A 72,089-nucleotide genomic window follows, 5' to 3' on the forward strand; every position below is an offset into this window, starting at 1 on the left:
ATTTCTTGCCGAGTATACTTTAAAGTTTGTTACCCAGGGGTCAAAACTGTGTAAATCCTATTTGAAACCTCTCTCTTTAATCATTCTGGGGTGAGTGAGTTACTGAGCGTAATCGCGTGGTACTGTTTGTAACATTTTTTTTCCCGTAAAGGTTGCTGTACCTACCATCCAAATAAAGTTGTTAGAGGTAACCAAGGACAAATATTCTTCCTAACAATTTTGACGGGAGATTGACTGGGATTCAGCCAATACTAGTCTTCTTATATCAGATGCAGCGGAGCCGGTGTGAAACCTCTTACACCTACTATTTTAATCCCAAACCTACCTGTATTTTATTGTCCGCCTCTCCTTTAAAAGGAAGCAAGGGTGACATGTATTCCTGATACTAGTTATGATCATTTAAAAAGTGGAATGTTTTGAGGATCCTCACTCCCTCCTCTTAGACCACCCCACCCCTAAAACCTCCACTTTTTCTCCAGTATACTTTTCTGTGCCTTCCTCCACCCCTGTCCGAGGAGCGCTCACTCGCTCTGTCGCTCAGCGAACTCGATCAGCTGTATCTGGGAAATGAAGGGGGAAAAAAAAAAAAAAAAAAAAAGACCTGCGTCCTGGAAGAGCGAGTGTGAGCTGAGCGGCGCTCGCGCGGTCGCCGGCTTTGCACAGCGCCCGCAGATGGCTCGCTCCGGCCCGGGCGCGGCGATCCGGTCGCCCCCAAGCAGTGGCTGCGCGCGGGTGAGGGGGGGTGGGGGCGGGGATGGAGGCGGGGGAGGGGAGCGCGGGGCCCCTCTCCCCTCCTCTCCTCCCAGCCCCTCACCCCCACCCCTTTTATATTTTTTTTCCTCCCAAGTTCTCTTGCCTCGCTATCCCCCCTTGAATCCGAAGGCGCCTCGCGATTGGGTGCTGGGGCCGGGTACGTCAGTCAGACTGTGACGTGCAGTCTTCCTGTTTCCTTCAGCTGTGTCTTAAAGTAAATCTTGTTGTGGAGCGGAGCCCTCAGCTGAGGGAGCGCTCTGAAATAATACACCATTGCAGCCGGGGAAAGCAGAGCGGCGCAAAAGAGCTCTCGCCGGGTCCGCCTGCTCCCTCTCCGCTTCGCTCCTCTTCTCTCCTCTCCTCTCTCCCCTCTTCTACTCTCTTCTCTTCTCTTCTCTCTTCTCCTATTCTCCTCTCTCCTCCTCTCGCGTCTTCTCTTCCTCTCTCTCCTCTCTTCTTGTCTTCCCTCCTCTCCTCTCCCTGCCCACCCTCTCCTCTCTCTCCCCTCATTCTCCCCGTCGGCCCGCTCGCGCGCTCCCGCACGGACTCACCGTCCCTTGTCCAATTATCATATTCATCACCCGCAAGATCTCACCGTGCGTGTGCGCGCGCGTGTTTTCCTCTCTCCGCCTGCAAAAAAGGCTCGGTCCCACTGCTCTCTGCACCGAGTAAGTATCTTCTCCCCCTCGCGAGTCCCCTCCCCTTTTCCAGAATCACTTGTACCGGCTTGTTCTTGAATGAGAAGAAAAGAGACTCCCATTACTCATACTCGTGTAAACATCTTTCCACCCTCCCCAGGAGAAAATGGTGTTCTTTAAATGAATCATAATAAAATAGTGTCTAAACAGTTTCTAAGCAGAAGCCTCAGTGGAACTCAGCGCTCCGCCTCTCCCAGTTCCTACGAGTAAGTGATCCGCTTGGCTTTTCTTTCTTTCTCTTTCCTGCTGGTGGCTGGGGGGTGGTGTTGGCGAGAGGGGGGAGGCTGATAGTGCTGGACTTGTCGCTGATCTTGTCACCTTTTGTGTACTGTTTCTGGAGGGGGAGGAGGCTTTTCCTTCCTTTCCTTCTTTCTCTTGCCCTCTCTTCCCAGGAGAGAGGACCGCGAGGGGGACCGGGTCGCTTTTTGTTCGTCTGGATCCCCGCTCTCCTCCCAGCCTCATCCTTCCCATCTCCCCCGGTGAAAACTCCTGGGCTAGTCCCCACGTCCTTGCTCTTTGTCTTGTTTATTATAGCTGCCTTTCTTCCAGGAGCTTCCAATTTGCTTGTCATTTGCATACCTTTCACTTCTCCTTTTTAACCCCAGCAGAGGGCCAGGGAGTAGGGAGGAAGGGAGAGGGAGGTGTGTGTGGGGGGGCGCTCTGTTACTTTCCTCTCAAAACGCTGTCGAAGCCGAAATGTTGAAATCAGGGTTGGAGCAATGGAGAGATGGTCCTGGGAAACGAGCACGGCGCCCCTCCCCTGTGCTCCCAGGACCCAGGGCTAGGTCAAGTTGAGTAGGGTAAGGTGGCACCGGGAGCCTCAGGGGTCCTGTGGTGGGAGGACTGGGGCTCAAGCGCGGCGGGAGGATGGAAGGATCGAGGTCCGGGTGGGGGTAGAGGATGTTCTCGGGCAGCGGATGTGCTCGCAGTCACCGCTGGCAGTCGACGTGGTTGGGCTGCTTCGATCTGATCTTGGTTCGTCTGGGTGGTACCTGCAATTTTGCCCCACTCCGGAGGGCTGGAGAGGGAGGAGTGAAGAGGTGAGAGTGATTGTTACTGGGAAGAATAGTGAGGGGGCGAGAAGAGCTGCTATCTTGCCTGAACCGGCAAGGAGGGGGACGACGGGGGCAAGCTGGGGGGAGACATTACCCAAAGCCCAGGTTAGCAAATTGTTGGTTCTTCTGCTGTGCCAGCCACTTACTCCTCCTGCTAAAACTGAACGTAGGTGGAGGGTATGGATTGGAGGGGCGAGGTGAGGGGGGCGGGGGGCGGGAGGGAGGCAAAGGGGGAGTAGCTTTGGAGAGAGACTCACAGGTCTCCCGCCACTTCTCAGCTTTTTTTCGGAAGTTGAGAGTCCTCCAGGCTGGCCGACAGAAGACCTGGGAGGAGGGGTTGAGCGACAGTCTTAAATAGCCCAAGGAGGCAGGCTGGAGTGTGAAACTTCTGTTCTTGGCAATCCAGAACCCACTCCGCCTGGGGGAAGGCTGGGAACTCACCTGCTTGTTTTTATTTTTCCCAGAAGGTCTGTGTTGTCTCCTTGAGCTTATAATAACAGTGCAAGCACAGGGTGGCCTGCTCTCAAAGTCAAGGCTACAAGTCTCTTCTCTTGTTCTCCCCCCCACCCCTTCTCTCCCATCTATAACCTCCTTTACAAAAAAAAAAAAAAAATTATAATAATGTCCTTTCCTGGATTAGGTAGACAAAGGTCTGTTAGCTGAGAGCTGCGCCATGGGCAGGGCCTGACAGGTGTGTTATGTCAAGAAAGACAGGTGCAAATTTCCTCTGTGTCTGTGTGTGTCTGTACAGTTCCAGACCTCAGGGTGTGCTCCAGGGTTGCGGAGGTTTATGGGTTTATGGTTGCCTTGGTTAATAGGATTGTCCGGGCTCATGGGAACTGCGCTGTTGTTATGTTTTGAGCCCTGCCATGTGAGTCCTTTGGTTGGGGGTGGAGGACAAGTTGGTATGTGTTTGTTTATTTTTCTTAAGGATGTTGGCAGGCTGCTGCTGAGGCTGTGTCTCGGGCTCCTGTCTGCCAGGCAGCTGAAAGTACCCCCACTTCAGGCAGCAGGTGGAGGGAGATTGACTTTCCCTTCGCTTCCCTCTGGTTTACGCCTATTTCCCAGGTCTTTGGGGGCATTCGGGGGAGGGGGAGTAGTGAGAGCGTCTTGTGTGTGTGTGTGTGTGTGTGTGTGTGTGTGTGTGTGCGCGCTTTGGACATCCATGGATGGTGTGTGTACCTGCCAAGAATACCAAAGTCAGTTTGAAAGTGTTACTGTTTTTAAAGCTTATGTTCTTTAGCGCGCTTTCTCCCTGCCCAGAAGGAATAGGTATGTGCATAAACTCTTGCAGGTCGTATGTTAAATACTCTCATAAAGTAGAATGAGCCTGTCATTGTACCAGACATGTGCCAGATGTCCTAGTTATTACTTTGATGGAGAAGGAAAATCTCAAGTATGTGAGAGGTAACTGTGCTTTTCTATTTGATGCAAGATGTAGGCAGTCAGTCCTCTGAAGTTTCTTGCAAGAACTTCTGAGCATTATCAAAATGAAATGGGCTGTGGGTGGTGAAGAAGAAAAAGGGGAGTAATTTGGTTAACCTGTCCATGTGCTACAACATGGACCTGTTTCTGCAATAGTAAAATAGATGAAAGTAAGGACTGTGGCTTCATGTGTGAGGGAAGCGATTGAGAATTCAGGGTAAGCACAGTATATGGATTCTCAAAATCGGACCTTTTAATTTTTTTTCTTTAAACAGGCTGCTTCTTGAGTTGCATAGAAATAGATCAGATGGTGAATGGTTTTTGTTGGTTGGTTTGGTGGCTTGGGTGATCATCCTTGTTTCATGAAAATGAGATAGTATGTGTCATTTTATTCTTTTGACTTAAACATCCAAGTTCCTCCTAATACTTTCTTTGGATGCTTTTGAAGTTCTTTCATCACTAAAATGTCATCTGTGGATATGTCATTTGCTTTATTTTTAATAAGGGTTATCTGTGCTTGGCACTTATTGATATTTTTATATGTCCATTGTGCAGAATTCTATTTAGGTTAATCACCAAGACCTTGTGGGGAAAAAGTCATGCATACCTAACATGCATCTTTGTTCTCACTTTATTCATTCCCTTGCATCTTTCCTCTATAAGTAGCACTTACAATCTTAAAACATAACCTAGCTGCCAGGTGTACTCTTTATTTGTTCAAAATGAAATAGGCCTTTTTTCATGAATTTCTTAGAGGCATTGTTTTGCATTTGCAACTGTAAATATAAGGAATATTTAGGTTCAAGATTAACAAAAGATTATAAAATGTTACTGATTTTATAATATGAAGATGGATTGTGCATGATATATTATTACTGGGTTCTAATTAAGTATCTGTATAAACTGGAAAGGACATATACATAAGGAATTTCTAAAACCTTATTGCCTGGTGTATTCGAAAGCTTCAAAGGACATTTAGAGTATTTCAGTTCTCTTCAGAAAAAAAATAAATGTAAGTGTTTCCTCTTGAAGTTATTTCTCACTCTCTTTTATTTACAAATTTGGTGACTTATTACTTTTTAATATTTTAGGCATGTCTCAGAAAATACTCTGTGTTCATCTTGCAGGTGAAAAATGTATGAAATTTTTGATAGAATGGAGGAATTTAAGATAAAATGGTTCTGATTTGAGATCTCTATTATCATAGGAAAGTTTAAACCTGATATAAGATTTTGACAATACAATGTTAGTTAATTTAAGTATTAACTAATGTCAAGTGGATTCCTCACAATAAACATCAAAGACTTTCTTAGCCTGATAGTGAGCAGAAACATCTCCAAAGGAAAAGTTGCTAATTAGCAGAAATGAACTCTTAAATACAGTGAAGGGGACAGCTTGGTAAAGGGCAGGGGTGGGGGAGTACCTAAATCAAATCATCTGATTGCCCCCCTTGAATTACTGATTTCCAGATGGATTTACAAGGTTCTTTGTTAGTGTTCTTCCACTTGCAGTTTCATAAGCGGCTTGACCCAAGTAGATCAGAGGCCCACTCAAAGGTTGTTTTCTAAAAGAAGTAAAGTGTAGGCTTGAACAATTTCTTCAAATCATTTTATCAACAGATAGTCTAAATCATCCAAGCAGGAAACCATGCCAACCTTACCCTTCCCCTTCTCATGAAAGATTTGACTGAACTATCTGAGTAATAATCAGAGTGATCACTTCTTTGTCTAGAATCTGGACTCCAGATTGAGGCATAAAAGTTGCATCCCCTTCCCCAAATAACTTCTTTATTAAAGCAGAACACTTCAGCACTTTCTACTTCACACTGCAGTGTTCCTTTGAAATGCTTCCCTGAAAATTCTTTTCTACTAACGTTGTCATCAGCTTCCTTAGGATTCTCCATGTTAAATTATCTGACATTCTCCAGATAATTCAGATTTTAATGAAGAATCTTTTGGAGTAGTTAAAATCTGACTTGATCATAGTTGAACGTTCTTACCTTTTTCTGGGAGGAATCTGCTAATGTTAAGATACCCTTCATATAGGAATTATTAAAGTGTTTATGTAGTTAGATGCCAAGTGGTACGACACAATATTTAATAATAAAAATATTCTATGTAGATTTTCATATTAATTACAGAGGAGTTTACAGGAATAGAATATGTGTATCCAATCGATAATACATTTGGGTTCAAATGCTACGTCAGTATTTTTCTGCATACTTGCTGATACTGATGTTCACCAGTGCTGATCAAAAGGTTCATATCGCTGGGTTAAACTCAAAATTAATATAAAAATTAAAACATAATAAGAATCAGTAATAATTGTAGTTGAAACATATGGCTTAGTACATATATTGAGAAATAAAGGAATTTTTAAAAATCTTAATGGACAGGATGATATCAGTGATAAATTAATTGCATAGCAGTCTCTAAATTCTGAATTGGGAAATCATGGAAGCACCTTTGAAAGTGTTTTCAAGTGATTTAATTTACATTATAGTCATTTAACAATGCATTTTCTTATGTGGTAAAATATTCATATATATATATATATATATATATATCTTGTTTGTGAAACATGATGCTAATAAAGTACTACAGTCCACCAGTTATAATTATTTAATCTTGCCTATAGCCTTCATGGGTTATAATCCCAATGTGTATGACTACTATACCTTTATTTCTGAGTTTAGGTCAAAGCTATACATAGAGATCTATTTATTCACGCCTACTAATATAATGCCTTGTCTTGCTGGATTATATAATTGTTCCTAGTTTTCTCATTTGTTTTGTCCTGATTGTTATGTCTCAGCTGTACATTTTACAATAAGACCCCAAAATATTTAAATGTTCTTAGCCCCAAACAGAAACAAATCATTATTTAATCCAAGAATGCTGACCAGTTGAGAGAAAATTGCAAAAATCAGTTTCGTTCGGTGAAGTTGAAGGAAGTTACAGGATATTTTCTTCTTAAAAGACCCAACAAGCACGTTTAATTAACATGTATTCTCCACTGAAGATGAGAATGTGATTTCTTTCCACCTTAGGAAGAGCACAGCCTTCCCCTTGGCTCAGGCATGAGGTAGGGATGCAGCTGTTGATACCTAGGCTAGATGAGAGGAAGTGCAGTTGACGCAGAGGTAAATGGCAGCTGGGAAGGGAAGGATGGCTGGGGATGACCTTGTGCTCATCTCTTACACCAGCGTGTTGTTTCTGAGCCTCTGTTGCGGAGATGCTCTTCCTGTAGCAAGGATGGGTAGGGGGAAAACCCAGATTGGATGTTAAGAGGAACAGGGGAAGAAAATACTGCAGAAAGTTTGTTCAACATTTTGATTGGTGATCTATGTGCTTTTCAGGTGATATTAAAGAGAAAATGATTTGCACCCAAAAAGACAAGAGGTAAAATTTTTAAAGAATGGCAATAAACTCTATTTTTGAAAAGCTGATCTACACACACAAAGTCCTCCTCGCAAAGACATCCCACTTCAATATGCAAGTCTTTCTGAGCTTTAAAATAATTCATCTTTTCTCTTGTTTGTCTCTGTCTCCCCTTTTTTCTTTCTCTCACCTGACAGCTGCACCTGATTTATCAGATCTAACATGTTAGTGAAATATTTGCCATTGCATTTTTGTATTCCTGAAACCAATTTCATTTATTAATGTGTGAGGGGTCACAATCATCTTGAATTCAGTTTTGAACCCTATACATTGAAGTTATCAAGATCTGTTTCCATTCCAAGTTCAGGAAATTTTATCCTGAGGCACACAAAAAAGTATTTTACCCTCAAGCATCCAAAAAAACATACAAAAAAGCATCATGTTGCTTTCTTGACACTCTGATACAGCCTTTATTTAAATGTATTATCTTCATATAAAAACTGAGAACAAGGGCTACATGATGAAATCTTTGTCGCTTAAAAAAATACACATTGCCATCTAAGCATTGAGCATTTTCTTGATTTTTACAGGTTATTTCATGCTGAAATTATGCCTATTTGCATGGATAGTCATTCTTTAAAACTAGCCACAGATGCAGTCCTAGGGAGCACGTAGATGTTTTTACAGGTGAACCGAAAGAGATGGGAGCTGTTCCAAGCACTCTGCACGCTGCCTTTGGCAATAGACCCTGTTATTGTGAAGATGTGCTCTGTTAAGCAAACGTGAAGTTTAATATTAGATAAACCCTGTGTGAAAAAAATTTTTCATTTTCTTCATAAAACGTTCATTGTAAGCAAAAAGATGCGACATCTTAACATTTATACAAAATTTGGGGTTAGCATCACTGGTTAACGTCACAAAAAATGTCATGCTAGTGCCTTTTTATATTGTGTTCCCAAGAAACAATGGAAGTTCATATACAGAGACGGTATTTCCCTTTCTCACATATTTAATTGATGTTATTTTCTTTCTTCTTTATATATCTTCCTTCAGTCTTTTTCTTCCGCCTGTGTTTTTCTCATCCTTTAATTTGGCACAAGAAATAAGATTCACAAATGGTGTATGTTAAAGAGCTTCTTTAGGCGTTTGAAGTATTATTTTGGCAGATTATAGAAAAAAAAACTAGCACTGAAGATGTATTTATCCTTGCCTAACTCAATTTATTGTTCCACAGATTGATTTCTAAAATGTGACAATGTCCTTCTTCTGCACTGAGTCCAACTTTATAATAATTGAAGTCATCAAAAATGACATCTTGAAAATTTATAAATATTCTCATACTTACATTAAAATCCAGCAACAGATACCGTCTTCAAATGTGATTTTAGTAATAAAAAGCACATATCTGTGCTAAATAAGCAGACTTGTAGAATGAGTATTTGTGCACTTATTTCCATGCTAAATTGGCCATTTATGTTGGAAAGATGCTGGTGGGAGTGTTCTCCTCCCCATTTCACATATGACAAAAATGTTTTAAAATTCAGTAATAAAGGGTGTGTGTGAAATATTTGCATTTTTAGAGTCATTTTTTCCCCTTAATCGCATTAAAGCCACAATAATTTTATCGCAGAAATGGAATTTTTCATCCAAATTTCACGCATCCTCAAAATGTAACCTTATTTCTTAAGTATAGACCACTTTTATCTTCTTTTGTAATATGAATCTCAGTGCCCAAAATTTAATCAATTGGTTGTCAGAGGCTGTGTTCTTATAATCTACTGTTTCTTCTGAAGATAAACAGTATCATTTTAGGCATTTGTGAAAGAGAATCATATTACTGGTGCTTAAGCAGTTTTTGCTTTTTTTTTTTTTTTAATCTTAATCCATCTTAAACCAGTGGAGCAGAAATATTTAAAAATGTTTCATTTCAAGCAGAGTGCATAATAAATTGCAATAATTGTAATGTGCCATAAATCCCAGAGACTATGCATTTTGCATTTGATTCAGGATTGAGGTCAGGAAATTTGGAGAAATTTAAAGAAAATGATTCATCAGTCCTTTTGTTCTGTTGGCCAGGGTCCCAGGATTCTTGAGCTGTGCCCAGCTGACGAGCTTTTCAAGATGGCACAATAACTGTCCAGTGATGCCTGACCATGACAGCACAGCCCTCTTAAGCCGGCAAACCAAGAGGAGAAGAGTTGACATTGGAGTGAAAAGGACGGTAGGGACAGCATCTGCATTTTTTGCTAAGGCAAGAGCGACGTTTTTTAGTGCCATGAATCCCCAAGGTTCCGAGCAGGATGTTGAGTATTCAGTGGTGCAGCATGCAGATGGGGAAAAGTCAAATGTACTCCGCAAGCTGCTGAAGAGGGCGAACTCATATGAAGATGCCATGATGCCTTTTCCAGGAGCAACCATAATTTCCCAGCTGTTGAAAAATAACATGAACAAAAATGGTGGCACGGAGCCCAGTTTCCAAGCCAGCGGTCTCTCTAGTACAGGCTCCGAAGTACATCAGGAGGATATATGCAGCAACTCTTCAAGAGACAGCCCCCCAGAGTGTCTTTCCCCTTTTGGCAGGCCTACTATGAGCCAGTTTGATATGGATCGCTTATGTGACGAGCACCTGAGAGCAAAGCGCGCCCGGGTTGAGAATATAATCCGGGGTATGAGCCATTCCCCCAGTGTGGCATTACGGGGCAATGAAAATGAAAGAGATATGGCCCCGCAGTCTGTGAGTCCCCGAGAAAGTTACCGAGAAAACAAACGCAAGCAGAAGCTGCCCCAGCAGCAGCAACAGAGTTTCCAGCAGCTGGTTTCAGCCCGCAAAGAACAGAAGCGAGAGGAGCGCCGACAGCTGAAACAGCAGCTGGAGGACATGCAGAAACAGCTGCGCCAGCTGCAGGAAAAGTTCTACCAGATCTATGACAGCACTGATTCTGAAAATGATGAAGACGGTAACCTGTCTGAAGACAGCATGCGCTCGGAGATCCTGGATGCCAGGGCCCAGGACTCCGTGGGGAGGTCAGACAATGAGATGTGCGAGCTGGACCCGGGGCAGTTCATCGACCGAGCCCGGGCCCTGATCCGGGAGCAGGAAATGGCCGAAAACAAGCCGAAGCGAGAAGGCAACAACAAAGAAAGAGACCACGGGCCAAACTCCTTACAACCCGAAGGCAAACATTTGGCCGAGACCTTGAAACAAGAACTGAACACTGCCATGTCGCAAGTTGTGGACACTGTGGTCAAAGTCTTCTCCGCCAAACCCTCTCGCCAGGTTCCTCAGGTCTTTCCGCCGCTCCAGATCCCCCAGGCCAGATTTGCAGTCAACGGGGAGAACCACAATTTCCACACCGCCAACCAGCGCCTGCAGTGCTTTGGCGATGTCATCATTCCGAACCCCCTGGACACCTTTGGCAATGTGCAGATGCCCAGTTCCACAGACCAGACAGAAGCACTGCCCCTGGTGGTCCGCAAAAACTCATCTGACCAGTCTGCCTCCGGCCCCCCTGCCGGCGGTCACCACCAGCCCCTGCACCAGTCGCCTCTGTCGGCCACCGCAGGCTTTACCACGTCCACCTTCCGCCACCCCTTTCCCCTCCCCTTGATGGCCTACCCGTTTCAGAGTCCATTAGGTGCTCCCTCCGGCTCCTTCTCGGGAAAAGACAGAGCCTCTCCTGAATCCTTAGACTTAACTAGGGAGACCACGAGTCTGAGGACCAAGATGTCATCCCACCACCTGAGCCACCATCCTTGTTCACCAGCACATCCACCCAGCACCGCAGAAGGGCTCTCCTTGTCTCTCATCAAATCCGAGTGTGGCGATCTTCAAGACATGTCCGAAATCTCACCTTATTCGGGAAGTGCAATATCCTTTCATTTGCCCCCCAAGGAAAACAAGCCCAAACCAAAAAGGTTTCCCAGAAGGTCAGGTTTACACATTATTTAGAATGATGTAGATGACTATCTTCTTAAGAATGCAGTCTTTCCTCTTCTTCCGAGTAATAGGCTTTTATCAGCAGGCGTGAGGCACTTCTGGTTGCACAAAAGCTTCACAGGAAACCAACATTTTTGTAACTTTCACAAGTTGTTAATTGCCCTAAAGTGGTAGTATTTAATTTGTGCTTTTGCAGCAGGGTTTTTTCTGCTGTTTCTTCCGGTATTATCTTCTAATCCTTTTTTTTTTTCCCCAAGAGTAGATTTAGAGGTGGAAAAAAAAAAATCTCATTGTAATATTGAATTCTATCAGGTTTTATTTTAATGTAAGTTTCATAGCAGAATAAAGAGAGAAAAATCAGTTTTCAGATCCCTAAGACTCCGTAAGAAGAATTCTCCCTTTAGTTAATCTATAAGGCTCCTGGTCTGTTTAAAGAAGGCCTGATTAAATCTTATGAGGAACAGTCTACTGATGGGAGGCTGCAGTGGGAGAAAGATGGTTGTGGATAGGGAGTTAGAGACTCTCCTTATTCTTTAAGTGAGGTGTGTTCTTTTGTTTGTTTGTTTGTTTTAAAGGAAATATACAGGTACTGATTTATTCAGACGGTATCCATCTCTCTCCCGTTCACCCAAGGTCTGTTCTTTGGGTCTGGTGCAGCTGCCTCTATGCATGATTAACCTCTGTTCAGCCATACACAGAAATCTTTTGTCCTAACATACACAAAGCAAATTATTTTGGAAAGCGAGAGAGCACAATTAAATATAAAACTCAGCCGTATTCGACTTTAAAAATGCCTCTTTTATGTCTCTTTTATATTTTGAACCTGACTTTTATGTAGAGATGCCAGTTATATTTTTTTATTAGACCTGTCCTGAACTCTAGCTATTTTTAACTCACGATTTTTTTCTCTGTAAATTGGTCCTTTCAGTAAATTTTTTAAAATCTTGTGGTGGTTGATGTTTTGGGGGAGTAGAATAGTAGCATTGGGGGGCAACTAGAGACATTTCTTTTCTATAAATTGCCAGATGGATATGAAATTTAGCAATTAAGTTGGCTGTTGCTAAATTAAGGGTTTTGAGCAATCGTCTTGATGCTAGAGATTGACATTTTCATATCTAACCCTACTCCAGAGGCTGCCGTGTAAGTGCAAAGTCCCAGCTATGGTGGAAATGTGTTTTCCTTGATATGAAGTTCATCTCCTTCCAGCCAGCTCAGGATAACAGTGAAGATTTCTGATAAGGTGAATGGGAGCCACAAGTATGAGACACACTTGGGTAGTTAAGCACATTGTCTCTTTCCATAGAGAGGAAGAGGAGAATGACGTCTTGAGAGAAACATTTGAGGACTTAAGATGTAAATAGAAATCGAGTGTTGGTTTGGTTGCTGATTTAACTTCTGACTTTCAGAGCTCTAAAGTTTAATCCACCAGTCATGAATCAAAGCTGCGCCAGGCACCATGCCTTACACATCATAAGCAGGCAATAAACATTGGTCCAATTGGACTATAGCTGTTGGTGATGAGAAAGGCAAAGTACATAGACACAGACCTTGAACGTTTTTTTTTTTTACCCTCTGCAGGAGAGCACCTTCTGGGGTTCATACCAGGCTCATGTCCAGGGCTAGACCCCATTGCTCCTCAGAGATCCCTTACTTCATTTTGAAGCCAGTGGTAGTGATGGTGGGTTGTTTCTCTCTCTCACACTTGTGCGCGTGTGTGCGCACACACACAGGAAAGGGACGTGCCCATTTGGATGAATATTTGAAGCCAGGTTTCAAAGTCTTATAAGGCCATACTAAACTCTTTAACTCAAGATTCCAGTTTCTGGTTTTGTTTTGTTTTTTTTTTTTTTAGACTTGTCACCGTATCCAGATAATTATGCCTGTGCTTTTTTTTTTTTAATAAGTTGGGTCTTCTAAGAAAAAAATCTTTAGATCGCTCTAAGTGTTGACTATGCTCACTGTCTCACCCTCTCTAAATCCCCTGAGGAATTTTGAGGATTTGAATAGAAAGAACTTCCTTTTCTTTCTATACATATCAAAGACTTTAAAGAGAATTTAGTTGCTTCTTCTTCAGAGGAATAACTTCACCTCTGTCTTACCATAGAAGATTCTGCTCAACAGCAACGGTTTGGAAACACCTGTATTCATATGAAATGTTAGTTGCTTACACCTGGAGTTGTTTATTTTGTGTAGCTAAATAATTTTGGCCTCTTGCTGCAATGAATGATTACATTTCCCATATGCCGGCCTTCCAGCCTCTGTTTCTTTCTCTTTTCCCTTCTATGATCTCGCCCTTTTAGCCGTTTATCTCTTTGCTGTATTATTTCTCAGGAAGAAGATAGGCAAGCATCCTTTTCTAGAGTTCACACAGTTCTGAAGCCAGTGAGGATCTGAGTGTTTGCTGAGAGGTTGGGTCTGCTTTTCTCCTGTCTCCATCCTTGTATGGCGATGAGTTCTCCCCTTGACTTACCTGATGGTGTCTAGGCAAAATTCTCAAGCTTTTAGTTTAAAGAAACCTCTGGGAACCAGAGATTCTGGTTATCTTACTGAAGTAAGATAACAGCAAGTCATCTTACTTCAGTTTAGGTAGACAAGGCCATATGTGAACCTGTTCTGCAGTTACTCTTAGAAAAGATCAATAGAAATTAGGAGAAATGGGATGAAATGGTACCTTCATGACTGTCATTATTGTTTTTATTTTTAGTCCATGGCTTTCCAAACTGTAATGAATAATTGAATTCTTAAGGAACAATTCTTTCCCACCGCAAAAGACATCATCTGTTTCCCTGAACAAAGTAGCCAAGATAAGAACTATTAAGAACACCAGCTTATCGGATAAATCCATTCTGAGTTCAGCACATTAGGCATATATGTTGTACGTAATAGAGCACACTACCTTGTTACCCCTTCTAATAGAAAGGAACTAGTGAATGTGTGTGCATGGTAAACTGAATGTCAGTGAACCTGCACCAGAAGGTCACATCTTGGATATAAAAACTGTGTTCAGTATCTTTGCAAATGAATCTATTTAATCAAATATTGAATTTTATTCAAATTCCAAAAGAAACAGCCAGCCAGTTGTTTTTCCTCCTGATGTTCCTTGTCATTCATCCTCTTTGCATCCCAAGAAAAATAGCCTTGTTCGGGCCTCAAACATTTGCATGCACCCAATTAGAGCACAAGAGCGGTGTTCTAAGCACTTAAGACATGCAAGGGAAGAAACTGAACCTCTTCTCCGTGACAGTCAGCTTTCCCTATTCGACTTTTAGGGAGAAGGTTAAAAAACACGTGAAGTTCAAAAAGGAAAATGATTTAATAATTTGAAACTAAAATCCATCTAGAAAACCTGAGTTAAAAATGAATTTCTAAAATGGGAATTAATCCATAGAAGTTGATGTTTTACATCTTTGGAAGTGGTGCGGGGCCATAGGAATTCTGTTAGGTGTATTAGCTGTAGCGAAACATGTATATTAAAGATTGGAAGACTCTGGATTCCCCTTCCCCCTCCCCCCAATTATGGACTAAGTAAATTAAAAAAATATATATCCATAAACTACACATCCCACCGATTATGTTAAACTCCTTTGTGGAGCAACAACTTGCTCTATCCCTTTAATTAAATGTGAGGGTTTAGATCTTTTCTCCCCATTTAAGGATTCTAAGGGAGGAAAACTAGAAACATAGCAAATCAGAGCCTAAGGAGCAAGCTAAAATTCTCCGGGTTTCAAAGCGCTTTAGAAATTGTAAGCAAGTGGTCCCGATCCATTTGGTTGGAACTGCAGCATGTAAAACCTCTAGTCACAATTCAGGGTTCAGTTGGGAAAAAAAGAGTTTTCTTCCTGCAGCCTTCACAACCTATTATTCTCCCATTTGCCTTTTTGCTGCCTCTGCTGCTTCTCCCGCGGCTGCTGTTTAGGTGAAGTTATATTGTGCTTGGTAAACAGACAACACTTAAATTCTCAGGTTGTTTGCACACCATTTTAGGTTCAGCTGCAGTACCCTACTTCTCTTATCTTTTATATTCCCGAGCAGATGTCTTTCATTAATTTATGGATTTATCATCGTTTTTTTTTTCTTTTTCTTTTCTTTTCCTTTCTTTTTCTTTTCTTTCTTTTTTTTTTTTTTACACCTGGCAGCTGTCTCAAGTTTCAGCACTTATTGTCTATTTTGCATTATACATAGAATTGAATGTCATCTGTCTTCACAAAGCTATGGCTAAGAGAATTGAGGCAAAGCCACATGAGCTGCCGGGACAGATCTTGTTTGCGTTCCATCCCCCCTCACCCCACCCCCCCCTTTACCTCCTTAATATTTATTTGTGCTCATTTTCTTTCCTGGCCTTGAATGGAGCTTAGCTCGTGTTCAGTACAGCTGTATGTTTACTGAATCTATTCCATCATGAGTCATTGTGCGTGTGTAAGTATCCTGGAAACAGCTAGTGCTTTCTTGGAAGAACAGTTGCTTTTCAGCACAAGCACTTAAAAGGGAAATTAACCAATTGGTCAGTTCAGATTTATTTTGAAGAGAAAAAAAAAGGATTATCTAACTGTTGGCTTTTAAATCTTTCATTAGCTATTTTTAATAGTTTATTAGAAACATATATTTTATGGGAATTTTATCTTAATTACACGATAAGCAAGAAATAAAGATGTATTCTGTGTTTCATTTCCACTGATTGATTCCAAGTATTTCCAACAGGAAGCATTTTAAAGCAAAAAAACGTACTTGAGAAATTCAAATTAGGATGATTTTTTTCATGAAATAAAAAGCCTTTAAATCCCAACCAAAATACGATGGATACTTTGCTCTGTCTTTTTAGATAAAAAAAGACGAAAACATCTTAGCATAATTTAAAGACACTGAAAGCTTCAGGAAGTTTTGGTGACTCAATAACTATCTGAGAACCACAGCAAAACAATTCATTTTGTATGAGACCAAATTTGAAAAGGTTTGGAACTTTTCCCTGCTAATAATTAATTGTACTAGGTTGTTTGGACGTAGCCTTCTGAAAGAACAGATTAGAACCCAGATCTGAGGATGTTTGTCAAAGTTTGGACTTGCCTAAAACTCTTATCACGAGGCAATAGGAGACAGCTTGCAACTATTATTTCACTTATCCATTTGGACAGATGGTCCTGAAGTGTGCCGGGCTCCTTTAGTCCCCTCTCTCAGTCTAATGGAGGTTACTGGAGGGCCTTTCAGCCCTCTCCTTGGCACAAGAAGTATGTCAGTCATAAATTATCGTCTTTGTAATCATTAAGGATCTCAAACAAAAACACAAGTTCAGTTAAACTGCTTTGGCTTACAGATAAAACATCAAAATTTCTTTCTTCAGTGTTTATTTACAGTGAAAACAAAAGGCTCAATATTTAACCTTTCAATTTACAAACTAAGGTGATCTTTTTCAAATTGCGTGATATTAACGGGAATGCTAATTGATCAAATTCTCAGCAGAATATTTGGTCAAACCCCCTGTTATAAGTAGTCAAGAACTTATCCGTATTAACTCGATTATGCTTCTCTAGGAACTTTCTGGTTTCCCTGTGTTCCTAAGCTTGGTCATGCCGTACTTGATGATGGTAATTTAGAAACTTTCACCTTTCCTAAATATCTGTGTTTATTTGACCTTGCTTCATACGGTGTGAAATTTTTGTTGGGTTTGTCAGCCAAGTGTGTGTGTTTGCTTACGTGTGCGTGTGTGTGTGTGCGCACACCCACACGTACATATTTTCTTTTCTTTTTTTTCCCCTTATTTTTTCCCAGACTCTCTTTTAAGAGAAAATCCTTAGAGAAGCTTCTAGGAAGGACCCTTAATTGACCTTGTGGGGGACCACATTGATTTTCTCCACGTGCATCTTCATTTCTGATAAATTATAAAGCCATTAATTTGCTGAGGAAATGGCAGGGCCAGGCTGCGGCACAGATGTGACCAGAGCCATCCCAGCTCCGAGTCTGCTGAGGAGTGCCAAGAATCTGGGGGAGAATCAGGAAGCCTGGATGGTTATGCTTAGCCTCACATTCTCTTGGGAACTGTTTTAGTTGCTGCTGTTTACAGATCTAAAAGGTAATGATGTTTCCAGATAAATAGACCTTCTTATTTTGGGTAAGTGGCCATTTATTGATCTGCTAACCCACATTTATTGATTTGTTAGCTCCAACCACTGTGCCACTCTCAAAGGAGTTAACTATAAATCCAGGAGAGGCAAATCGTATTTGGTTTTGGATCGTTGCTCTGACAAAAGCGACCCCCCCCCCGTTCTCTCGGTGCCCAAACTACCCCTCCCCAGTTTTAGCTGTTATTGAAAAGGAAACAATTAAAAGGATATAATAATAAGACAGGAAGAAAGTGAGTCAAGATGCTCCGTTATATTAGCGCTGAAAGGTGAAATGTGAAGCTTGCCTGACAGTGTTCAGAATAATGCATTTTATATTTTCGTGTACATTAGTATAATAATTGGATGTCATCTGCAGAGAGCGGAGAGAACAAACAGAACTGTAATTGTGAAGAAGGAAAAAACTCTCATGATAAAGAGTTGTGCAGTACCTGTTGGGTGCATTTGTCTCCTTAGCAACAAGTGAACGTATAGATAGCCTAAGGACTTCAAATAGGGGGAATGTTTTGCCATCCTCACCACGAAGTCTCCAGGATTCCGCAACTAAATTGTGCATCTTCGCCATTATATTTGGCAAATTCTGACCGGCAGTGGTCGTTGTGAGCAGGCAGCAGCAAGTTAGTGGTGGATTCCATGGCCAGCGCCATTTATCTTCCAGAATGCCTATGGCTGCTGGGTGGTGGCCCTCCGGATTCCTGGGGGGGGGGGGGCGGGGGAAGGGAGGGATGGTAGGTGCTTGTGTTTCAAGAAATTGTTTCCTTAACCAATTGCATCCTACATGCAGGAAGGATTGTCACCCAATCACTTGAAAAAAGCAAAGCTCATGTTCTTTTACACCCGTTATCCCAGCTCCAACATGCTGAAAACCTACTTCTCTGATGTAAAGGTAAGGACATATTTCATTATTAATGTTTTCAATTTCTGTGCATGAGGTAGTGATTTGAACTCTTGGAAGTTAATGGAGATGAGTGTGGAGTTGGTTGGTGAATACACCTACGTTGTAATTGATTTAATGCATTTGTCCTTTGGTCTAAGGCTTTGCCAAGCAAAGAGGAGGCTCCTTGTGTGTTAAGAGAAAGGACTGGGCGCACAGGTTTTCATTCTAGTCCGGGAAACTTAACCTCCGTCTTTATGTGTCTTAACTCCTGGGAAGAAATTTCAGTTGGTCCTGGAGGGATGTGCTTTAGAGAATTTTATTTTCCTCCCCTCAGCCACAGTAAACTGTTTCTGTTTTTGTTTCTGTTAGTTTCCCCATATTTGTGCTTAGGAAAGCAAACACTAGCACCTCTTTTTCCCCCTGTCGAAAGGAGCGTACATTGAAATTCTCTCTGCAGTAGCTGCTTAAAAACAAAAGTGATGATTGTCTCTTATTTACAACTTAATTTGTTGTTGATGTAGAGTACACTGAGCATAAGGAGAATGAATAAAGTGACAGATTCAGGACACATTATTCAAATGAGGATATGAAAGCTGTCGGCCTACAGCTGCAGCCTCCCTCATTCTACAGAATATGGGGACCTCCTGGTTCTGTGTGTGTGTGTGTGTGTGTGTATGTGTGTGTATGCGTCTGTGTCTATGTGTGGGTTTTAAGTAATTGTTTGCAACAACTTGATGTTGTGTTAATCATCTGTAACTTTTTAAAACATAGATTGGGTTTTGATGATGATAATGACACACATGGTATCATTATCCAACGAACTCGATAAACATTACATTAGCCGAGATTAGTTTATTAAGGCTGGGTGCTCTTCCCCCCACCCTCTCCTGCCCACCCCCGTGTGTACAAGTTCTTATTTCTGCCACGGAGAACCCACGAGCTGCCAAAATGTGCTCCTTCCTCTGCGACTCCCCTCTCTCTGCAGTGGGTTTTGTGCCCAATGTCTGAGTTGTTTCATTGGCCCCTTTCGCAGGCCGACCCATTTCAGTCTTGCCTTCACTGGTGTTTTACTTGGCCTTGTAAGAAAAGTTCTGTTTTCCCTCCTGTTTGCTTTTAAATCGTGTAGCAACTTCAGCCTTTTATCTCTCTCCTTCCCTGGCTGAGCTCCTTAAGGAAGGCATGTTTCTTCCTCCTTCAGTGCCAGCAAACTGGGCAGGATGGGAAGGCAGAGAGAGGCAGTTACTTAAACAGCTGGATAAGAATCACTAAGCCCAAGAAAGGTCGAGTGCCACAGTAGACCAGGACAGGGTTGGGACCTTGTGGGGGACCATCTGAAACTGACAAACTGAAGGGCATTTGTCGATTGGTTGAGGACCAACCAGCTTCGAGAGCCTAGTTCTTCTTCCAGGGCATCCTCCCAACACTTTAGTTCTAGGAGGGGGACATTGAGGAGAGGGAGAAAATTGTTATTTTGTGTGTGTGTGTGTGTGTGTGTGTGTGTGTGTGTGTGTTTAGATGTCCATGTTACCTCCTTCACTCCTCTTGGCGCTGTGATCTGCAGTGTTGTGATATAATGATAACAACACCTTATATTATCTATCATACAATATCCTTTCATTCAGAAGGCCAAAGAGCTTTACAAACTGCATACATAGGGATCACTCATCTACCACTGACATGCAGACACCTAGAGGGTGGAAAGTAGCAGCCATTCTGAGCCAGCAACACTATCCAACAGTAGATGTAAATATTAGAAGCATTCATGTTTTTGCACACGTGTGGCGGGGGCAAGGGCAAGGGTGGGGGAGATTGTGGATTTGTAGCTTTAGAAATACCGGGCACTGTAAACCACCAAGAAATTGTTCCCATTCCTTTAGAACACATCTAGTAATTCAGCTTTGCAAATAATCACTCACTTTATGTAAATAACAATTAAATACCTGGGTGACCATTTCATTTAAAAAAGCATTAATATTCAGATTATAGATTCCATCCATATTCTGTCCATACCGGGAAAGAAGGCTGTTAGTTAGAATGTACGTGAGTCTGGTTAACTCCCAATTATCCACTCTAATGGAGGGGAAACAGTAGGGCATATAAGGCAAAGCAGAAAGTCACTGAAGGTCATTCCTCTTTTATTTTTGGAATGAATTATACATTTTTAACTTTCCTAATTGTGTTTTTTCTTTGGCTAGTAATAAATGAATTTATATTCCCTGAGCTTACACTAATGATAGTGGAAAGTCATGCATAGAAAGGGAAGGATAGTCCAGACAAGGTGTTCCAGAAACTTTCTAGGAAGCAATGGCAGAGCGTTCTTGGATTTCTTTAATATTAAGGAAAATCCAGAATTTGAATATTGACAGTGCATATACTCATGCATATGTATGTTATGTTATATGTATATATGTAGTGTGTTTGTATGTGTATATATATATATATATACACACACACATATCTCTATCTAGATATAGATATATAAATGTGGATGCTTATTTGCAAGGCTGAAATAACTATATAGATATACGATCCAAAATTTTATTTCAGTCCAGATTCAAGAAACCACAGAATTGAGAAATCCCTAGAAATTGGAGAAGAGACCTTAGGGTTTTATCAGAAATGAAACCCTGCGTCATATATCTTGAAAAGGACATATTCTTGTGACTCTGGACCAAGTAATACTTGTCGCAATGATACAAGCGTATACTTGTTTGTGGCCACCTACATGAAGAGAAAATTCCTAATTCTAGCAAAATGTCGCTTTCTGAATCACAGAGTCACTTCATTTCAAATAGTGATCAGAAGTTCGTTTTGCAAGTAAAAAAACCAAGAGACTCACACGAGTGGAAAATATTTTGTTTCATGAATAAGGTGTAGCCTAGGTGTCCATCCAAGACACAGTTGGGAGGTAGCGCTAGACTGAGTTAATCTCCAACCAGCTCCTGGTAGGTGAGCCCCACCAGAGCGATCCTCCCTCCCTTGTATTTTTCCTTAGGAAGGGAGACAGTGCTTCACTCTCCACTCTGGGAAGGAAGTGAAGGTTTTTAAATTACCTTGGAAAAAAAAAAGAGGTAGGAGGAAATCCTATACAATTCAGAGACGTTGGCTTGGTGAGAAAAATTCTTCTATGGTGATGATATACATGAAGGACGAAACCAGGGCCGTCTTAGTTGAACTCCCAGAGTAAGAATCTAAACAAAGTTCCGTGTTCTCACAGAGAGTCCAGCTTAATTCCCTCATCCCAACATTCAGCCGGACAAAAAGCTCAGCTCATGGGCCTTCAGCTCCTTTGAGAAGGGCAAGGGGGCATGTGGGAGACGGAGGCCGAGGATCCATGGGCCTCCACCGTCTTCCCGGGCACTCCTGGGTGCTGATTTTAATGTACAAACTAATAACTCTTAGACCACTAAGTACAACAGATTCAGTGCCATTTCAGCTTTGAAGAACAGACGCTCACGGCTTTTCAAGCCGGCGGTGTTAAATGATGTATCTCATTCCCTCCACCCCTTGAGTCAACTGCTGTCCGGCCAGATTAAGGTGTCAGATTGATTTGTTTTATACATCTTTTGACCATGCTCATTGAATATTTAGGAAGTTTCTCCAGCCCATATTGAGGCTGAGATGTCCCGTGGGAAGCATTAATCAAAGTCACAGAGACTCGTACACTGTGGAAACACAGCCTCTTTATTGTAGCGATCAGTTTTTGCAGTAACACATTAACACGACAGAGCTTGCCTTGATAGAACAATTGATCCTTTTCTGGGAAGCCACTACAGAATGGGGGACATTAACTCTTTCAAGTTGCACACTTTTTCTCCCCCAAGGTGACTCTCTGGAAAAGAGGGGGCCGGCCTCTGCTGGTGTGGCCAGCAGCCCAAACCGGGCGAATTTCAGTAAATTTCAGTTACCTCCCTGTGGAGCAAACCCTGCTCTTCAAGCTGTTGTGCTGGTCATTTTCCTTGTCTCATGTTTGGGGAGTCTGTTGTTTTTGCCCATTCTTCCTCTCTGGTATTTCCATTCTCTAACAATAAGCTTTAAATCTCCCTTTATGTCCCATTCCTAAATAATGGCGAGTGCACTTACTTTTTTGTCCTTCCCCATTAGGTCATTCATGACCATTCTAGAAAAAAAATACCCTTCTATTTTTTTCCTCTACAGTACTCTTGTCCATATGAGACAATGTCTTGTAACAATACAGAAGCCTAATCTCCATGTCAAAGCAATTTTCATTCCCCAGTGCACAGCCTGCTATCATTTTGTAATGTTTTGTTTCTTATTCTAAAAGAATTAAAAAGGAACAGTAAGCCGTCACGGGGGCCTGTAGTCCTTATCTCAGTGTCTGGAAATTTGGACAGTGTATTTTACTGCTGAGATAAAATGGAAAGAACTCCAAGTTCAGCAAATCGTAATGGGTTTAAGTTCTATTGAAATCGGCAACCAGAAGATCAGATAACGGGGGTCCTTCAGTTGTCTTTTTAATCGGGTTCCCCGCAAGGCTGAATAGAGACAGAGCAGACACACAGAGTGAAAATATAATTCTTGGATAGGTTAAGTACATGTTTGAACTCTAGCAAGCAGAAGCGATTTGCTGATGACTTAATCATTTTCTGGTCAATTATCTGTAAGGGCCCTTGCAACTCCATGGCAATTATGATGCAAGTTGGCCTTTTGGGAGAAACACCAGTCTCCCTGCTTCTGTTTCCTTGTTACTTCCATTCTCTGCCATAAATTTTCATTCATTTATTATCTTTGCTGGTATAGAAACAACTTTCTGTGTAGTAATTACAGCCCCGATACACACTTTAGCTGTCATCTTGCTGGAGTCTGGATGTTCTCATGGCCAGTGTTTGATAAGTGGTCTTTGTTGATTTTTGATGAATGTCCATCTTTTTCTGGGGGCCCAGGGAAGGGAATGCCTGTGATGACAAAAGGCAGGGGGTTGTCTGTCAGCCTGCCTGATATAAAGCTATGGATTTATTGGTTTTGACTTGGCAAGTTGAGATGCATCTGTCCTTTACGTGCACAGAGGACTGTCAATAAGAATGGTATCACTTGCAGTGAATCCAGGAAGACATCTTCATTTAAAAGGTCATTGGGAAACCTTGGTAAACAAAGTTGTAAAGCCTGATCATGTTGTTGTAACTTGGCATTTAAAAAACTGTAATAAAGATTCTGTCTATGCTGTCTGTGGACTGTGTCTTAAGCACACCTCCCAAACTGCATAGACTCCAGCGGGAAGGGGGCATGGGTCCTCTCGAGTGCTGGCTGTAGGAAGTGTATGAACAGGTACGGAGGTTTGACCAGACAGCAGCAGCCGTGGGTACCGGGTGCAGACATTAAGTGGAATCATAGCCGACGGCCACGGGGATCACCCATTACCCAAAACTAAGCGAGTGCCAGATTCCTCCCCTTTTGTGTGAAAGCCATTTGCCAGCATTGAATGAGATTGTCATGTGGTGACACAAATTCTCTTTAAAAAAAAAAATCACGCTCGTGGTGAAGTCACGTGACTCACCATCTCTGGTACTTGAATATGACGACTTCCCAGGATTCTGTGGCTTGAACGAATGTCCACAAGAAGTATACAAATGCAGTTTGTTCTACCGAAAGATGAAGGACAACGTTTCAAATAAGACATTCAGCTTAAGGAAAATCAGATTTAGAACATGAGGTTTCCATTTGAGATGTGGAGGGTCGTGACGCAGTTTCCATCGTTAGTTGGTTTTATAATATCCCGTAAGTATATCATTGCTCTTGCCACCATTTTGGTGGAATTAAAAGCATACCTTTCCAAGTAAGGAAGGGAGGGGAACTTTAAAAATTCTTCAAATGCTTAAAGAATGAATGAAGAAAAATGGCAATGTTCTTATCCTTTTCAACATTTAAATTTAACAGTTCAACAGATGCATTACCTCTCAGCTCATCAAGTGGTTTAGCAATTTCCGTGAGTTTTACTACATTCAGATGGAGAAGTACGCACGTCAAGCCATCAACGATGGGGTCACCAGTACCGAAGAGCTGTCTATAACCAGAGACTGTGAGCTGTACAGGGCTCTGAACATGCACTACAATAAAGCAAATGACTTTGAGGTAGGAACTCATCTTTGTTTTTCGGTCATCTCCCTTTTTTAAAAAAAAATTATTTTCTTTAGAAATGCCCCAAATCTGTCTTTTTTTTTTTTTTTTTTTTTTTTTTTTGCTTTGGTATCTCACACAAGCATCCCCCAGTAGGGTAAGAGGTCGAGTGGCAATGAAGAGCCCCCCGTGGGTCCCGTCAGAGTCCTGGGAGCTGACCCACTTCCGTTTCCTTTCCCATCCCCCGCCTCTGCTGCTTGCTTGGAAGACCCATGTGGCCACACAAGAGGGAACTGGCGAATCCAAAGAAACGGCAGCAAGGAACACACACAGAGTGATTCCCTTTCCAGAGAAGAGGTCCCTCCCCCAATAGGCCTTTTTCACATTTAGATTCTGGCGTGCGGATTGAGTTGACATATGCTGTGTTCAGTGGTAGCTTCGAAAGTTGTTTTCTTAAAAAGTCTAGAAAGATTGATGGGGAAGTGATTCCACGGTTTCAAACTTTCATGAGCATTCATTTCCTTTGTGGAAGAAACGGTGTGAGAATTTCCCAAGTACCTATGATAAGAGACCCATGGACGTCTCTGTTCGCTTGTTTGCTTCTGGTTTTGTTCTTCTGGGAGGACACCCTTGTGTATTCATTTCGCACACGTGCAGCTTCACGAGCTTGCTGCCCTTCCTTCATACGGTCTTATACATACTTGCATGTGTCTGCAACCTGCATATTCCAGGCACATATGAAGCAGTGCAGATGGTTCCCAGAAAGCCGTATCTATGCGACAATAAGAGATGTGTGGCTATGAGTAAGGCATTTCTTTACTGGCTGATGTGGTGCCTCAGCGTTTTTCATTGAACGGGATGACTTTCCATGAGACAACACCAGCGAATCTCCCAGTACCCACAAAAGCATTTCGCTGAGCCCTGCTGACTGGGGCAATGATGGCTGGAAGTGGGAATGTGGGAAGGGTTCTGCAGGCTGAACCTCTGATGATGAGAATGGACAGGCTGTGGCTTGACAAAGGTGGTCCTTCTCTTGTAGTACCTTGAGGAGGAGAATTTTTCCCCCACATCTGCTCGTGCGCGGACCTTATGTTAATATTCTTGCTTTCCTTACGCAGATAGGTACCCCCAAATGCCCGCAAAGTTCTCAGTGTCAAAGGAGAAAGGGGCGGGCTTCCCTGGTGGCGCAGTGGTTGAGAGTCCGCCTGCCGATGCAGGGGACACGGGTTCGTGCCCTGGTCCGGGAGGATCCCACATGCCGCGGAGCGGCTGGGCCCGTGAGCCATGGCCGCTGAGCCTGCGCATCCGGAGCCTGTGCTCCGCAACAGGAGAGGCCACAACAGTGAGAGGCCCACGTACCGCAAAAAAAAAAAAAAAGGAGAAAGGGGCACCTCGGTCTGGCCTTGTCAATACCGACCTGAACCCCACTGTCCCCCGCTGCTTGCCCATTCCTCTGGGGACCCTTCTCCCAGTGGTCTTAGCAGATCAGTTTTTGTGGCTTATGAAGAACTGAATGGGGAAGTTTAGCAGCGGGAAAGTCATGGTTTTTCCTTGAAAGTTGGAGTGTTTATACTGCAAGCCACCAATTTCTCTTTGCTATCCAATACCAATGTATTTTTCTTGCCAAATGGGTTATAAGCAAAGTTTTTCTTTGGCCAAACACATTAAAAGTGAGGCTCCTTCTTGTACTTACTGCTTCAGTATTTTAAAGTCTCTGTTGGAACAGAGCACTGGTTTACTGTTTCGACAGAACACTCTAGCAGATTTCTTCTAAAGCTGAAGATTGTGACAATGGCTAAACTTTTTTTTTTTTTTTTTTTTTTTGGCCACACTTTGTGGCATGTAGGATCTTAGTTCCCTGACCAGGGATCGAACCCGTTTCTCCTGCATGATGACGATGGCTAAACATTTTAAAGAAATCTTATTAAAAGCTTCACTTCTCCCCACCCCCTTTCTGATAAGTCTTTTGCTGTCAACTTTGAGCTAAGAGAATTCAGCGGTGTGCTAGTGAACTAATTGCAGTTTATTATGATAAATATTCGTTTGGCGGCGTGCGTCAAGCTTCATAAAAGAATTGCCCGAGATCCACGGGATGGTTTGTGCATTTTTGCTGAGTGACATACTCAAGACAACAAATCCTGACAGTGCCCATTAGGATTTTTTAGGGTCGTGTAAACCTTACCTGGTTGGTTTTAATCCCCTACTCAGCGCAAGGGCCAAAATGACACAAACGGGATGGCTGGAATCAAGAGATACCCAACAAGCTGCTCCGTTTAGCATCATCTAAATCCTCCTTTAATATGATTACCATCTGATATTCCTCTCTTTGTGAATCATATCCACTTCCAGCCAGGCCACCTCTCCTTTATCTGCAGTGTCTATTTTAAGACTGCTTCAGTGCAAAGAGTATGGGGCCCAGGGAGCAATTTTGTCACTTCTCATGTGACTTCAGACAAGTTATTGGACTATTCTGGGCCTTATTCCTCCTTCGGTAAAAACTAGGCTCTTTCCGGAAATGTGCTAAGAACAAAGCAGGAGCTGGATTCTGCCCTGCCCCCTCCACTTACCCACACATATGCACATACACACCCCTACCACCACATATGATCCTAATATCATGAAGTAGTTTTTAATTTAGCCTCTCAGTTTGGGGCACTTACTAATAAAATCTTCAGATAAGATGATTCTTCTTTTCTGTGCCTTTGTGCATGGAGGTCAGTGCTTAAGTGAGATGCTTAAAAAGCCGCTGGTCCAATTGCGGTGAGCAGGGGCTACTCTTCGTTGCAGTGCGCGGGCTTCTCATAGCGGTGGTTTCTGTTGTTGCGGAGCAGGGGCTGTAGGCGCGGGGACTTCAGTAGTTGTGGCTCGCGGGCTCAGTAGTTGTGGCTAAAAAAAGCCTGCGCGTAGCAACGAAGACCCAACGCAGCCAAAAATAAATAAATAAATTTGTAAAAAAAAAAAAAAAAAAGCCACTGGTCTTATCATTGTTGCTCTTCCAGTGTGGACCGTGGCTGTGAGCCAGAAGTAGACCCAGCACCTCTATCTGATACCTTAGCTGCTATTGCATGCACTGCTTGACTTTTGAATCTAAGTTTCTCCCCTGAAGAGCAAGTCAAGTGCATCTGCAGTCTAAAATGAGCAAGTGAAGAAGATGGCAAAGTAGAGAACTGTACACCTGGTTTATTCTTAAATTTTTAACCAGATATGGGGCCTAGTAGAGAGACGGAAGTTATGCCTACATGATGCCCAAAGATCCAATCAATTTAAAGGAATATATTAAACCAACCATTAGCTGGCCAAATAATAAAACGTCTTCTTGATTGCATTTTAAAATTCCTCAATCAGTTAATCAGTGGTTTGTAGCAATGATAAAATAGCTCACATTTATTGACTGTTTAGTATGTTCTGGGCACTCTTCTAAGTGGTCTACCCATATTAATTAATTTAATGTGAGTCCTAATGATATGGATATTAATACCAGAAATACTTCAGCTTGCCTAAAGCTTTATACTGTTTCTAAAGCAGTTCTAAGTGGGTGGGAACAGGGGAGCCAGGGAGAGAGAGCGGGGGTGAGGCTAACGCTTTTCTGTCCTTTGCTACCTTCTCCTTCCTTCTTTCCCTCCTCCTCCTCCCCTTGCCTTTTCTCAGCTTTCTGCTCCATCTCTGCCTCTGTCATAAGCTTGCTGGCGGCACCTCTGTCACTGCTAAGCGCCACCCCCCTCCAGCCCCTGCTGCTGATGGCTCTCAAGGCTGGAGTGGCTGCTGACCCCTGGCCTGCGGGAAAATAAAGCAGATGGGGAAGGTTTATCACTAGTGCAGAGGGAGTGGCTCGCATCTCCCTGCTCTTCTAGACCCTGCGCATTTCCTGTCTTGTATGAGTCAGAACCTTCTAAGTGACAGGAGAGCCTGTTCTGCCTTTTGTATCAGTTTACACAATTGCCAAGATTCTTGGCACGGCATTCAGACTTGGGGTGGTGAGAGCTTGAGAAGTCCCAGGGGATGTGGAAGAAGACACTGAAGGGGGAGGGTAGGGGGGGATGAACCACGCTTTCAGCTTGTCCTCAAGGGAAGAAAGTTGGCTACAGGACAGGGGTCGGGCATCTCCCTCCCAACACGAGTCCGTGAAGGTGTTCAGACAGGCACGTTCAGTGACAGGCCGCATTTTTTTTTTTTTTTTTTTTTGCGGTACGTGGGCCTCTCACTGCTGTGGCCTCTCCCGTTGCGGAGCACAGGCTCCGGACGCGCAGGCTCAGCGGCCATGGCTCACGGGCCCAGCCGCTCCGCGGCATGTGGGATCTTCCCGGACCGGGGCACGAACCCGTGTCCCCTGCATCGGCAGGCAGACTCTCAACCACTACGCCACCAGGGAAGTCCAGGCCTCATTTTTAACTCCCGCTTTTCACGTTAAATGAGATGGGTAACAATACGTTCGTCGTTCCAGGTGTTATGGTATATATTGCCATGCTTCATTCTCACTTCATTTTGAAGAGCTTCCAAAATTGATTTTTATAGGGAGGGAAATGAGGTTTGGGATTCCTTCCCAGTTTTTAAATCACACTGATACTTCTGACTTCAGGGGCATAGGAGCTGAATTTTATTACTTCTGTTTCCCTCACAACTGTGGCAGGGAAAGAAGGCAATGAGCGCTGTCAGTTTCCAAGGCAGGTTGACACGTTTTTGCAGAGAACTCGACTAAGGCAACCGATCTGTGTAAGTCACAAAGGTTAAACGCACTGCTCAGGGAGCCGGAAGACAGCCACCCTAGGTTGACTGAGGTAGGCTGGCCGCTGGGAAAGGCAGGATGACCCAGAGCTTGGGGTCTGGGATGGCCTGCATGGAGGTTGGGAAGAGAATGTCGCAGACCCCTTCTTCTGGGCTGACCCTTCTGACCACAGGGGCATGTGCTTTGGACTGTATTGCTTTTCTGTTTCCCTCACAACTGGGGCAGGAAAGAAGGCAAGGCTTGCAATCAATTTCCAAGACTTCCCTGAGCACTCCTTCTCCTTTTCTCCATTCCCATGAGCTAGCTCTTCCCCCGCGGTGGTCAGCCAGGTGTCCCCTGTGGGCCATTAGTGGCTAGCCAATTAACTGCGGGCAGGGTCCAAACTCGCAGGAGGAGTGACTAACTTCCCTTGCCCTCAATAAAGACCCAGGGCTTTGGATGGAAGGCTTAGAAACAAATAGAAAAGAGAACTTGATTCATTGATTAGTGGGCTTGTAAATGTCATTTCCTAAGATACTAACTCACGGGGCAGACGTTCCATCGTGGAGCCAGTGGTTTGACTTATTTCTAGGTGTCACATGACAGGCAAGAAGGGTACTTCTGCAGGCCTCTCTCTGTGTCTTCTCACTCTCCTCTTAGAAAGAGAAAATGAAAAGGCAGCACTCCTCACATCCCCCCACGCACACACCCACCCAAACGCACGACACTTAAACACATAGAGTGCATGTACTCCCTCCACCAGGCTCACCCCCATTCCCAGCCCACTCCCGCTTTCCACACGACGCACATTTAAGAAGATTTAATATATTTGGAAGTCCTTCACTCGCCCTGTCCCCTCTTTAAAGAAAAATGAGGACAGGTGGATTTAGGAAGCGCTTCCCTCTGCTCCAAATAGATACTTAAATATGAGTGATCATTTGGAAAACCGGCACAGGAGGGAAACCCTTTTACTGCTCTTGCAGTCTTTTGGCCTCAAAGCCGAGGTGTCATTTAAACGATCACACAACGCACTCTTGGTGGTTGGCAGGAGGAAAAGAAACCTTTGCCGTTTCCTTCCCTGCCAGTCCCCCCATTGACAAGCCAAATTGATCTTTTAAGAGAGTAAATGAATGTTCTCTAAATATATGTACACACATGGCTATCTGGAAACATATTCCTCGTACAGAATGATTGCCTGAGATTTGAAGGAGGGAGCAGTAAAGACGCCAGGCTGGGTGGGGAAGGGGGGGGCAGGGGTAGGGGAGGGCACGGGGAGAACTGCGTGCCCGAAGCTTCATTTTCGCACCGCTGTCCATCTGGGATTCAAGGTGTTGATCAGTATAATGAAGCAGGCCCATTGATTTATCATCTATTTGGTAATGTCGTTGCATTTTTAGCGCCCTGTGTCTTTTTTGTCATTGGGTTACATTCAAGCACAGTAAGATCAACGTTCAAACCTCCTTACTCAACAGCTTTATGAGTTATAGCATTCCATGACCTTTCTCAACATTCTTAAAGAACAAGATACAGTGTAATGTCGCTTTACTTTGCTTATTGTCCTTTGTTGGGGGGAACAAAGCATTTTCTACAGTGGCTATAGCACATAATTATACAACTTTCAATGGCAGTGTCTTGGTATCAAAGTTCAGAGGAGCCTTTAGAAAAAAAAAAAAAAAGATGTTTTGTGGCAGCCTAGGGAGGGTCTCATCTTTCCTTCAGAAAATAGTTCAAGGCTCTTCTGTCAAGCTTCCCTACTTAGAGCTTTTTCTCCTCCTGCTTCATAAAGTTTAAAGCAGATTCAGTGGAGTTCTATGATCTATTTCCTTTGAAAGATTGTTCCTCGGCACAGAGAGGCCCTTTGACTTCAAGAGTTCACAGATTCATGTCTTTAGGTATCATATGTCTGACCTTATCAGTTACTCCATTTAATGTCAGAGAAAAAGTCTCAACTCTTTGTGTTTGTCTGTTTTGCCTCTGTGAAATGATTTGGTGAAAAGACCATCCTTTTTAACACACCACTGAGAGGCCGTTTCTGCTGCAACCTACCCTGTGGCTTTTCTCTCTTTAAAAAAAAAAAAATTGTCCTTGTGTTTTGTGTATGGATGAGTTCACAGTGAGAATAGAATTATACAAGGGCAGGCGCACACACAAAAAAATCTTTTGCTTTCCTCCCACACCTCCCCCCGCCCAGTGATCTATTGGCTCTCTTGGTGGCTGTACCCCAACAGGCAAAGCCATTTAGCAAACACGGAGGTGGCAGCCGCGTCCACTGCTGGGACAGCATTGGGTTTTTCCCTTGCTTCGACCTACCCCTAAGGCCTTCATAATTAATTGTCCTTCAGAGATGAGGAAAGTTCAGAGACAGTGTGTGGCATGATGGCCATTGTCTGACGTTCAGTTCTCCTCGCCTCGCCTCTTTCTCTGTGCCCCACAAAGGGTTATCAATAGGAGAAAGGGAGCCCGTTCTCTGCTGAGAGCCGCTGGTGGTGGTTGGAGCTTTCAGTGGGTCGGTATCATTGTGTTCGGCCCATCCTGGATTAAATGTCTGCAGGTCTAACCACCTCTTGAAAAGCAGCCTGTTTATTTCGCCTAGATTAAACAAACTCATTTAGCGAACCCCAGGCTTGTTCAAAAGTTGGTGATCCCTTTTCACGTGGCAGATAACATTTTAAATCACATTTCCTCACCCCATCCCACCCCGGCCCCGCCCCCAGGATTTTATTGCACTTTTAACTGTTGGGTTCTTTTTCAGCCATAGGGCAGAAAATGAAATGATCGTTCAGTCACTTCTCTTAACCACTTCAGTGTACACTTGCCAGAATGAATGTTTTTGCAAACATTCTTCTGACGAAGCGTAGGACTTTGGTTCTTGAAAGTGGATTATCCTCGTTTTAAAATATTGTTTCACCTTCAACGATTGCCTCAAGCCAGTCTTCAGTGCTATTTGGTAACAGGACGTAAAACAAATACAACCTGTTCCCCGCCCCCCCCCACCCCTGCCCTTTTGGCTGAGACACCAAATAAAGATGCACTATGGAGACAGCTATTTGCAAAGTAAAGGGAAAAGAGAGCGATTAATGATGATTATACTACTGTTCCTGTTAAATAGAGTGAAGCCAAGAAAACAAATAGAATCGTTCTTCCTAGGAGCAGCTGAACTAGCACGTTCGAGAGGTTTAAGATCGCTTCCCTGTAGTGTTCACAGAGACCTCAAGGCAGAAGGAAACCGTATTTAAAGAGCATTTCTGTGTCCCTGAGAGCAGTGTCTTCTGGAGAAAGGGGCCTACAGGATGGCCAGCATCTATTCTGTCCCTGTTGTTCTTTGAAGGCACTTTCACAACAGACCCTTTGCTATTGAAAGAGAACCTGGATCTGGAAGTTGACACAACTACTAGAGTCATACCAAAAAGGGGATCATAAAAAATTAAACTTATTCTTATGAATCTTTCATTAGAAGTAATGAAAAGGGACAGTAGTGTAGTCTAAGCCCTTTGTGTTGCCAGCCCTTCTTCCGGCCTCTGGGCTATTGTTCTTTCAGCTCCTCAAACAGACTTTTCACTTTCAAACTGACAAAAGTCACTTAAAAGCCAGACAGCTGTACTAACACACCCACCTTACGAAGCTGGAGCCAGGGCAGGTGCCGAGGCCAGCTGAGAGACCTTGTTTAAAATGGGCAGGGGCAGCTCCCTCCTGCCTTCCTGTTGTTTTCGTGCTCTGCTTTGAGGTGGACCATTTATTGCTACTGTGTGATCCTCCCTCCAGGCGCCCCCAAATATTTCTTGCATTTTCTTTGCAGCAGGAAACCTTGACACTCATGCTAATGTTTGTCCCTCGGGTTGGGTTGAATGGCTAGCGTCAGGTTCGTGGAAGGTGGAGCACAGAACTTAGCAGAATCACAGGGAGTTTTACTCAAAACTCTTTCCTTCCGTTTCTCCCCTTCCTCCTCTTTTTCCAGCCTTTTCCAACCAGTCTGAATCTCTCGTAAGCTTTTCAGATTTCTGTGGCCTCTTCAGGAGTAGCTGGGATTGGATAAAACACAGCCACCAGTGGTGGGGACAAGCCTCACCTTAGGATGTGAGATACAGCTAGAGAGAGGTAGGCAGGTAGTCCTGCCTGCGTCCCAGGCCTCAGGGCGCAGCCGCCATGGGCCCCGGCGAGTCCTCCCCGTGTGTGTATTACAGCCCCCCTGCTCCCCTGTCACCTTGTGTACAGTCTGGTCTGTGACACTGATGGTGATTATGTCATTATTTTGCTCTGGGGGCCCTGGCACATCTGCAGAGCCCAAGCACATCTTCTTTGTTGCGCTGGCAATCGTCCTGCACCACAAATGCTTCATTAGCCCTGCTGGCGGCCTCCTTGCCAGACGCGAGTGCCCAAATCCAGGCTTCTTTCTGCTCCGTTCTTTTGTGCAGCTGATGATCGCGTATTCATCTTCCTGGTTCTTCCCCATTTTCCTCGACTTCTGAACTCCAGATGTCCCAGTGTTCTTGCCCAGAGCCCTTGAAAGTGCACAACGCGAAACAAGGCAACTCTTTACCCCTTAACCCATCCTCACCCCTTCCCACCTTCCTACTTTTCTCCTCCCCAGACGAATAGTGATTCTGAATATCTCCCCAACATGAGGACTAACGTTTTCAAACTTGCAGTTTGAAAAGATACCACGGGATTGCTCCCAACTTACAGTGGTACTTACAGTTAGAATGAGGACTTATTAGGCATTTGCTTGGAGATGGGTGCCTTTCTCCTGCAGCCCCTTCCCTCTCCTCGGCTCTTTTATTTCCTCCTGCACATTGCCACGTTTTACCAATCTTCAGCAAGCAGTCTAAAATGTGAGTACAGAAAATATTCTTCATGCCTCGCTGAGCATGTTATAGTCATCTGAAGGTTCTTTTTCTCTGCATGGTATCTTCGTCTGCACTCTACCCCCTCCCAAAATCCCCTGCCCCCTCCTCCTGCTGTCATAACCTTTTTTTTTTTTTAATTTATTTATTTTTGGCTGCCTTTGGCTCCCCAACAATGACCTATTATTAGATATTGAAAGTGACGAACACGTGGCTGTTTTGGAAAGGAGCTAAAACATTTCTCTCGAGTTTTATTCTATATGTTTAGAATACATACAGCACAGCTTTTCTTAAGGTGTGCTGATTTCTACATTAACTGCAGGAAATTTTAGAGCTTAGTATCTTGGGCTGTGATGGGTACTACAAAATCGGTATGTTTAATTTCCCCTTAAATGTGAGTTAATTGATCTGTGTTAGCAGCTTCTCCAATAGAGAGTTTAACCAGTTCTGTCCCCCCACCACTGCAACATAAGATGTTGCCAACGTCTCTCTGTTTGAGTAAAATGAAGATTTTAATTTGAAGGTCTACTGAAAGGAGTAAGTTCATATTTTTATAGGAAGCATGGTCAGATCACTGTCCTGAATTCTAATTCGGAATTCGAGGACAAAGACCCTGGCAAGGATTAAAGAAAACCCCCTCCGAGGAATGAGTTGCTGTTTTGTACTAGGTTTCTGAGCTTACCAGCCATTGACCCCTGTTCTGAATATTAGGAACAAGCTAGGTAACAGAGTGAGGACAGAGGTGGCCAGATCAGTAGGCCAGCAGCCCTGGGCAGGGAGCATGTCGGGAGAGGCGGGTACCTGTCACTGATTGCATCATTTTCGAAAGACTCAGGATGTCCCCAGAACATTCCTAACCTGCTATTTTTAGATCATTATGGTTTTATCACCCCTGGGTTTATTAAAACCTTTTTAAAAATGTAACTCCATTCTCAGAATACACCACTTCTCAAGGTAGTAATTCTCTAAATTTCTTACCTGCTGTGAAAATAGTATCTTCTTTGTATGGCTGTTAAAGTGATTCCCCTGGAACTCCAAAGGGATATCCCTTGTTAGAATATCCTGGGATTTGTGAACAGGACTGTGGCCATATTCTCCATTTCCTCTCTGATTTTAGAGACTTTGATCATTACTCCCTCTTAATCTTCATTTCTCCAGATTAAGGAGCTCTAATCCTTTTTAAAAGTCTAATCTCATACAGTAAGTGGGTTGCGTCTGATCATTTTAGCAGTCCTTCTGTAATGCTCTTCCGGCAGGACCATGTTTTCCTGAGGGACAGTTACAATTACAGGACAACAGGGCAGAATTCCAGTGGGCGGCCACATCACGGTTTTATACCTCGCATACACCTCCAGTGCGGCTTCTTTGATCGCCCCCAAAGTTCATCCTCAGAGGCTGGATTTCTTGACTAGCATCTCAGTAGCACTTACTGGTTCAAATGATCCTATGAGACCAATTTATGAGACCCTTGGCAAGTATTCTTGCAAATCTGATTGTTCTACGGAACATATCCAGCCAAATAAAAATTGCACAGATCCACCCTGCTGTGCAGATGTTTTCAGTGTTTTTGTAGGTAACGTATTGGAGTGTTTGACATCATGAAGACACAGCCTTAACCTTGGGCTTGAGTCTATAAAAATGACAACTAAGGCAAGAAAGCTCTGATCTCTGTATTATTCTCAAGCAGGAAACAAAATGTTCACTTACAAGTAGGTATAATTTTATATAAAAACATCACCTTGAGATCTTAAAAGGGACTTCCTTTGGGGGAGTCTTTCCAATGTCAGTGGTCCTGGACTAATAATAGCGTAGAACTTAAGAGCATGGTTTCTCGAACCAGTCCCTGGGATCAAATCCCAGCGCTGACACTTTCTAGCAGTGAAACCTTGGCAAGTGTCTTACCCTCTCTGTGCCTGCCTCAGTGTCCTCATCTGTAAAATGGGGGAAATGATAGTGCCTACCTCACAGAGTTGTTGTGAGAATTAAATGAATGTCCATGAATATGTTAGCACAAAGTCAGCGCTATATAAGCATTTGCTTTCATTCATTTGTCAAGCCAAAGAGAAGTTCCCTTGTCGCCACTGTCAGTAACCCAACTCTTGCATCATTTCCTGCTGACCCTAAACAGGAAAACAAACAAACAGAAGAGCAAACAGGGAGTTCCCGTTAGAATTGGGACAAAGAGTCAGTGCAAAACTGGTTTTGAAAAGAGAAAGTGATTCCTCCTGCCCCAAGGTTGGCTATAGATGACAGCAGCCCGGAACAGCTCCGGGCTTCTGGAGTCGTGGGTTCCAGATGAGAAGGGCAGCCACGAGATGACAGGGTAGCGTGGAAGGAGCCCCAGATTGGAGGGTCTGCCCCTGGCAGCACCTGCCTCTGTGGGCTCCACTTCGTTCACCTGTAAAGTGATAAGATTCAAAACAGCTTTGTTCTAGCTCTGAAATTCTGCGATTCTAGAACAGAAGACATTATGCCTTCTCTACATAAGTCCCGTGCAGGATGCAAAGCCTTAAGCAGTGACTGTGGAGGCCCTGGGAATACAGATGGCAACCAGGTGGGGCCACTTCCACCCTTGGGGTGCTGCTGTGTCTTAATTATCTTAGTAAAAATCTCCAGGGTGCCCAGTTTAGTGTTCTCCCAAGGCCCTCTTTGCAGATCTTTTAACAGTGCCCTTGGAGATGTGGCAACTCCCTTGCTGGGATTATAGAGGCGAATTTTTCAAATTCATAGACAATTTATTGGCATTATATTTGCTGCTCACTTTGTTGTGGTGGCTAGGGCAGCCAAACAGTGAGGTCATTCATCCGAGAAGCCCTCATGCCTGTGGGTTTTCTAGGAGACGATATGGACCTGAACAAACTAACAGAGAGCCTGTATACCTGTCCCCACACACGTTCCACCAAGGCCACAACTCAGCCCAGACAATCGGCCTGTGTAATACGTATTAACTTCTGTAGAATATACAACATCTCCCCTCTTTCAAGACAGAATTGTTTTAGATGTTATAACTACCATCACTACTAGGTTTGGTTGGTAGTTTTTGTAAAAGCAACATCATCCTTCCCTTTAAGCATGTCTCAAATGATAGTAATCAGGAATGTCTTTTCCACTGGGATTTTGTATGTACAGCTTTGTGTTTGGGAGGTATCCAATCCTCACACAGGTCACTTGGATATGTTTTTTTCTATCTTTCTTAACGGTAATTGTACCCAACCTCTGGTTTTTTTTTTTAAGGCTACCTTAACGGTGGAAAATAAAATCTGGTACTAAAAATGACTTTTAGTAAAAGGTAATACCATTCACTGAGCACAGATATGGGGGTTTGAGTAGGGGTGAAGGAAGAGGCATGATCAGAAGCAGAAGTCGGCTGTGCTCTCAAGGCCACTGTACTTCCTTTAATACAGAGAGTATTTTTCAAAGATTTATCATCTTTTTTTTTTTTTTTTTGGCTGTGCTGCACAGCTTGCGGGATCTTAGTTCCCCAACCGGGGATTGAACCCGTGCCCTCAGCAGCGAAAGCGTGGAGTCCTAACCACTGGACTGCCAGGGAATTCCCAGAGATTCATCATCTTAAATGACCTGAAGGTGTACAAAATAATTTGTATGTAGACTCCTGACCCTGCCTTTCAGCAGGGCCAGTCCCAGGTCTCGACAGCATCCTAAGTCTTCCCACCGCAAACATTACCTCCAGACCCATGAGGTGTCGGTAGGGTTCTAGAGGACTTCCAAAGGCTCCCGGGGCCCTTCTGGAATCTGTTTCTCTGACTTTCCGAGCTATTTACCTTTCTTGAAAAAGGAATGTCAAAGCCCTTCACAAAACTCTTAGGTTGCTTTTGAAATACGGCTCATGCTTAGTTTTGCAAAGGGTAAGCCTGGAGGAGAAACCCATAGAGTTCCCTAGGACACAAAGCAGAATTTTTCTGACTTTTTTGCCTTTCATCCCAGTCCTTTCGCAAAACAACCCAGGTATTATTGGGGCTGCATCAGCTGTTGTCAGCAGAGAGGCGGTGTCTCCCGTGACCCGGCGTTCTCCGAAGCTCTCTTCATCTAGCATCCGTATCTCCCAGTGCCTTCTTCGGTGCTTACTCTGAGCAATGCTATTCTCATTGTCCTGCCTCAACCCCACTTCCTAGCAATCTCTCCCTAGGCTTCTCTCTCACATTGCTCCACCCACATGAATAAAGGACACACGCTAGTTCTGATGTTAGCCTGGGCAAAGCGGAATTATGAAGGTAAACCTCTGCAGAAAACAATCACGGAATGCATTCTCCAACGAAACAGGAGTAACTGCGATTATCCGTGCCCCAGCTTCCTTCGTGCAATATTGGAGGGTTGATGCCATGTTGTTTTTGAATAATCTCCCATCCAAGAAGGGCAGCAAGCTTGGCCCTATTTATCCTACTGCCTCACCCAGTAATGGTAGCAAAAGTTAAACTTCAAGCACTATGAGCCTGTCTTGAACTCAGACGCGGTTGGCACATAATTCATGGGGTTGACTTGAAGGGAAGTTAGTTAAGGCTGCAGAGTGACTGGTATACTGCTTATTTTCCCCTCGAAGCTGATTCATTACCTGTGTCACGAAGGAGGGATAGATTCCTCCATGTAGTTCGTTTGAATATTTGCTGGCAGGAAAGCTCCTAACGAAAAGCTCGCTGTCAAAGCAGGGCAAGACTGAGGTCCACCTGGTTCTTCGCATCTCTCTGTGTGGTCCATTAATTATTCCTGTAGACACGGCCAGCCTTACACGCATCTGAGGAGTGGCGTGACAATGTAGGTTGAATTCGGGTATGTTGATCCCAGCTACCCTTGCAAGAACTACTAGTGTGCTGACACAGGATTAGAGAAGAATGAAAGAGCGCTAGGCCTTCAGAAAAGTTGTTAGCTCTTACGTGTGGCTGAGAGCAGGGCTTGGCACACTCTGGCCTACAGGCCAGCTCTGGCACTGAATCTGTTTTTTATGACCCTTGTTAAGAAAGGTTGTTATATTTGTAAAGCAATGTGAAAAAGATGAATATGCAGCAGAGACCAAATGTAGTCCACAAAGCCTATGTATTTACTGTCCAGCCCTTTGTAGAAAAAGTTTGCCGACCCCTGGCAGAGGCTTTTTCTCTCTTTGGTAGAACGTGAACTCTCTGAGATCCTTTCTAGTTCTGAAGTTCCAAAACTACGCTTCTTTGATGCAGTAGTCTCGGTCCCATCTTATCCGAACAGCCTACCAGATGTGTCCTTCCAGCAGAGAGCTCACCCTTGTTTTTAAGATGGGAGAGTATCTTTATAGTCTCTTGGGGGTGGAGGGACGGGAGAAAATATGAGATTTTAGTGTTTGATGCCTTTTCTATGATTTTGTTTTTGTTTTATTTTGACTGATGCTCATTTAAACTTGGAGTCATGTGTTGAGACGTGTTTGGGAGAGAAGGAAAATTTAACTCATTACAACGAATAACATGACAACTATTGTATTTCCTAATACATACAACACCAAGATCTCCAAGCATGAGCAAGCAAACTAGCCACTTTAGGCATATTTGGTGAACCAGATTTCAGCGGCACAAAATAATTTTGACAGCCTCATAGAGTTTATTATAAAGACATTCGTCATTCCATTCCCAGCAAGCTAGTACTTCCTTTTCTGGGGCTGTGGGAGACATGGTTATTTATCTTGGTATCTATAGGCAAAGTTGCCAGTGGGATGTTTACACAGTTTAAAATGTATACACAAATTATTAACAGGTAGCATCAATGTGAAGGCAGTCTTTTTTATTACCTAAAGTCACAGTTTTTCCAAATGCTCAATCCCAGCACATTTTATCAATGTGTATGTTATCAACATCTGAAACGTATAGGAATTTTATTGTGAATTCTGTATTTTGTGAATACCCACTCTTAAAAGGTAAAAGATTCAAATTCAGATGAGGAAACAAAGAAACTCTTCAGGGCAGCCTTGGCCCTTCCTTCGCGCTGTTGAGAGAAGTCCACGTGAGGGGTGATGGCCAAGCCCATACGGCCACACCGCAGACCAGAGTCCACTGCCTGGCATCCTTTGCCATGGCGCTCCACTGTCCAGTCAAGGTAGATCCTTAACCTCCCTCCTTGCAGTTCCCGTGTGACCCTTGGTTCTTTTTATTACATTCCCTCCAACGGACTGTTTGCACCATGTCCTAGCCGGGCGCCACTTTGCCGGCATTTATAAGAGCTGGTGTGGCATCAGGGGATGGCGGGCAATTTCACTTGGAAGTGTATCCCCACAAGCTCAGTGCAGGTCCCTCAGTTCAGCCACAAGACAAGAGACAGGCTTTCCTTTTGCCACTTTTCCTAATTATCCCTGCAGTTCTTGCAAGCTGGCCGAGAGAAACCTTGAGGCTGTTGCGTGGATCTCGCCCACTCAGGGTCCTTCCCCGGCCCTTCCCCAGGTTGGCCTCCCCGCCCCCAGCTCCTCCCTTGCATATTAATATGACACTGCATGGTGCTCACAGAAAGGGGCAGCTTCCACCAGCTGAAACCTCTGATCCCAAACCCACTAGAGAGTTTGGCTTTTGGAGTTTGGCAAGAAAGCCTGTTGCCCATCAGGTCAGCATGAATAAAGATTTCTTTCTTCCTTTCTTTTTTTAAAATCAAGCATCAACCGACACTGCCCCCAGAGCTCTTTTTCTCAAGACAATTTAACCCCTTCTCCCAAGTACATTTATTTTCTATTCTGAATGTGCGCATTATTTTGTTTTTTCTCTTTTCCTGTGAGACAACCAAGAAATCTACCCTATGTAAAATTTGAAAGCCAGATCAATTCTAAACCGTCTTATCACTTTTAAAGTATGTTTATCCAGCTTTGTAGGAAGAATGAGCAGACTGTTTGAAGGCCACATACTTTTCAAACCTTGGTTGCAACACGTTTGCCCCGTTTTGAAACTGTCTTTATCAGGCGGAGAAAACGAAAATCTATTTGACAAAGTGGCACTCTGGCCAGTTTATCTTGCAATATGGCTTTAGTTCACTGAGTCTATTGATTTCCTTAAATTAATGTTTACAGAATGCTACTGAATTTTGCTCAACAGAACATTGTTCTTTTGAAGGTTTACAAAAAATTGATACAGACTGTTACTGCCATGTGTTCCTTTGCTTAGACGGAGGAAACATGGCGGGGGGGGGTTGGTTCTTTTTTCGTTGTTTTGTTTTAAGGATAGCCTTGAACTCTAGCCACTTCCTATAAGCATTTAGCCTTCACATATTTAAGTAGCAAAACATGTAAGTAGGAGGTGAGCCCACTCATAGGGCTAAAATTGTGTGGGCATCGCACTGACCTAATCCTGTAAGGTCCCTGAAAGCTGAAGCCACCTGGAGCATCGGAGTCAGAGAGACTTTAGTCTGAAGCCCGGCTGTGGCTGCAGGTTCTTCCTCGGCCTCATTCGGTGTGGCGTCTGCAAGCAGTTTTGTAGCCAGCGCTCCCTGAATAATTCCAGTCCTTTGAAACAGAGGTGCGAGCATCCTATTAAATTTTAAGCGCCATGTAGCCATTTGGTAGGAACTCTTAAATATAACACCTTGCTCTTTGACTGTGGTGCTCAGTGCCGAATACACAAAACCTAGTCTCTAGAGTTGATTTTAAAATTGGCCTTTCCAGGGAAGCTTATGTGGCCGTTCAGCCCCTGACAGGATTCTAGTCACACTCATGAAATGACTGAAATAAAACTCGGGAAACACAAAGCAACTTTTCTCAGGGTGTTGACTCGGCCAGTAAAATCAGCCACGTGAACCTCCTCAAAGCATCTCTCCAGACACTGCTTTGCATACACTTAATAATCACAGTGAACTGGCTCCTAGGAAGTGGATGGACTCCTCCTTAAGGTTCTAACCCCCACCTTACATTTGGATACTATTTGGATACATTTGGATACAAAGCCCATTCGTGCCTGTTTTCCCATCCAATCCTTCCCCATAATGAGAGGGCATTGGAACACAATCTCACCATCCCCTGCACCCTGTCTGCCCTTCTGAAGGGCCAGCTAGTCCCCGGCTGTACACGCAGGATAAATGCGTGTGTGACTGCTAAGGGAGACCCGCTAGTCGCAGCATCTTGTCACTATCTTTCATAGCTCCGCGATTCCCCTCTTCCACCTCTGGCAGGAGAATTCAGTGAGAGTGAGACAGTGGAGGGGAACAGCAATAACGTATCTGTCCTTCCCTTTTTGTCTGATAATCTCAATGAGGAGTTACTAAAGCATCTGAGTTTATCCATTTAAGTCCACTCTGTCTGCAGTCTAAGTCCCCAGTTTGTGCCACTGCCGTCAGGAGATATGTCTCTCCTTGATCAATATTTACTTAACAAACATCAGGGATGGGAGAGTTTGTTTAGAGGAATCACGTGCACACTAGGGTGAATGAATGCTCGGGAAAGTACTTCAACTTTGTCTCCTTTCCTAGGATCTTGATGTTTGTGTGTGAGCACATGCACGCAGCCGCGTACAGATGCCCTTTTTCTTTTTAACTTCTCCAAAGACACTTAGAAGTTGTCTAGAAAAATGCCTCACTGTATATGGTTATGGTTAGTACATTATTTATCCCTTAAGAGAACTCACGACGTCAATTCAGTTGCAAAAATCCTGGCCCAAAGTTTGCTTTTCCTTTTGTGCTCCAGTACAGGTTAAACATTTTGGAAAGGCTCTTAGGATGAATTAGATGCACAAGCATCTTCCTCTGACCCCTTTCAGATGAGTGGAAGGGAAGAAAATGCAGATGGAAACAACAAAAGCGATTTGATAGGGCAACTCTAACTATATACTACTGATGGCATGACATCTTTTTTTAGAAAGCCCAAGGAGAAAAGTAGCTCTCGAGATTTTCAAAGCCTCTTACCCAGTTTTCGGAATCAGACGTGTTTAACTCTAATAAGAAATACAAACACCACAGTGTTGAAGTTTAGAGATCGCTGTTCTTTCAACTTCACTCAAACAATTGCTTGAAGGCTCAAGTCAGTGCCTTCAATGCAGTTGACTTGGAGGCATCTGGGTCTAGTTTGAGGGGTTTTGTTTCTGTGTGGGTAGAGGCCGGGGCGGGGGACTGTGGGAGTTATTTATTTATTTGATTTTGTGAATCGGAGTTGTAAAAGCCATCTGAAATATTCATGCAGAATTGTCTGAGAAGCCCGTTTCTGTTTTATTTACTGCACAGTAGACCAGCCACAGCGGATTAGTTCTACAATACCCGTAACAAAAGCCCAACAGCTGATGCATGTGATGTTAGGAGGTGACAAAACAGTTAAAGTATGCTGCTGGCTACAGGCAAGCAGTCAGCAGATGCAGACAAAAGGGTTTGTGACAAGAATAACTCTCTCTCCAAGGCGAGCAGTGAAGAGTATCCAAAATACCAGTACCCTTTTCTCCTTGACATGGTCTTCTTACAGTCAGCATTTTATTGCCCTTTTATAGTATTTTTTTTTTAAATGGAGGAGAAATGAAGAAAGAAAACCCACACGCAAACTAATTCACCAAAATACTAGCCAGGATTTTACTTTCCCATCAGTTAGCCACTTCTGCCCATATATATGTCTCCTTTTCCATTTCCCCACTGAAGTCTGAAAAAGAAAAATAGTTTAAAAGATGATCTCTCTTGATAAGATCGTAATCTACTGATTGATTCGCTTGATAAGCTATTTGAGCCGTTGGTTATCGGGGAGGGGCCAGGGAGAGAGGTCAATGCCTGGTTTGTTTTCTGTCCATTTCAGCAAAGATCATTCCACTGATGAAATTCGGCCAGCGGACCAGTTTTTAAAGGGGATGGAGGATGGAAAGGTATCCACGGGGAGCTGTGAAAGGGGCAGGGTTTAGGTCCCCTGCAAGAGGCTGATGGATGAGCCTACGGATGTTTCCGAGGTGTGAAAAATCAGCTTCTCTATCTCCAGAAAATAGGAGAGGCTGTCTTCTTTTTAACCTTTGTAATTCCCCTTCTATTCTCTGTGACATTCATTCATCTGCCAAGAGCGTTTGGCAAGGTTTGGGCCAGTGAGCACACTTCCAGTGACCGCTAACCTTGGTATGTCCTGACACTTATGATGAGTGTCTGCAGGACACAGAAAGCAGGCAGCCTGCTATGTCAGGCTTTTATTATGTACTGCAGAGGCTAGGGACAGTCAGTTTAATAAAACAAATCATCCTTGAAGGTAAAGCAACTGGGAAGAGGAGGAGGAAGACGGGGGGAAAACGTGTCTTTGCCACTCATTCTGATTAAAAAAAAAAAAAAGAACAGCAAAACAACCACTCAACCAACACACCGTGCGTGCGCGCGCACCTTGCGCGCACATATGGGCAACTCGGGCACGGGCTGACAGACTGGAAAACATCCTCCCATTTCTCCCGTTTCATCTAAGCCCACGGGGCCCTCATGTGCTCTGAGGAGACTCAAGTGCAAACAATTGTGGTGAAATGGGAGGATGCTGATAGCCAACGCCCTTGAAATATATGAGTGCATTCAAGTACCTCCCCGCAGTGATATTCTCCTCCAAATATCAGAGCAAGGAGAGGCAAGACCATTTGGGGTGAGGTTCCTATATTGGGATGCCTTTTATCAAAGCAAAGTTTCCACTCTCCTCTCCTGAAGAACACTCAGCACTCCCACAATAGCCTCAGAGTCCCAGCCAGAGACTTTGGAAGCCTTTTGTTTTTCCCCTGTGGCATGTCCAAAGGCACGGCCTTCCCTCCCCCTCCCAGCGGCCTGCATTGTCTTGCATTCCAGGGACTTGATTGACTGTTGCCACCTGATGCTGAGGAGATAACTCTAGGGTTCATTCTGCAGATTGTTGGGTTCTATTAAAAGAAACCTAGATAAGGGATTACTTGTCACTAAGGGATTTTCTGCAGATGTTTATTAGTGATTGGAAATCCATTAGGTGTGAAGAGGTACTGAAAAAATATGGGCAACACCATTCTCATAACCCTGAATTCGAAGATACCCCCCCAAAAACATCAGAAAGGACTCCCCCGCCCCTTACTCTGTTAAATGGAGTTGGGGAAACTTTTCTGGCAGAGAGGTAAGGGTCTCTTTCTCATGGGTGATAGTTCTACCTGTGGATGGGATTCCTTGGCACTCAGCTCAGTTGCTACACATCAGTTTACCTCTCTGGAGCCACCAAAGAAAGATTAATTGCTCTAGTACTAGAGGATCTCATTATAACTTTCTTTTACCTAGCCCAATCCATTGCATGAGTATTGCCTCAAAGTAAGCAAGAAATTAGCAAACCATTTGCAAAGAATTCATCCCTTCCCAAACATAAACCAATAACCGTAGTCTCCTCTTGGGAATCTTCTGTGTCATTTGCACTTATTTTGAAGTTACTAGCTCTTCCGTGGTTTTTCTAAACCACAGATCCACAGCTTGTCAAGGTTTTGATGCCTCTTCTAAGTAGGACATTGCATTAAAAAGGAACCAGCACGGTTTAATGGAAAGACACCTGGATACGTTGTTTCACGTGAGTCTCTTCATCTCGTAATTTCTTCACCTCACAGAATCTGTTTCTTCATCTATAAAATCAGTTCTGAGATCTATTTCAAGTCTTTAAATTCTGTTTTCTATCCTTACTTTAAAATTCCTTTTTTGTTTCAGTATTTAGGGAGAAGGTAAGTGTGACTCTAGCGCAGTGTAGAACAAAGCAGAAGGCAGGGTCTCATTATGAACGGTTTATCAAAGATGATGCGAAAGAACTCTGTGAAGCATGGTGAGGGATACGCAGAATAGAAGCCAGGACTTCCTCTCTAAAGACATCTTATGATACATTCATTACATCTAGAAATAAGTAGGTGAAAAGGTAAATAACATGAAGACACAAATACAAAAGATGTTAAAGGACAGCCCAAGATTACTGCCAAAAGGAATGAATGTTTAAAACAGGATAAGACGCACTAAAATCCAGTAACCAGCATGGCGAATGATAAGGAATAACAGGGTGGAGGCTACACGCGCCTCCAAAGAAATTACTTCGAGTTGCTCTCAGGCAAACCCTAGAACTACGCTTCTTCCCTCCTCCAGGGCTGATGCCGTTCTGGACGCACCTCCCTCCTCTGACTGTCTTAAACATCAGCCCTGCTCCCTTGGTCCCTGGCTCCCCAGATCTCTTGGGGGGTCCTTGGAGTGGGTGGGACTTCATCTGGAGCCGCTGCCATACCCTCTGTCCCTGCAGCTCTCCGCCAGGCCAGGCCGCATCCCCAAGTGTTCAAGGAACATAGATCTTCATCGTGGATCTGTTGCTAATGGGCAGGAAAACCACTCTGATGATGTTTCTGTAGCATTTGGCTAACAGCTCCCAAACCTAGTAGTTAGAGTGGGTAGTTGCACTGCATAACTGTTCTCCAGCCAGAATCCCTCTCTCAGTAATGCCCATTTGATAAAATGTGAAGGATCATCTTTGGGGAAGAGGGAGGAGTACTCAAAAGGGATGCTTAATGACTTTTTTTTTTTTTTTTTTGCGGTACGCGGGCCTCTCACTGTTGTGGCCTCTCCCGTTGCGGAGCACAGGCTCCGGACGCGCAGACTCAGCGGCCATGGCTCACGGGCCCAGCCGCTCCGCGGCATGTGGGATCCTCCCGGACCGGGGCACGAACCCGTGTCCCCTGCATCGGCAGGCGGACTCTCAACCACTGTGCCACCAGGGAAGGCCCTTTTTTTAAATTTCTTTTTATTTATTTATTTTTTGACTTTTTATTTAGTATAAGGTGACTAGGAGGGGTGATTGCTCTTCCAGGCCCTTCCCATCCCACAAATACTCATGTATGTGCAGGAGGTTGGGGAGAAAATCATCAAAGTTCAGTTAAAAATACAGATGAATTTTCAGCAGGGAATGGCCTTTGGGGTATATGGGTTTGCACATCCATGGGGGACAAGGTGATGTTTCCATGATTTTCCAGGCAGTGGTGGGGACTGTGTCCTAAGAAACTAGCCAATATCTTTGGGAGGGGCTTCTCAAACTTCTCACTTGTTCTAGATTCTGATCAGCCCCAGATGGGGGTCCTTTTTTTCTGGGGTGTTATTAGGTTTCCTTCAAAGGACAAGTGACTTGCCATGGGATGCACTGAACTTCTTTGTCCAACTCCAAATATGTAAGACAGGGATGTCTGGTATCTTTTTCATTTTCTTTAACAGTTACTGTCATTATAAAAAGGTCCACTGCACAAATTGAGAAAAGGCATGGAGAAAGGGATCAAATGTGTTCAAAATGACAATCCCTCCCTTTTACTTTGGCGAGGGGCAAGTGTGAACGAAGATGAAAATATATACCTCTTGTATATGTGTAGACAGGTCTGTCTACACATATAACTGCAGTGCATTTTACTTGCTCGTATGTCTGTACTTATTGTAAAAATAAAACATTATTAATGTATAAGTACCCCACTAAAAGAAATCTACAGAGTGTCAGTGTGTATTTGGAAAATTATGAGTACATGGAATGATTCTGTGAATCCATTTCCTTGTTGTGGGGAAAGATAGGCCATGCTTTACCATGTAACTTACAAAGAATACTGAATAAGTACATCAATAGCTATTCCTTTCCCTAGACAAGAGATTAGACTATTAAATAAACAACTATTAATAAATAATTAATAGACAAACACAAAAAACACCCACATATATACTCACTGCTCTGGGAGAAAAGGATTAACAGATAGGGATTCTGAAAAGAATATTTGAAGAATGTTTATCTTAGAGTACAATGACTTTGAACGATTCCCTTAGTCTCTCTGAGCCTCCATTTTCTCACTGTAAAATGGGGTTAATAATCACAGAGATGGGGGAATTGAATGACATAATTCACATTCAGTACATAACACAGTGCCTGACACATAATAAGCAGTCCAAAAATGTGGGGTTTTATTATTGCTATCGGCTGCATAAATCACTCTCTCATGGAGCAATTCTAATCTCAAGGTAAAGTATTTTCCAATGTAGGATTTTAAGATTCAGTACAAATTTTGTATTTTGGGATTCAGTGTTAGTATCATTATCTTACTCTTTTTGTACATAGAGGACAGGCGTACCTCAGAGATATTGCAGGTTCCATTCCAGACTACCGCAATAAAGCAAATGTCGCAATAAAGCGAGTCACGTAAATATTTTGATTTTCCAGTGCATATAAAAGTTATGTTTATGCTATATTGTAGTCTATCAAGTGTGCAATAGCATTATGTCTTAAAAAGTACATACCTTAATTAAAAATACTTAATTGCTGGGCTTCCCTGGTGGCGCAGTGGTTGAGAGTCCGCCTGCCGACGCAGGGGACACGGGTTCGTGCCCCGATCCGCGAAGATCCCACGTGCCACGGAGCGGCTGGGCCCGTGAGCCATGGCCGCTGAGCCTGCGCGTCCGGAGCCTGTGCTCTGCAACGGGAGAGGCCACAACAGTGAGAGGCCCGAATACCGCAAAAAAAAAAAAAAAAAACTTAATTGCTAAAAATGCTAACCGTTATCTGAGCCTTGAGTTGCATCTTTTCGCAATAGTAACATCAAAGAGCACTGATCACAGATAACCATGACAAATATAATATTAATGAAAAAGTTTGAAATATTTCGAGAATTACCAAAACGTGACACAGAGACATGAAGTGAGCAGATACTGTTAGAAAAATGGCGTCGATAGACTTGCTCCACACAGGGCTGCCACAAACCTGCAATTTGTAAAAAACGCACTATGTAGGAAGCACAATAAAGTGAAGCAGAGCGCAATAAAGCAAGGTATGCCTGTACTTTATAGTGCAGATTATTTTAATATACAGTTTAACATCTGGGTCAACAATCCTCTGATACAAGCAGGAAACTAAGATTTTTGCTATCTTCATCTATAGTGTGGGTTTAGTTTAGTTTATATCAAAGGCCAATTATTATTCTACTGTTGAGAACACATTTTGTTTTCATAATGGAAATATGATTCAAATTCTGAACGATTAGGTGGCGACTTGCTTCTGGAATACACCTATTTAATGAAGTGAGGAATCCCAACAGTATGTCGCCTTTTTTCTACTCAGATATTCACAGTGGAATCCCAGTTTTTCAGTAGTTCTGCATGTATCCTTTGCGCAAGTCTTTTTCTAAAACTCTATAAAGCTGTCAACCCCACATTACAATGCTACTATATATAACGACTTTACATAAGAGAATAGAGGCCGGCCATTTTTAGAAAATGCAGGTGCCATGTAAGCCCCTTTCTGAAAGAAAGAACTTAGCTCAATTTCCTTTGAAGAACTGGAGACTTGAAACTGAAAACTTTATTAATGCCATTGTCTCCTTGTATCAGCAGGTTCCAGAGAGATTCCTGGAAGTTGCGCAGATCACATTACGGGAGTTTTTCAATGCCATTATCGCAGGCAAAGATGTTGATCCTTCCTGGAAGAAGGCTATATACAAGGTCATCTGCAAGCTGGATAGTGAAGTCCCTGAGATTTTCAAATCCCCAAACTGCCTACAAGAGCTGCTTCATGAGTAGAAATTTCAACAACTCTTTTCGAATGTATGAATAGTAGCAGTCCCCTTTGGATGTCCAAGTTATCCGTGTCTAGATTTTGATTTCATATATATGTGTATGGGAGGCATGGATGTGTTACAAAATCAGCTGGTAATCCCTCCTCATCATCTTTCTCTCATTTTCTTCTGTTTTCCATTGCAAGGGGATGGTTCTTTTCCTTCCGCCTTTAGTTTACTTTTGCCCAAGGCCCTTAACATTTGGAGACTTAAAATAGGGTTAATTTTCAGGGAAAAAGAATGTTGACGTGTGTAAAGTCTATATTAGCAAGGAAGGGCATTTTTAAAAGATGCTTCTGCTGGATTGATGGTTTATTGCTCATGGCGGTTGGCAGAGGGAGACCCGTGACACAGCACTACTCTGTAGTCAGTGATGTGTCTCTTGTTTTTACTGCTGAGAAGGTCAGAAAACTCAATGAAACCACTTGATAAACTTAACTATTTTGTTTGGTTTGAACTCAGTAAGTCGCTTTTTATCACACATTTAAAAATAATGCCAGTGGCAGATGAACAACTCACTTTTCACAAGTACCCCAAAAGGTCAAATTTTAAAAAGAAACATAATCACTAACCGTCAAGTCTTTCCTAAGAGAAATGGCAAACGCCACAAGCTAGTACCATTTTCTTTGGAGGCAAAGCAGTTTTGTACAAAACTGACTCTTTCAAAATGAGACTGGAAATTCATGTGATTTCTAGTCACCTCTCGAAATTTTGCAATAGGTTCTTCTTGGAAATAAGTAAGTATCTATCGTTCTTCATACAGAAAAACCCCTATAACGTGTTATCATTTTCTATTTATCTTGCTTCAGATACTAAAAGGCACATAAGTTTCAAATTTATTCTTTGCTCAACTTTGTTTATGTGGTTTAAAAGCATTATCATTTCTGTTTAATATTTAACACTTCTTTTTTCAAAAAACACTATTTTCTGAATTCCTTTCTATGGTAAGGAATAAAGGACATCCCAACTTGACCATAAAATTCCTGCCTACACTAGAAGTTTGTTAACAGCTGCTAGCTGACTCGATCTTCCCCTCCTGAGAGGAGTACATATGAGAATGACCTATTTTCCTATACATTTCCACTCTACCCTGATGGATATTCAAAGTGGTGACGGTCTAATTTTTAAGTGTTTCTTCATTTTAGGTACAGCGTTTTAAAGAAATTGATACAGTCTCTTCTAATTCAGAAGCTAGTAATTGACCAAAACGTGAAGAGTGTATAGAATAGGAGAGTTTGGGAGTTACCCCAAAAGACACAATTTCAGCACACATAAGAAAGCTAGCTGCTATTTCATGCTTTCTTCAATGGTTCTCCTCTTTTTTCTTTTTCTTTTTTGTTTTTCCAGTTTTTCAAAGGTGTACAAAGTCCCGTACTTGCTTTTAAAAAGCCGTATGGCATTCACACTTGTTTTCTTAGATGGGTTTTGTGTGCAGATGCAGTAAGAATTCCTTTTTTATTCTAATAGTGTTTTCCAGAACCCTCCCTCCCCTTTGGTAACTTGATCTACATCTCCTAAAGTGACAAAGTAAAAACAAAAAAAACAAAAAAAACTGGTATTTAGATCGTATACAACATAAATATCGTTTTTTCCTTGATTTTTATAAAAATTACATTTGACTTTGGAGACTGCAGGTTGACCCATGTAACTAGGTGACCCAATCGCTGTAATTTAACATCATTTATAAATTCTGCTGATGGACAGGAATGTATGAAGGCAATTATTGTCAGCACAAAGCCTTAAAACCTGCTGACTTTAAGTTAAACGGCGCGGTCCTGTGATGCCTGCGTCATTCAGGAGACGTGGCCTCTTGCGGTGTGGACAGAGTGCAGTGGCCCAGGCTGGAACACCCTGGGCCTCACTCTGCACCCACAGCCAAACACATCGCCCAGCTCGCAGGCTCCTACACAGAACCATGAGAGCCAATTTGTTCTTGTTCCGGCTTGTTTGGAAAAAAAAAAGTGTTTGGATAATCATCACATTGGAATAAAATGAAACCCCCCCCCCCAAAAAAAAATCCAATCAGCACAAAGTAGGGAAGCAATCTCAACTTGTGGTCACACTCTTTCGCCTTGCTTCACGCCCAAGAGTATGACATTCATTGTTCACATCAGCACAGAACTGGGTCTTTGCTGTTCCCGTGTAATTCACATCACCATTGTGTTGCCATTTGCAAGGTAAAAGGCAAAACCGTAATGTCTTCACCTATAAAGATAGATTGCTAGTATCTTCCTGACCTGGGGCAAATTCAGTATTGATTCCTGACGTATTAAGCAAAAACGTGTGTTCGCAACCAAATGTTGATGCACTTATCTACAATAATATCCTCTCAATGTTCACTGAGGCATAGAAATTGTTTCAGAGTAGAAATTGCAGCGTGAGGAGAAACTCACCTCATTATCCTGGAAACAGAACTCAATCGTTTTGCTTTTAGGTGATTCTTTTCTCTTTCACCATCATAAAATCTTGTGCCTCCCAGTGCACTGGAAAATGACAAAAGCCTATCTCTCAAAACTCCTATTTAACAAGTTTTCTTTAAAACACCATCTTTCCAATCTTAGCTCAACTCTCACCAAGTAAAAATTGGCGACTTGGTAGAAAGTTCACTTTCTCTGGTGGGAGGGTGAAGGACTAGGGACAGTTTACATAGGGAAACAAAGTCTAAAGTCCATGTTTAAATACCACATTTCCACTTATTTTCTGCTAACCCTAAATTATTTTTGCATCTACACTTGAGGTTATAGTCTGTGCCTAGACCTAAATGCACCAGCGGGGGGATTTTTAAAAATCCTTCAAAATTCCAGTTTTTTCCCACAAGTACAATTGTTCTTGTGCCTTCTGTGGCTTTCGATTTCATCTTTTTGACTTTATTTCCAATTACTACAGCTGCAATAAACACTAGATTTTTTTTCTGGCTGTTTGACATAACGTTGATAGCTATGCATATTTTGTGTCTTTTTAAAACAAAGCAGGAGAATACGTTTTTGAAGAAGAGAATTTTTAGAACAGTTTGATACCGCAAATTATTTTTTCCTCAATTGTTTGAGCAGCATTCGAGTTTTGAAAATTCTTGTAGAAGCCAATTTTTTGTAACTGTGGTGCAAATCTTGTGTTTTCTTAGCCTAATGAAAAGTAGTATAGAAGCAATATTTCATACCATGTGCTATATATGTGTGTGCAGATGTGTGAACATAAAAACACACACATATACACACATGTAAAAATATACATATATATATGCGTGTGAAGTGGAAAGCTTACCTTTTCCTATCTAGATTTAAGGACCTATTTTAGGCATTTGTTATGTTTTGTGAAAAGAATGTTCTATTTGCAACAACAAAACATTTAATTCTTACTGTATCTCTGGCTGTTTAATGAGGACATTTCACTTTAAATGGTAAAACAACGTGGAAGATGGTAGAATGTAGTCATTATTTAAGGAAATGTTCACCCACATATTCCTGAAGTTTGCTTTGTGCCTCCAAGTATTATTTCATTAAAGTGTTTTATGTTTGCAGAATCTTTGTTGCTGTGCTAGGGATGTGGGTGAATATCATTTTAAAAAATTTTAAAAACAACAAAAAAAAGCAAAACAAAAACACTAAAGCAAGAGGGGAACTTTTATAAAGCAATGTAAATATTTAACCTCATGGCTGTTGTTACGTAAGACATGAGATTTTAATAAATAACTACATTCTCACAACATCTGTTGAATTTATTAGGAACACTTCAGTGACTGTATAGACAGTTGAAAGCATTCTTGAAAATCCTGCTCTCTACTTTTAAAAGATAACAGTCTCTTTCATCAGATGTCAAGGGCAAGGGTAATGCAGTTTCTGTAAATTTATGAAATTTCTTTTCTATGTACATGAAGACATTTAGTACGTAACCTCCCTTCCCCCCCACACACACACATACATGCATACACATACAGGTTAATATTAAGTCATAAAGCGAAAGATCTGGGGGCTTTAAAAATAAGATGTCCCCCAGAAGCAATCATAAATTCATCAAAGAAAAAGTGGTTTACAGACTCCCCTGAAAGAAGCAGTGTACATGTGAGGACAGAGCAGAATCTCTTTGCCATGTATATTATAGAATCTTCATTGGTGTGAATAGTACAAATGTTTCGTTCTGGTACAAACTCTGTGTTTGCAAATTACAAGAAGCATTGTTTTCAAAAAGCTCCCCTTAAAAGAACGTAACTGGTTTCTGTGAGTAAAGCAGTTACTGTATTGCACTTACATGTGATGTTGAAGGAAATGCAGTTTTGTTTTCTGTAGATCTGTTGGTTGTAAACCATCCATAAGACTAAAGCTAAAATGCTCATATTCAGAGCTGGGATCAAAACTGGTATTTAACCTTTGCATCTTCTTATAATCATCCTTCTAAGAATATAACGGAATCTGGAAGCATCTGGACTTTGAGTCTTTTCAACTGAGCCCTCTCTCAAACCTGACACCCCCGAAAATGCACAGACATGAACAGAAAAGGCAAACAGACTGGCCCGCTTTTGTGAAAATGGCTTCATCCTTTATTTTTAAAATATTCAGATATTCTCCATAGGTGGGAAAAGCAGTTTAAAATTGTATATTACCACTTCAAAATTAGAATTAGAAAAGCAAATGTATTTGGGGTTGGTCTCAGCAATACCCAGAAAAATCAAAGGTCCTGGCTTCCCCCAATATTGTCCCAGCCATTTCTCATATGTATATAGTATAAACCGTGACAAAACACTGCCTTTATATTATTTAGCAATATGTTGTAAATAGCATTATTAAGCTCTTTTTTTTTGTAATAAAGACCCTTTGATTTGAATATAGTACAATAACTGAACTGATAAAGTCAATTTTTGATTTTTTTTTTAGCTAGAGGCAATTTCAATTGTGGATTTTTGTTGTTGTCTATTGTTCTGAAGACTTTGCATAATTTATTGGTTTAATTTATCCTAATTTATTTGATGAAGGTGTACAATTTTGTATTACCAAGGATGTACTGTAATATTAATTGATATGATAAAAAAACAATGAGACTCCCTGTCCATATTAAAAAGTAAATAAAAAGGTGCAGTAGACAATTGATTTTAAAGTAAAAGTAAAAAGTTTAGTTTGGCAGCTACTAAATTTTAAAACAGGAAAAAAAAATAGTTGTGGGGGGAAGGGTGGGAAGGGGGTTTTTCTTTGTGTGTTTAAGCTTTTGTATACTCTCCAAACTTTTACCTTTTGCTTTGTACCACTTAAAGGATACAGTAGTCCAATTGCCTTGTGTGCCTTCCATCTTCTCTTAAACTGAATGTATGTGCAGTATATATGCAAGCTTGTGCAAAATAAAATATACATTACAAGCTCAGTGCCGTTTGATTTTTTTTTAAACATGTGACATTTAGTTTTTGGACCTGTGTCCAGTTGTAGGACAGCAGGCTCGTTGTGACTGTAATATCAGTGATGGAGTTTTCCTTTCTCTCCCCACACTTGGCGCTTTATTTTATTTATTTATTTACTTTTGGCCACGCAGCTTGCAGGATCTTAGTTCCCCAACCAGGGATTGAACCCGTGCCCTTGGCAGTGAAAGCACAGAGTCCTAACCACTGAACCGCCAGGGAATTCCCTGGAGTTTTCTTTTTATTGCAATTCTTAATTATGTTGATACAAACCTAGGATCGATGCATGCAACTCCTAGAAATGATCTTTTTTATTTCAGACGTGTGTAGTAAATGGCTAGATTTCTGTCTGAAAACTCTTCTCCCAGATTTAACTTTAGCCCTCAAAATTTAAAAACAACAAACATTTTGGTTCAAAACAATGTTGTGAGCTAAATTCAGTTCAACGATTGCTAATGTCTCACGATTTGAAGAACAAGGAAACATGGTCCCCAAAATCACAGAATGGTAAATATATTATTTGAAATATGGGGAGTGAGAGCATGTATTGTTTCTACTTGGTTGAACTCAGAACTAAGTCCTAATGTAAATTCAAAACCTTTCTCAAGTGTTCCTTTAACATGACTGGCAGCGTGTTTCATACTAAGAACATTGGTTGTATGGCTTTTGAAATTTTTCTTTATCTCTTTTGCTTTGGTTTAAAATCATGTCTCCTTTATCTTCCAATCAGGAGCATGAAGAATCAGCAGAAATCATTGACCCTATTAAATGTCATTCACAGCTGCACCTCCCTTTCCGTCTGCCATATTATTGTTCAGTGAGTCTTCATCTCTCAGATGGCTTCATTTGCTTTTCCCCTCAATGATGAAAACTTGGTATTTTGACCCTGTTGTCATGAGGGTGCTTAGAACCAATGCAATCTCGAAACTATTAAGTGCTAACAGTACTTTTCCACTTTCAGCTCTTTTCTATCAATGGCACAAACTTAAATTCCAGTCTTCCTAACTAAATTGTGCAAAAGAGTATGCCTGTGTCCCTCTAGGCCAAAATATTTATTCCCTGATTGGAGAAAAAAGGGAATTCCCCCCAGCTCCCTTCTACCTGCTCTTGAAAGGAAGAAGGCATTTGTGGTAATGTAATGACTCCCATCTTCTGATACTTATTTAACACCAATCTGCTTTAAATCAGATTGGATAATCCAGGGAGAGACTAAATCACTAAGAAGTTACAGCAGGTGGTAATGTTTTCTGAGAGGAGGTTTATTTAAAATGTTAGCTTCAAATCATTGCTTTTGTGACAAATTATCTGACGGTACTAGTCCAGAATAATATATACCATCCTTCTTAACATTGATCTGAACTCTGATCACAAAACTTTTTCCACATATGTCTGTCTTGATGCCTGGCAGTACCCTTGCTATACTTGAAGGGATAAGTTTCACCAACTAATAGTAAAGAAAAGGTTAATTTTATTCATCGGTACCTCCATTTATCATCATAAATGATTTACACGTTTTTCTTAAAGACTAACAGCTAAAGATCGTCACATTTTTACAATTAATTTACTCACACATGCTAAGGTGAGGGATAGATGTCCCTGAATACAAGTCATAGGAAAACATCAAATATTTACTGTGTGTTACCAACTTCTGGGGTCTATGAACACTCTCGAAGGCATAAAATACAAGGGAGGTATTTATAAAGGAAAAGAGCTCATACAATTTTAGAAAACAGCTGATATGATATCTAAGCAAAATGGTGAAAGATTACTAAAGAGATAAATTGTGCCACACATGTCCCCCACGCCCCACAAGCAATATAACCCTTTGGAGGGAGGGTCAATACTGTGGAGGAAAAAACCTAAGGGGTAACCTTTCTAACTAAAGGAAAATAAAGAGAGCACTGCCTTGGGTGTCAGAAGACCTTCCTCCAATCAATTCATTTCTAAAAACCTTTATGTGGCCTCCCTGGGACCCCAGGGCATGACACGTAACCCTTGAGTGTCCAGGAGACTCAAAAGAATTATAAAAGGCTAAAGGATTCTTAGAATCAGTGCAGCCACCATATTGACTTTCTCCGAAGGATTTCTACATGCCAAAAGAAAAAAAAAAGTTTGTCAAGATGTTTTCGCTTCTCATAAGAAAGGGAATTTAAGTTGCAGGGCGAGACAAGGGCAAAATTCTGAAGTTGGCCAAGTGTGACTTTGGATCTGTTTCTCTCTGTTCATGATCTATCCTCCCCTCAGTAAGTGCCTCTGCCCCCTGCCAAGCATTTAATGCTCTCGTGTGGCCCCAGCCCTTCCTCTGTGCATGGGGACTGAGGCATCTACTAAAGGTAACATGAAGAAATCACTGACTTGGTGTGTTCCTCTTCCAGTGGTATAGGCACTAAAAAATACATGGTGCATTTTACGTTTTCATATTAGGGCCAAGGACGCCTGAGTGATTAGGGGCTGGAGGCCTTCCCCACCAAACACAAGGCCAGGCCCTTTGAGCCGTATCACTCATGGCTACACCTTGCCTGAATGCAGTGTCATCTGTCTGGGCACCCTTCCTCTCTCTCTGCAGGATTTGTTTCCTGCCCGTTTTCATAGAGTCCTTCCGAATGTCTCCAAAATCATTCAGAAGGAGGGACCCTTCTCCACCACTGGACATTGATTTATTTTTCTGGTTAGATAGGAAAATAACTAGTGCTGAAGAAATTTTAAAGAGAATATAACTCAGTGACTTTTGTTCCCGAGATCTCTAGGGTAATGGGTATTATCTCAGGGGCCACCAAATTGGGACCTCTTTTAACCAAAGGAGCTTTATTTTTATATTGGGGTGCAATAAAATGTTCATTTTTAAAAAAGGGTGTTCCCTGTTTAAAATGACAATGATCTCACCAGGTATAATAGAACAAATCTCTAAGTATGAATGTGAGTATTAAATTCAATAAGTAAGTTCTGTCAAACTTTCATTTAAAGAAAGGAGTTCCACGAACTTATGGTTACCAGAGGGGAAGGGTGGGGAGGAGGGATAGATTGGGAATTTGGGATTGACATGTACACACTGCTGTATTTAAAATAGATAATCAACAAGGACCTACTGTATAGCACAGGGAACACTGCTCAGTATTCTGTAGTAACCTAAATGGGAAAAGAATTTGAAAAAGAATAGATACATGTATGTGTATAACTGAATCACTTCGCTGTACACATGAAACTAACACAACATTGTTAATCAACTATACTCCAATATAAAATAAAGATCTTAAAAATATATGCTTACTGATAAAGTCAATCAATGAAAAAACAAACAAAAACACAAAATAATAAACGTGGGATCAACCCAATTTTCCACTTACAGATGAATTGATTAAAAAAATGTGGTATATACATACAATGGAATATTATTCAGCCTTAAAAAGGAAGAAAATTCTGACAGAAGTTGTAACATGGAAGCATCTTGAGGACATCATGCTAAGTGCAATAGGCCAGTCACAAAAAGACAAATGCTGTGTGATTCCACTTATATGAGGTTCTAAAAGCAGTCAAATTCAAAGAGTCAGAAAACAGGATGGTGGTTGCCAGGGGATAAGAGAAGGGAATGGGGAGCTATTGTTTAAGGGGTATGGGGTTTCAAATGGGGAAGATGAAAAAGTTCCAGAGATGGATATTGGTGATGGTTGCAGAACCATGTGAATGTACTTATTGCCACTGAATTGTACACTTAAGAATGGCTAAAAACATAACTTTTATTTTATGTATATTTTACAATATAACAATAAACATTTTTTTAAAAAGGTAAAACAAAATAAGGAAAGGAGTGCTCTGCTAAACAACAACACAATACTCATTGGGTAGAGTAAGAGATCTTTAAGGATGAATGTGAAAATTAAAATAGTACCTTCTATGAGTTCTAGCAAACCTTCAAAAAAAAGAGATCATTTTTATACTATAGAAACAGCACAGAGCCTGCCTGACACATGGGTTTTTTTGCCGAATCACCATTAGTTCCCTTTCTTCTCCCCCAGCCGGTGGCTTTTGTCATCTTGCCGTATTTTTTCCAATTGTGATCTAAGAACTACACAGAGACCCATGGCAGCTTCCCAGGACATTCAAATTTTGAAGAACACAGACGTTCTCCAGGAACTGAAAGTTTCTTCCCATGTCTCCTGTTTCCTGGGGCCCTTGCCCTCAGCCTCAGGCCTATAGCTGCTGTATGTAGCCCCACCTCCAGCCAGCCATGCTTGGGTAGGCCCCAGAATAGGAGTGGAGCAGCTTAGAAAGATTAAGGTGCCGCAACAAGCTGAAACAATCACAAGGGTTGCCTCTACCCTGGCAAAGGGGAGGGTATTATTTGCAAAGCCCCCTGATGGGTGGCCCAGGTGCTAGCTAGACAGGCTCAGGAGATAGTTTGGCAGCCACCCTGGAAAAAATGCCTGTGTCTCTGCAAATAAATCTGCTGGTGGAGAAAGCACTGGGTTTTCCCCAGTGCTTGTGCAAACAGTACTCTGTGCTTTGCTGGTATCGGAAATTCCTTGGTGTGAGCAGCTCTAGACCATGAAAATCGGAGCTATGGATTTCTTGTCATTGTTGTTACCCTTGACCTGTTGGGAAATAATTTCAAAAATCGATAGTCCTATTTCCAATTATTCACAACATGAAAATTGTTGGTAACCAGAAGAAACATTTTCTCTAAATCCCTGTTCACTGCTCAGCAACTGACAGTGAGCAAGAGAGTCTTGAAGTCTGACACAGAGCAAGGTTAATGATCATGAACCCAAGCATGGTGTGGGCATGTGCCTCTGAGTATGGGTATCTGCATTCTAGAAAAAATTATGAATAATATATAGATTACCAACTATTATTTATATCTTTTCCCCACTCAATAGCCAAGAATTTGTAGAATCAACATTATGGTTAGATATGTGAAAAATCTCAGTGAGATGGATGCATCTCTAAGCAAAATGAAGGTATCAAAATTTACACTAGAAGTAAAAAGTTTTAATAGAACCGAGATCCTAAAAGAAATTGAAAAAGCTGTCCAAAAAACAATACAAAAACAAATATAATCTCTTCTCCTCCAAAGGCACCCGGCCTCATAGGTTTATGGGTGAATTTTATTCAATATTTAAAAATATTGGATAAACAGTTCAGATACCTACATCTATACATATATATATATATATATATCCCAATTTTTTTATGAAGTTCACACTTATTAATACAATTGCAAAACTCCTAAGTAAATTCCAATCCACCAGTAGAGTAAAAATAAAATACTATACTATACTATAAACAAGCGGGGCTTGTAATGAAACTGAGATGAAGGAAGACGCAGATTTACTGATTTTCTGGGTGAAAAGCAGGAAAAAGTTTACTGATATGCTGATTTGTTTTTTCTACCTTCTAATGACAATGGAGACAAATATATCTTATTGGAGCTGTCAGCTAATTTTTTCTTTTATTAGGGCCAAGTAGCCTTTGCTCTTTCAGCCACTTCAGTTTGCCAGGTTGCCTAATTCAGAGGCCGTGTCTCATTTTAATATGTCTTTTTGGAACTCCGAGTCTTTAAAAGAGTCAGATTCATCTAGTAGAGCTTTAAGGATTTCCCTCAATAATTTTTTTTAAAAAGAATAAAAAAAGGAAAAGAAATCCAGAAAAGTAATGCTAATTAAAGATAGGCTATTTCTTCTACATAAAAGGAATCATGACTTTTTCATTTTCTGGAATATTGACCTAAAATTAGAGCCTATTTGTTTATAGTATGAGAGGAAAGGATAAGATACCAGGCTCTAAAGAAGTATTGACTTGGCCAGCACTGACCCCAGGCCATCTGGTGAAGCTTATGAGAGTTTCCATTGCTTAGAACTTTGGAGAGGGACGTGGCAATATACTTAATTTTTTTAAACGTGCATGTTTTTGCCTCATCAGCTCCACATCTAGCAATCAACCTTATGGAAATAACTGAGTGCATAAGCAGACAGGAATCACAAAAGCACATATTCAGTTAGGTTAAAATGTGTGATTTTCTTTTTTTCTATAACTCAACTTAATCTCTTCCTCAAGCTCCTTTTTTGTCTGATGGTAGCAAATAATCTAGTCACTTTCAGATGTGCTCAACTTTCAGACGAAGTTCCATCCCTTTCTGCTGCTTTCCCTTAGGATGGCATCTAAACTCTTGGGTATTAGCAAGGAGAAGGAGGCTTCTGGTTCTTGGCTGGTGTTTAATAGTGCCAGGTCCTCTGATCCTTGAGCAAGGAGCCCTGAGAATTCTGATGCCAAGGTGTCATCAGGCCACCAGCCTTTGTTTGCTAACATGGCTATTACTGCATTGAGCTTCCGGCCTGCAGGGTTCCTACCACTTTCCACGAAGGCATCTTCAGGCCTTCACTGGCTCACTTTCTTCCCCATTATATTTCCATCAGGGCTCTGGACACAGGGATGTTGGACTCTTTTCTCAAGTCACTCTGAGGTCTATGCTCTCTGCCCCTGGCACTCATAAAGTCTGTAGGTACCCTATGGAGCCACACTACGTTGGCCCATGGCATTTCTGCATGGCTACTATACTCTAGGTGCCAGGCAGCACATAGATACAAATCCCTTCTTTCTTACTCCAAACGTACTTGGCTGCTCTGTCACCTCCACCCAAACCCCAGGCTCAGCCCAGGACAGAAGGTGCAGGGCCCCTTTGTAGGGAAAGGGTCTGATTAAGTGCCTCTTGTCTTAGCCATTTTGTCCCCTAGACTAGGAAAACTTCTTCCAACCAGTGAAGGTGGGCCAGGCTGGCTCCTCATCTGTTATCACTCTGTTCTTTGTTGAGGATGAGGCTTTACGCCTTGATTCCTTTGACTTAATTTTTGAGACTAAAAGCACTCTTTTCTATCACAAAAAAGTTAGGCTCTGGCAAATTAAAAGCCTTTACTGTCAAGACTATTGTCTCAACACTGAGTTTTAAGACTCTATTTTAAAATTCAAAAGTCAAAACCTTGATTCTTTGTTCTCTGCATTTGCTCCATGAGCCCCTTCTAGAAGCAGTGCATGCCCGTGACTGAATGAGGACAAGTCACAGATACTGGTTTGCAGCTGGGAGGACCTCAGTTAATATGTCTAAATTTTATGTGACAGGTTCAGAAATACGCATTGCAGGATTGTGTGTAATAATAGAAAACGGTAGACAAACTAAATATCCATCACAAGCTGAATTGTTAAAGTGAATTGTGTTACTTTATGCCTCTTTCAGCTGAACTTAACTTGGGTAGAACTGACCCCAAGAATAACCATTTCCCTAATATGTCCTCACAGCCACACAAAAATTGCATCTGGCTTCTCCAAAGCTTTATTTGTGCTTTCAGTGGTAAGATTTGTATTTTGATTCCATGGCCTATGGAATATTACGCAGCCACGAAAAATCTGAGGATGAGCGATAGCTATGTAGTGAAATGGAAAGTTTCCACAATACGTTCTTGAGTTTTACAAGTAAATGTGAGAATATGTCATATAACATGACTCCGCTTTGGTGTTGTTTTTCAGCTGATCTATCTACCTATATCTACAAAGTTCACGCACGCTTGTGTACAGGCACACACACACATACACACACCACCACCATAGTAAATGCTACTTTTGAGAAGTAGAAATGGGCAAGGAAGCGTTTAGGTGAGGGGGTAATTGTCACATTTACTTTATAGATTTCTGTAATGTTGGAGTTTCTTTTTAGTGAGCAAGCACAACTTTTGTTTGTAAGGGGCCTACATACCAAGACAAAAGCAAAGAGGGAAAGTGCGCCCTTCACTTCAGAGGGGAATCAAGGTCCTGCCCTGGATGGATGCATCCCCTGTCTTGTCTTGCTCTCCAGTGGGCAGTCTGCACTACCCAGCTGGTCTCAGGTGTCACGGACTCCTGAAGAAAGTAGGAGGCACAGAGCCTGATGGACCTGCCTCGGAAGCTTAATCCATGACTTGTTAGGCTTTTAGTCTTTTTGAATCACCATTCTTTCTTTCACAAAATAACACCTACCTCTCAAACTGAGGAGTAAATGAGATGTGTTGTGTGAAGTGCCTGGTATGGAATGTGCTCCTAAACAGTAGGAGGAGGAGAAATTCAGGTAGGAAGATGTACTGATAACCCTGGGAGCCATGATTGTCCCCACAGGGCGGTTATTGACACGGTAATGCACCATTGGTGGCCTATTCCTCTTTCTTTTTTTCCCTCAACTTAGCAGCCCAGATCCACCCTAATTGAGCATCTGGAAAAGGAAACAAGCAGGGTACACACACAGGAGTGAGCTCTGCACTGTCCTCAAAACTAGCTCTCTCCAGGTGGTGTGTAGGTGTGGGTGTTATAGATGGGAGGGAGGCGTCAAATACACCCAAAGCATATGCTGTGTTTTGCTTGGGTCAGTGTGATAATGGGTTTGCAGTTCCCTACCACGTATGAGGAAGAAGTAAGGAAAGAGACAGGGGAACTTTATTTAGGAAGACCAGAGTTTAGGGTGAGTGATCAGAAAAGATATTAACTGGGGCTTCCCTGGTGGCACAGTGGTTGAGAGTCCGCCTGCCGATGCAGGGGACACAGGTTCGTGCCCCGGTCCGGAAACGTGGAGCGGCTGGGCCCGTGAGCCATGGCCGCTGAGCCTGAGCGTCCGGAGCCTGTGCTCCGCAACGGGAGAGGCCACAACAGTGAGAGGCCCGCGAACCGCAAAAAAAAAAAAAAAAAAAAAAAAGAAAAGATATTAACTTATGAAACAGACGGCACAAAATCATACTATAAGTCTGGGTACAGGGCAAGATAGGGCAACAGAGAGGATGGTAAACAATGCCCATTCAGACGTCAAAACTTGCTCGGGAGTTAGTGAGATGTGATGCTTACACTTCCAGGAAATGGAGACTAGGGCAGAGCGTGTATGGAGGCAGAGCTGGAAGGCAGAGGAAATACAGGCCACCCACATCCCCACCTGCCCTGACCTCTCACCCTAAAGCCTCAGGAAAGGGAAAATCAATAGGCTCCCGAAGTGCAGGAGCCCGGGGTCTAGGGCTGGAATCTGACCCATGCAGAGTGTTTACTGATCTAAAGACGGATAGGTTCAAATGAGCTCATCTTTATCTTGAGAGGAAATTAGGGAGCCCAGACCCAGACAAAGCCACATTTTATTCAATGAAAATTTAACACCACCAGCACCACTGCCGCCACCACCTCTTACCCCACAATGTACACAATATCACACAAGACATCTACCCTAGTAACCTCATTTCTGAAGTTCAGTTCTGGAAGATCAACAAATAGGGAACTATGAGCTTACAGAAAACCAGAAGAGTGATTCCAGAATATTTTACTTTCACCCTTCTTGCTGATCTGTATCCTCTTTTTCCCCCCCCAGTTTGCAAATATTGACTAAGTTCAAGGGCAGTGGTAGAAGGTCTAACTTCAGAGTTAGCATGAGGTGAAATACTTAAGATGGTGCAATCCTGTCCTAATGAAGAGCATATCAGATCCCAAGTTTGGTTATGGACAGTTCTTGTCCCCTGCCCCAGTTGATATTTGTTTTATCAAGTCAGAGACTATTTTTGTCATCATTGTTAATCTCCCTCTTGCCAGATCTGTTTTGGCCGAGGGCATGCACTTGAGGTATGTTAGAAGAATGGAGTGCAGTATTGTGGGAAAGAATTATCACTAATTCTGTCTGCCTACAGCTTCCTCAGCCCTGTTCATCTGATCTTAACACACTAAGCAAACTTGTAGATGGAAAGTCCTACAAGTCCATGACCTGGTTCCAAGAAGTAGACTTTTTTTTTTTTTTTCTTTTTGCGGTACGCGGGCCTCTCACTGTTGTGGCCTCTCCCTTTGCAGAGCACAGGCTCCAGACGCGCAGGCTCAGTGGCCATGGCTCACGGGCCCAGCCGCTCCGCGGCATGTGGGATCTTCCCGGACCGGGGCACGAACCCGTGTCCCCTGCATCGGCAGGCAGACTCTCAACCACTGAGCCACCAGGGAAGCCCTAAGAAGTAGATTTTGAAGCTGAAAGAGCAAGAGAGCAGCATTCCCATGATGACTTTAGGTCCTCATTCTGTTGGAAATTTTTTGATTTGCCCATGGGGAGAGCTTGATAGAATATTCTGCCAATAAAGAAACACACTGCTAAATGGAAAGCTCCAACTCATTTAAACTCCTCTTTGGCTTCAATAGTACACAAATCTTGTCTTAAGAATTCCTGGAGACGTGGCCTAAGTCTACTAGTTCTAACTGGAACTGAGAATGAACTGGCACTTCTGACCCATGGGTTTTGGAGTTAAATAGACCCTGGCTCAAATCTTAAATTTCTCTGAGCCTCAGTTTCTTCCTATGTGAAAATAATCATAACAGTGCTCTCCCTGCAAGATAGCCATGAGGATTAAATGTGGTATTATATCTGAAAGCATTTAACACAGTGCCTGTTGCTTAAAATGGGATTAATACATTTTAGTCTCCTTCCTTCCGCTCAGCTCCTCCAGCTGCTGGTGTATCCCCTTTCTCTGCTGCATACATTTGACATAGTGGAATCAGGCCAATGACACTTGAGGGGATACCATCCTGATAAGAATGAATAGAGAAAAGGAAAGGTTAAACAATGTTCAGAACAGCAATGTTCACTTTTAAATGATCTGAGTGTAAACTGAGTGAGTTCCACTGACATTTTGAAAGAATGCAAATATATAAGTAAACTTGTAGTTGTGCTTTCTAGACCTGGACACTGCCAACAAAAAAATCTCCATGTGGAGACCTTTGGGGAGATTTTTAATCTACACACCATAGAGGCCATTGTATTCTGTTGATATTATTAATGATGTAACTTGGTTACCGAGTAAATGAAATGATAAATCTCCTGGATAGTTTGTTCCAAGGAGAGGTAATATTCTTTCAGACTCATACAGCCTTAGCTGCTATGTTCTACCTAGAGTTCCAACACTATCTCTTGTTTGAAGTTATCACATGTTAAAATTGTAGTAGATTATGTAACCCTTGGCCACTTCCTCTCCTAGCATTCTTGGAATGGCTGGAATCCACCAAACTATATCCTCTTTTTGGGCCTCCCGAGTTCCCCCGGGTGTCTCAAAGCAAACTTGCCTCCTACCCTTTAGATAAATAGCTATATGCAAAGTAGATGGTCAAATGTGTATTTTGTATAAGCCCGTCTTCAAAGGTTCTGACAGCAATAATGACTTCCATATGCAATACAATCAATTCTCCAATGTACACAATCTGGCCAGAGGGAAGATTGATACGAACAATTGAGCATTGAAAACGTATTTATGTTTGATTCTGGAGTGATAACCCATTAGCCTTGAGAGGAAGTCACACAGTAACCCCTGAATCTGGCTTCTGTTTCTCCACTTTTGGTAATTCCCAATATCACCAGAGCTAGACTGGAGGAAGGAATGGGAAGAGACCATAGAGGACACTCAATAAATATGTGGCCAATTAGCATATATTTCAATTTATTTTTCTATATGTTAAACAATGAACAGCTAGAACAAAAAAATGGAAATAAAGTAACACTAAACCTATAAAATATTAGGAATAAGGCTAAAAATGGTACTGTAAAGACATAAAGAAGACCTAAAAAAATTCAGTCAGACAATAATGATAGCAGTAATAATGATGATAACAGTAACTAACATTTATTATGTTCTTATAATGTGGCAGGAATTATCTACATGATTTCTTTAATCTCAGAAATTTTATGAGGTATTTATACTATTATCCTCATTTATAAAAAAAGGAAACTGGGGCACATAAAGGTAAGGTAACTTTTTGAATAGAAAGATCCAAATTCATAAATTTTTATTTTGTCTAATTTGCTCAATAACTTTATAAATTAATGCAATCAATTTACTCTATAAGCTAATGCAGTCCCAATTAAATTTAGAGGACTGTTAATGGAACTTGATAAACAATTTTAAAGTTCACCTAAAAAAGGAAATGCTAGCAAAACAGAAAGCCGAGAAAGTGTTGAAAAATAATTTTAAAAAAATCAATTTTAAAAACTATTAAAATTATATTAAGGTTTAGTACGGTTGTTAGATACACTCAAGGACTTACCACAGGGCCAAGGACATAGAGGACAGTCAAAAATATTTCGAAAAGTAATGCATATTTCTACCTATCTTTTCTATGGCTTGCCCCAATAGATAAAGAAACAAAATTTAAAGTTACTGTAATTAAATACTATGTTATTAACACCAGGATTGAAAACAATGGTTTAAGAAAGCAGATTAGAAAATCCTGAAACAGATATATAGGAAACATAGGAATTTGGTCTCTAGTAAAGATTACTTTCAATCAGGAGGAAAAAATAAACTATTCAACAAATAGCATTGGGATAATTTGCTAATGATATGGATAAAACAAAGTTAGATTCCCATCTCACAACATATGTAAAAATAAATTATTGATAGACAAAAGTTTGAAAATATATATTCACACACACAGGCATGTGCACAAGCACATGTACACACACACATAACACATGCATGAACATTCTGGAAAACTAATTTTACCATCTTACAGTTTGGAAGGTATTTTAAGCAACACAAAACCCAGAAGCCATAAAGAAGTAAAATAAAAGATATGGCTACATAAAAAGCACATATATATATACGTACATATATATGTATGTATGTATATATATATATCACTCAGCCATAAAAAAGAATAAAATTTTGCCATTTGCAGCAACATGGAAGGACTTGGAGGGCATTATGTGAAGTGAAATAAGTCAGACAGAGAAAGACAAATACTGTATGATATCATATGTAGAATCTAAAAAATACAACAAACTAGTGAATATAACAAAAAAAGAAGCAGACTCACAGATACAGAGAACAAACTAGTGGTTACCAGCAGTGAGAGAGAAGGGGGAGGGGCAATAAAGGGACAGGGGATTAAAAAAAGGGGTTATTATGGGTTTATATGAAATCATGTATGTGAAACTTCTGAAAATTGTAGAATTTAAAGACTCTTTCATTCAATTAAAAAAAATTAAAAATTACATCTCAGGAATAATAACCAAAAAATCATGGAAAAAGAGAAAGTAAACATGGAGAAAATACATAGTAGATACATATAAACTATTAGCCTTACTATAAAAGCATCTATAAATCAATTAAAAAATTGTGTCACTCAATGGTAAAATGGTCAAAGGACACGAATTGTCAGAATACCAGAGAAGAAATGAAAGAGGCTAATGAATATCTGAAAATATGATTAACTTCTCCAGCAATCAGAGAAATACAAATTAGAAAATAATACCATTTTTGTCAATTTGATTAGAAAAAATGAAAAATATTGATATCATCCAGTTTGGACAAGTGCATGGGGAAATGGGCACTCTCAGACATTATTGCAGCATTATAAATAGCCTTTTTAAGGGACAAATTGACAGTAATTGTCAAAATTTAATATGATCTAGTAATTCTACATCTAAGAACTGGAAATGTTCACAAAATACATTGAAAGTACAAGAATCTTCATTAAAGCATTGTTTTCAACTGCAAAAAATAAAATCTCTCGGTAGATGAATGATTGAATAAATTATTTTAATTTTTTTAAATAAATTATTTTATATCTTTTTTTTTTTTTTTTTTTTTTTTTGCAGTACGCGGGCCTGTCACTGCCATGGCCTCTCCCGCCGCGGAGCACAGGCTCCGGACGCACAAGCCCAGCGGCCATGGCTCACGGGCCCGGCCGCTCCGCGGCATGCCGGATCCTCCCGGACCGGGGCACAAACCCGCGTCCCCTGCATCGGCAGGCGGACTCTCAACCACTGCGCCACCAGGGAAGCCCCTATTTTATATCTTTATATGGGATACTATAGAGTGATTTTTTTTTTAATGATGTAGATCTTTATATATCAACACAGAAAAATATCCAAGACAAATTACTAACTAAAAATGTCTAGGAGCAGAATAATGTAGTACTATATTCTGTTGATTCTAAAAATCATTTCATTCACATTTCAACACTTCTGACATTGTGAGGCATCATGCAATCAACAGTGTCTAATAATTGTAATAGGTGGCATTTTTCTCTTCTTAGTAAAACATAAAATTATGGCATGCTTTACAATTGATGCAGCTTAGACTTGATGAAATACAGTAAATCATATGATCCCACTTATATTTAAAATTATATTTATTTATGTATTTAATAGAATGAGTAATTGAGAACTTAATTGATGCCTTTCTTGTGTACCCGGCTTTAACGGAAATGAAGAGGTGGGAGGAGAAGAAGAGGGAGGAATAGAATTTTCTTCCTTTCCCTTTAAGCGTCATCTGGTCTTTATGTTCTTGAATTTGGCTCTCTCATTCCAGGGGACTTTACGTGCCTTTAACCATCAGATCTATGGGTTGATAGCACTATGTTTGAGAAAAAAAGGATGGAGGTGTTTGTGCCTCGAGGGGAAGAGAGGGATGTAGACCAACTCCATGCCCTGGTGACGTGGAGGAGATGGGAAATTAGGGTTTGGGTGAAGAGGTGAGAAAGTCACTTCCCTGAAGTGAAAGGATGGGTGGAATTGCTACAGAGGTGCCTGTGGAGAACAGAGTGCTAAGCGTACAGTGCCGATGGCAGAAGCAAAGATGTCTGCAACCAAGCTTGTCATAGTGGCAGAGATGCCCCATCAGACCCACTTGCCTTAGTAGCCTTTAGCGTTATAAGCAGGAAGCACTGGGGACAGAAACATAATTGATTGAAGACCCAAGGCCCATCCTCAATCTTACTGGATAGGCCTTTGATCAACCTCAAGGGAGACAGAGTTCCCTCAGGTAATCAAGTTTAGATGCCCAGCCAGCTCTGCTGCATGGGCGCTGGGGCACATTATAGAAGAAAATGTCTTACTTACTGCTTCATTCTGAATGTTCTGGACCAATTTGCACCAGAGAAAGACAGATTAGATAGATAGGTAGATAGATAGATAGACAGACAGACAGACAGATAGATATAGATGACAGATAGATAGATAGATGATAGATAGATACATAGATACATAGATAGATACATAGATAGATGATTAGATAGATAGATACAATAGATATAGACAAATGATAGATAAAAGAGAGATACTTGGGATTAGAGAGAAAAATTGAGTATCTTTAATTTTTCATTAAATAATCTTTTTATTATTTGAATGTTTACAAGCTTAATTGCCTTTATAATTTTAAAACAATTTTTAAAAGAAGAAATTTTACTTTAAAAAAATGTGATAAGATGCAGATAAGTAGCTCTGTCTTAATGTATACATTTGCTTATTTAACACATACATATTGAGCGCATCTTATGTGCCCAGCACTCAGCATGGTCCAGGGGAGGTCTTGGACAAGACGAGGCTACCCCCAGGGAGCTCTTGGTCTACAAGATGGCAAACATCCCCGAAGTAAAGCACTTAAGTTGTGTGTGCCCCCTCACCTTGTAGTAAAATCGTAAGCCGCCTGCTGGTTGCTGCCCAGAGTCATCCGGCAGCAAGTGTGGCTTCCCCAACTCAGAACTTGAATTGGTGCATCCTGAAGGTCTTGAGGCTATAGTTTTGCCTGAACTCTGTGCAGTGGCCCCCCACATGGCCTGCGGTGAGCTGCTGTCTGGGAATTAGTCCCGTAACTTCTCAAATAACTGCTGAGCGTTGTCGGAGAAGAGTCATTTCACTCCGGGGGCAGAGCACCTCTGAGGTCACAGCCACGCTAAGCTTCAGGGCATCCTTCTTTTTCATCCTTTCCATAAACATGTGTCCTAGGCTTCGCTGAAACAGCGATGAGTAAAGCAGACGTGGTTCTTATCCTGACAGAGGCTATACTCTAGTGGGGGAGAGAAGTAGGTCCTGAGTTTGGAGAAAATAGGGAGCATTTGAAAGCCTGAGGGAAGACTGTAGCTCTGGAGCCAGGGAGCCAAAGAGAGGATGTTTCCAGGAGAGGATGTTGTGATGGCGAGGATGCTCTATTACACTGGAGGAGGAAAAACACTCAGCTGTTAGGTTTTTATTTTATTTTCGCTTCACCCGACAGATAAAAGTGATTTATATTTAAGGAGAGAGAAAAAAAGACCCACACTTGATTGATCTGCTCCATCCCAGATTATGACATCCTTCCCGCAAAATCGTCTTCTCCTAAGTAAGTGGTGTCATCAGCCACCCATCTGCTGGCCCAAACCGAGAACCCGGAAGTCATTCCGTCTTTCTTCTCTCAATTCCCACATGTAATCAACCATTATTTGGCTGTCAATTCACATTCCTCATGCCACTCAAATCCATTCTCTTCTCTCTACACACAGGTCTCAACTCTGATCTCTGCTTCTACAATGGCAAGAAGTAAACAATATCAGGATTAGCATGTTTACCTCCAGTATTTCCACCCCAACATGAATTCATTCTCTTGTACTCTATCCAGAGTGATTTTTCTAAAGTATTAACCTGTCCCCCTATTCAAAATCTGGAGTTTTACCATTGCCCCAGAATAAAGTTCAAACTCCTTAGTGTGGCTCTGAACACCCCTTAGGATCTGTCCCTGGTTACTTCCTTACCATTCTCCACTCCTGCTATCATGAATGCTTCTTTTGTGCTGGTCCTTTTTCTTCCAATCTCATGGCCATCCTCCACACTACTGTTATAAGCAATCAATCTGTCTATATCACATCTCTGGTATTTCCCAGATTAAGACTAATCTGAGGCTCCCTTTCACTTCAGGATTATAGCCAATCCCCTTAGCATGGCAGATAAGACCCCTTAGGATATTACCCCTACCTCTTCCTTCTGCTGTATTTCCCACTACTTTCTCCCTTCCCTCTAATTCTTGCCCTTTATGCCCCTATAATATTGACTTGCTTGTACTGTATTGTAGTTCCCAAAACATCCCCTGTCATTTAATGTCTCAGTACATTTGCACAGATGTTCCCACTGCCTAAATGTTTTTCTTTTCTTATTTGTTGCTTGAACTCTTTGTTACTTTCTAAAACACTATTCAGATGTGGAATATGAAAACCTAGAATACAATATTAATCCAAACTATCAACAAGCATAAGAATAAAGACTCCAATGTGCAATGTGATTCAAAAGCTTATTTTCCATATAGTCTTTCTGAAAAATTTACCTGAGCTATATTCCAACAGAATGAAGCTAAAACCCAAAAAAGAGGAAGATGTGGTATAAAGAAAAAGTAGAACAAACTGAGTTATATAGAAGACAGGTTGACAGCTGTGCAACAAGCTTAGAGTACAATTAGTTCAAATTAGAGCAGGAACTCCATAGTTGCAAGAAAGATGTCTTTAGAAAAGTTAAAAAGATTCTGCACAGTGGGCAGAATGAGTAAGTAGCTTGCAAATATTTGTGAAATGATAATGAAATTCTGTTTTGTCTCAT

General features: G+C 41.9%; 1 protein-coding gene across 1 annotated transcript; it reads left to right on the forward strand.

The window, feature by feature from the left end:
• Positions 1-1,056: 1,056 nt before the first annotated feature.
• PROX1 (prospero homeobox 1) lies at positions 1,057-50,260 on the forward strand. Its single transcript, XM_060142135.1, has 5 exons — positions 1,057-1,421; positions 9,388-11,179; positions 18,140-18,247; positions 24,134-24,328; positions 49,127-50,260. The coding sequence occupies exons 2-5, from the start codon at positions 9,455-9,457 to the stop codon at positions 49,310-49,312; spliced, it is 2,214 nt and encodes a 737-aa protein (XP_059998118.1). The 5' UTR covers positions 1,057-1,421; positions 9,388-9,454; the 3' UTR covers positions 49,313-50,260.
• Positions 50,261-72,089: the final 21,829 nt, after the last annotated feature.

This window comes from Lagenorhynchus albirostris, chromosome 2, assembly GCF_949774975.1.
Source record: "Lagenorhynchus albirostris chromosome 2, mLagAlb1.1, whole genome shotgun sequence".
In the NCBI taxonomy this organism is placed as follows: domain Eukaryota; kingdom Metazoa; phylum Chordata; class Mammalia; order Artiodactyla; family Delphinidae; genus Lagenorhynchus; species Lagenorhynchus albirostris.

Excerpts from the sequence above, each read along its gene's own strand:
- PROX1 (XM_060142135.1), top strand. The coding sequence starts at position 9,455 with ATGCCTGACCATGACAGCACAGCCCTCTTAAGCCGGCAAACCAAGAGG. Across the intron at positions 18,248-24,133 it reads CCTACTTCTCTGATGTAAAG|TTCAACAGATGCATTACCTC; the intron begins GTAAGGACATAT and ends TAAATTTAACAG. Across the intron at positions 24,329-49,126 it reads ATAAAGCAAATGACTTTGAG|GTTCCAGAGAGATTCCTGGA; the intron begins GTAGGAACTCAT and ends TTGTATCAGCAG.